Below are 60,948 nucleotides of genomic sequence, written 5' to 3'. Positions count from 1 at the left end.
CTCCTTGCTTCAGTAAAAAGCGCAGATTCAATTCAATTTCAATTCAATTTATTATTCACATCACGTTAAAAACATGAAAATTGCCTTCCAGTGTGCATCCATGATAAAAAACACAGAATTTAAAAAAATAAATATAAATATAAACTACAGGTATTAAAATATAAACAGGAAAAAAATACGCAGAAAAAGATATTTAAAACCATCCAAAAAATTACAGGGGAGATGAAAAAAAACATAAAAATCACAAAAGAGGAACAATAATAAAAAAAAACTTAAGTACACATTGACTGTGATGCCATTCAACCAGGAAAAGCAGAAAGAGGACAAAGCAGGGGATTAACTTTTGAATTTGGAGTTGAACAGGTGGCAAGCATTAGGCAAGAATGACATTCTTAAATGCTTAGTGGGGGTGGGGGGAGGACAAATTCTTCTTGATTTTTTGACAACCACTGAAGAATAAAGTGTCTGGGTATGATCTTGCATAATGACTTAAATTTTAGAGGTAATGGCCGATTCAAAAATACAATGTCCAAGCCAATCGTTTTGGAAGCCGCTTTAATGACACGTTCCAGTCGGTGGCTGTCTTTGGCTCTAAGATTACCATACCAGACACAAATGCAGAAAGAGATAATGGACTGGATAACACTTTGATAAAAACGAAATAAAATATCATTGCGAATATAAAAAGATTTAAAGGCAGTGGACACTATTGGTAATTGTCAAAGACTAGCCTTCACAGTTGGTGTATCTCAACATATGCATAAAATAACTAACCTGTGAAAATTTGAGCTCAATCGGTCATCGAAATTGCGAGATAATAATGACAGAAAAAAACACCCTTGTCACACGAAGTTGTGTGCGTTTAGATGGTTGATTTTGAGACCTCAAGTTCTAAATCTGAGGTCTTGAAATCAAATTCGTGGAAAATTACTTCTTTCTCAAAAACTAGGGCACTTCAGAGGGAGCCGTTTCTCACAATGTTTTATACCATCAACCTCTCCCTATTACTCATCACCAAGAAAGGTTTTATGCTAATAATTATTTTGAGTACCGGGGTAATTACCAATAGCGCCACTGCCTTTAAGCTTCCTGACAAAAAAAGATTCCTGACAAAAAATCTTTGCTTACAGTAAGCAGAGCCATGAAAATGTGCCTAGGTGGGAAGAGATCCAAGGCAACGTGTTCCTTTAAACCTAAACCTGAGGGGTTACAAAAAGGGGGAAATGCAACCATTTCACCATACCTCCCAAAAGTGCCAGCAACGACTCTCACCTCTGTTACTAGAAAGAACATCAGGCCTTGAAACAACCCACGACACCCCCAGCAATTGCCGTGGTGCCCAGTGATTTTGCTGTGGTGCCCAGTGATTTTGCTGTGGTGCCCAGTGATTTTGCTGTGGTGCACAGTGATTTTGCCGTGGTGCCCAGTGATTTTGCCGTGTTGCCCAGTGATTTTGCTGTGGTGCTCAGTGATTTTGCCGTGGTGCCAAGTGATTTTGCTGTGGTGCCCAGTGATTTTGCTGTGGTGCACAGTGATTTTGCCGTGGTGCCCAGTGATTTTGCCGTGTTGCCCAGTGATTTTGCTGTGGTGCTCAGTGATTTTGCCGTGGTGCCAAGTGATTTTGCTGTGGTGCCCAGTGATTTTGCTGTGGTGCACAGTGATTTTGCCGTGGTGCCCAGTGATTTTACCGTGGTGCCAAGTGATTTTGCTGTGGTGCCCTGGCCAAAGTTCCAATACAATTTTGCATTTTCCTCATAGAAGTGCCCCTTTATCAGAGGAAAATTGCTGTGCTCCTTCAACAACAAAGTTCAAGGCCTTGGAAGTGAAGGGCTAAGTCTAGCCATGGTCCAACAATCTTAAACAGATCCAGCTGTGTGATTCTGATTGATTCAGGGTTGTGTTAATTACATTCTCAACCAGTAGCTTTTACACCTTTTTTATCGCCGAAGTAGTTTCCGGAGATCGCCCAAAAAATGCTTAAAGCCGGTGTCAGATGCAATTGTGTCCGACATGCAATAATGTCCTCCGGAAAGTATTGAATAGGGGACATAATTGCATGCGACACCAGCCTCAGGTCGAGCGGTGACTGTTTCAGGTTGTCTTAAAATCATTGCAGTTAAGCCCAGGTCGTAATTAATCGCCGACTGAAAAGTTCCCATAATTATAAAGACTTGGACGGTAGTTGCGAGGAAGCATTTTGGACTAAAGGCATGAAAGGGCGGTTGGCTGACTCTGGCCCAATTTCATAGAGCTGCTAAGCACAAAAACATTTCTTAGCATGAATTTCTTCCTATGGCCTAAAACCAGGCGTGCTAAAAACAGGCCGATTACCAACAAAATTTCCATTTCCATTAGCTTGTTACATTCGGCTGTTTGCTTTTCTGATAATAATTACGTGATAATTTGATTGGTAATCCTGTTTTTATCGCTAGGCAAAAACTTCACGCTAAGCTAATTTTTGTGCTTATGCAGGACATTATTGCATATGCAATAATGTCCGCCGAACGGTTTTGCATATGCAATCGTGTCCGCCCAGACACTGCTGCATAATGCAATTATTGTGTCCGCCCGGACACATTTGCATATGCAGTTGTGTCCGCCCCCGTGCAAAACCGTCCTTGCAGTAAATTAAACGCCCTTGGTCGACGGAACACGTTCACCATTATTTTGTTTTACAAGCTAAGTGCATGATTTTTGATGTCATGAATGAAATGGGAAATGGTCAGCCGTTGGGTATTCGCTGCAATCATAAAATACGTGAGTGAAGTTTATGCGCATAATATGTTGGTTCAGTGCTTGCACACTTGCCAACGCGCGCAAATACATGTACAGTCACATGTACATGTCCACCGGACAGTTTTTGCATAGCCCCAGAAAGGATTGCATATGCAAAAGTGTCCGGAGCGGACAGTATTGCATGGCGGACACAATTGCATCTGACACCGGCAAGCACCAAGTATTAGTAGGATCTGTACTAACTGAGAAGATACAGAATAGAAATGACAGGACAGTTATAACAAAAGGGAGAGGGAGAAGAAAGAACTTCTGGCAAACCTTTGTCTATTTCAGAAACACGGTAAAAACCTCTTCACTTTATTATTGAATAAAATTTCACTTTTTCCATATCATGAAGGGTACATTTACTTTACCGTGTATGCGTGTTGCGGCAAATTAATCCTTTTTTACCTCTAGATTTGCTCATTATGTGTTCTTTCGGAATTGTGAAAACAATAAAGTATTAATTACACATAATTAAAAAATTCGTTAAAATAAAGGATTGGAGGCCAAAAATCTACCACCTTTTACTGCATGGGTTTTCTTTTTTTATTAAATTCCGGAATACGCGGCCAGCTGTACTCGGTTGCTCTGCGTAGAAAAATCGAGCCAGAAATCGGGCCAGAAACGCGGCTAAGGCCGTGTCCGAATTGGCGACTTCGGCTACAGCTACGGCTAGATCGCGCGCGTCTGCCTATTCTTCAACACTGACAGACGCGCTGATCTAGCCGTAGCTGTAGCCAAAGTCGCCAATTCGGATGGCTAATTATGGACATGTTCCCAGACACACCGAACTTAGGGACCATATGCATGTACATTTACATGTGTACCACAGACCAATAGCCCTTTTCGAAACCACGGTTTCGGCTATGGACTTGGCTTGAGGCTCTGGTCTCATGTCTGAAGCCCCGAGTGCGTATACGCAAAGCACATGCAAATTGTTAAAACAACTGGCGGGGCCAAGCTACCCTGAGCAGAATGCAAAGCTGAAGCCGTAGTTTCGAAAAGGGCCAAACTGTGCATGTGATGTGACTCGGCTTTCAGTGCCACCCACTATCGTCAGATTCGGCTCATTATTTTCATCCCCAAAGACTCGGAGTAATCAGTTTCACTTCTTTAGAGACTCGACCATGAGTTCATTGAAAGGCAAAGTGGCCCTGATAACGGGTGAGTTTTTCATGACAGTTCATAATTTTATACTTTGTTGATCCGGATGAAAATAACGGATTAAAACTTTACTAAAACTTTTGTTTGAAGAGGTAAACAAATCCGTTGCTTTTGCATTTGCCATTCACATGCATGGAGGTAGAACTAGAACTTCCATGCACGAACAATGTGCGTTTATGGAACATTGTTGTAACTTTACAAAATGTAATGACTTCTAATTTGGTAGGTTCTATGGTTACAAGAATTGGAAAAGTTTCCTATCAGGTATGGCACCACCACTTTTTCACTCAATTTTATTTACAAAAAGCCAAGCAACATGAGCAAGGATTAATAAGGAAGGGATATCTCAGTTCTCATTGATTGATGATGATTGACATGTTGAGTTGAGGTAAATCAGAAGTATTAGATTCTAGAAGTAAAATTAGCTTGATACTGTATTTTTATTTCATATCGAATAAAAAAAGTGGTGGCGCCATACGAAAACTTCCCCCCTTTTTCATGCCCTTGTTTTTAATTTATAACTAATGCAGCTTCACATTCAGACTTATTTGAGTTCTTGGTACAAGCTTCGCTTGGTACTTGGTACTTGGTAGGTTTCCCTCCCTCCTGTCATGAAACTTCCGCTGGGGAACTTGACAAGGAGGTCGGGAGAGCGTCGTCTAATTCGTTGTTGTTGTCATGTTGTTGTTTACTTTAGGCCTAGATTGTGAATTTAATTACTTTTTAAGATTTGCTGAGATTGGCATCTATGACTCATGAGTGTGAGGGATTGTTGAAGATTATTCCATAATAAAGTTTATCGCGATTCAGAAACGCAATGCATGGTGGGAAGGAATATGGGGCGGTTTCTATGCAGTTTCTACGACTCGGGCACGCAAATGCCTATACCTTTGTGTGGTTTCAACAGCGCCCTCTCTTGATATTTTGCTATTCGCGATAAACCTTATTTCAGTGTTCTTGGAAAAAAAGATTGTTCGTAGATGTTAGGTGAGATGCTGGGTATTTTGAACTGATTGTCGTTGCCCTTTCTTGCCCTTGTTCCACTGTACTATAGCTAGAATAAGCTACTTTGAAGTCATCAAGAGTTTTAAAAATATACCATTTGTTGTGAGTAGCCTTGTTTTCTTTTGTTATTGTGTATACTACTGGCTTAATAAACAATTAGAAAACATGTCATTTTCGTTTCTGGGAGGGAAAAACAAAAATCCCTACCTACCTACCCTTTTTTTTGGGGGGGGGGGGTTGTACGCCAACATTTAACATTTTTATGCCTAACTGGTGAAAACATATTGGCCTGGTTTTCCATAAAATTTATTGAATTTTTCGCCATGTGTAATGCATTATTTGTAGGGTCAAAATCCTGCTCAAGTCATGCAAGCATGGAGGAAGAATGCAAGTCTTGGTTCAGTTCAGTTTCCCTACAAAAAAGTGAATTATATTATGACTTATGTTAGTTTGCATCGGGGATAAAGAAGATAATTTGTTTTAACCCTTCACATAGTTTCAAGCACTGTACATGTGCATGCTCAGTAATTTCTTGAGTTGTGTGAAAAAACCTTCATGACTTTAAAATATTTTTTTCTGTACATTTTTGGAACACTTTTTCTCTCCAGGGTCAACGTCTGGCATTGGAGCTGAAACAGCGAGGCACTTCGCCTCCTTAGGGTGCTATGTCTCCCTGACCGGACGCAGAGAGAAGAATCTTGAGCAAGTATCTGAGGAATGCCAACAGAAAGGATTACATAAAGACAAGGTAAAGTTAGAGAAAATCCATTGCAATATGGAGTGTCGTGGTTGAGCGGTCTAGTTTACCGGACCCAAGCTCTGGTGTTGTTTGTTAGCAGCAGAGTGTGGGTTTGGATCCCGTCACAGACACTGGTGCCCAGAAGCAAGGCGCTCATAGTTGCTTCGGAAAAGGTGGGCAGTGCATTCTGCTCTGCCAGCAAGTCTCCTATTGAATGATACCCCTGACTACATCGTTGGACTGTTGAGGGAGTAGCTCTGTTTCAGCCCCAAGGGTACATGTAGGTGGGAACATGCCTCTGTAGACAGTTGATTGGGGTAGACAACCCAAATCGGTCAAGAGATAGCCCTCACCTAGAAGTTGCCTACCTGCCCTTAAGATATAAGGCGTTCTCTCATTAAAAACACCATAATTACTGAAAGTAACAAAAACAGTGGGTCAAGAGATAGCCCTCACCTAGAAGTTGCCTACCTGCCCTTAAGATATAAGGCGTTCTCTCATTAAAAACACCATAATTACTGAAAGTAACAAAAACAGTGGGATTTTTTGCTCAAAAGTATTGTTTTCTTTTGATGAATTCCTGCATTCCTCTAAGCTGTGATAATCATAGCATTTAGTCTTGTCCCTACGACAGGTGGGAGATCGAGTAATTATCTACAATCCCATTTATCCCCATGTATTGTTGGGCCCCCGCCCCATGCCCCCATGCCCCCATGCCCCAAGGTTTCAATGTTGGTTCTCATTGCTCAGGATGCACTCTCATCAAAATTGACCGGGGGACGAGGGAGGGAGTGTTTTTTTGGCAGGGGGAAGGGAACAGGTAATGTTCATTGTCACGTTGCAATTGGGTGGTCCACTTGTTACCAGAATAAAACTCTGCTTGCAGTTTCAGTTTGTTTCAGTTGTGGACAGTAATAAAATTCAGTTCCAATTCCAATGAGGGAAATAAATACAGATCAAAACTTTAAAACAGGGCCGAAGAACAGGTACTTCTCCCTCTCAATTCTCAGTTGTGACACTTGTGTTACTAGAAAGGCCTATTGCTGTGTCCTGCATTCCTATAGGGACGTAAAGCTGTATGTCCTGTGTGTTGTGTAATGCACGTAAAAGAACACTTTCAAAAAGTGCACTTATCGTAAAGAGAAGGAGTTCCCCAGGGTGTTCCTGTTCTGATAGGCAGCATATTGCACCACCAGCACCTAGTAAACCATTACATGGTGCTTTAAAGGAACATATCTCATACTTCAAGACGTAGCTCAACACACCTTACAGGAAAACATACCAAGCCCTTGGATACACCCCTGGGGGTGTGATAAAGCGCTATAAAACCCTTTTTCTGGTGTTCATGGTCATTGTAGATTCTTCTTACTGTGGCAGACCTGTGGAAAGAGGAGGATGTGAAGAGAATTGCTGACCGCACCTTGGAGCACTTTGAACAGATAGATGTACTGGTGAGTGAGTGATTAAAGCAACCCTGAATCCATCAGAATCACAAAGCTGGATCACAAAGTCGGTTGGACCATGGTTAGACTAAGCCCTTCACTTCCAATACCTTGAACCCCTCCCAAGGCCTTGAACCCCTCTGATAAGGGGGGCACTACCTCTATGAGGAAAATGTAAAATTGTATTGGAACAATGGCCAGGGCACCACGCAAAACAAAAACACAGGGCACCAGTTCAATTGCTGTTGATATCCTGTTTTTTTTGGAGGCCTGATGTTCTAGAGGTGTGAGTTGCTGACAAAAATGTAAATGCATGTTATTGTTCTTTTACCAGGTGAACAATGCTGGCTTGGCATACCCTGCTGGAATAGAAGACTGTACCTTGGAGCAGTTTGACAAGACGTTTGACTTGAATGTCCGTGCACCACTGCAGCTCACGCATCTGTTGAGACCCCACCTCATTAAAACAAAGGGTATGATTAATAAACTATTGTCTTTTTAGTTGTGCTATATTGTAGGGGATACATTTCTGTTAATCAGGTTTGCTCATCAGTGGTTTCTTTTCCAACTTTTACCACTGTTGACACGGAGTTTGAAGTCCTGCCTCAAACTGGCACCTTGCATGTGTGTATTTGGCTGTCATTTCCTACACCTAGGCACATTTTCATGGCTCTGCTAACTGTAAGCAAATAATCATGGTACAACCATAGAAGTTCCACCAATGAGAACACTACTATGGTTTTACCATGGACTAACCATGGTAACCATCATAAAACCATACGTGTACCATAGATACCATCGATCTACCATCACCACCATGATAAAACCATGGTACAACCATGGTATAACCATAGAAGCACCACCAATGAGAACACTACTATGGATTAACCATGGTAACCATCATAAAACCATGGTTACCATGGTAACAACCATTGTACTTGTTTACAAGGGGAAGCAGGGAATTTCGTGCTTATGGCAAGCAACAGACTAGCAGGGAGTTTTCGCTTGTGTGTGAGCGTAGTTCATGTTTCTAGGCCTTCCCCGCTTACACAGCTAGCAAAGAAATTTGGCACTTGTCCTGTAAGCGGGGATTGGTGATCACAAGCGCAGAATTCGGGGGAATAAAGCAGAGGCGATTGGATGGGTTTTCACCATTGGGGTTTTCCTGCAACATCTAAAACTTAAAAAAAATTCTTGTTTCCTCGTCTTCCTGTTATTGCCTCTAATTGTATTTTTGAATTTGTAGTAAATAGATGTTTGTCAATAATAAAGGTAAATATTGCTTCAAACCAATGACAAAGTAGAGTTAATTTGCCATGTGTTTCTGGTTTTAGGTGCTATTGTGAATGTTTCCAGTGTGAACGGTGTGATGCCTGTAAGTATTAACATTCAAAACTCTTTAACTCAACGCAAATATAAACATTTTGTAGCTTAAGAAAATATTCTCTATGGTTAAGCCCCCCAAAAATACAGTATGAGTGGCACCTTGGAACAAAGATATTGACAAAATAGGGAGACTGCCAACATGGGCTACAATCAAGGCCAAAACGCTTTGGCCACCCATTCCCTATGCTTAAATAAACATTCCCTGTCTACTTCCTCCAGACACTAAACATTCTCTCCCCCGTCCCCTGTCTCACTGCTCAATGTTGATTGGAACGCAATGAGAGCCAAGATTGACAGGGGGCATGGGGGCCCTTTTGATGAGTGCACTGGGTTCTTTTATGTGTTTTTTTTACACAACGCACATGACCAACGGCTTTAGGTCCCATCCGAAGGACGAAGCTGTAGTTAAGTGCCTTGCTTAAAAGAACACAAGTGTCATGACGTGGGACTCAAACCCAAACTATGCTGATCAGAAACACCATAGATTGAATTCTGTGCTCTTAACCGCACGGCCACAAAACTATTCAGCTATACCATGCCTGATATGTGACGGAGGGTGTTCCCCCTCCCTAAATGTCCCCATTCTCCAGAATGGAGTGGACACGATTGGTAATTACTCAAAATAATTATTAGCATAAAACGATACTTGGTTAGCGAGTAATGGGGAGCTGTTGATAGTATAAAACATTGTGAGAAACGGCTCCCTCTGAAGCAACATACATGTAGTATTTGAGAAAGAAGTTATTTTCCAAGAATTAGGTTTCAATACCTCATAATTAGATTTTGAGGTCTCGAAATCAAGCATCTGAAAGCACACAACCTTGTGTGACAAGGGTGTTTTTTCTTTTATTGTTATCTCGCAACTTAGACAACCAATTGAGTTCAAATTTTCACATGTTTGTTATTTTATGCTTAGATGTTGAGATACACCAAGTGAGAAGAGTGGTCTTTGACAATTACCAATATTCACCAGTGTCTTTAACACAGTCTTTCCTTCTTGTCGGAAGAATCCCCCCGAATCCTCTGAAAAATCCCTTAGGTATTGGCTATTGTGGCTTAGTTTCATCACCCTGCTTACCGTAAGCAAAGAATCGGCGCTTACAAAAGTAGGGAATTCCGCATTTTTTGCAGGAGTTTTTGCTTGCAAGCTTGCGTTACTAGGCATTCTTTGCATACAGAAATTTGCAGAAATTCTGCCCATGCACAGTTAGCAGAGAATGGTGATCATCAGCTCAGAATTTGACAGTAAGCAGATCCAGGAAATTCTGCCCTAATTGTTAATGCAATATTTTGTAAATATCGTTTTTATTAATTTTATTTTTTTTGGGGGGGGGGGTTTGTACCCATGTACATGTGTGTAGCACTGTATACTCAGTACTTTCCTGAGTCCTGTGAAAAAAATCACAGGCATTTTACTCGGGTGGGATTCGAACCCGCGACCTTGGCAATTCTAGAGCAGTGTCATACCAACTAGACCACCGAGATTGCCGGTAGCTGGAGGCAGTTCGAATCCTATGTTTTAGCAGTGTGTACCGCAAACGATTTAATAGAGTAAAAATGCCTGTGATTTTTTTTACAGGACTCGGGGGGGGAAAGGACACGAGTACTTGTATACAGTGCTACACACATCGGTGTATATGGGTAAAAACCAAAAGTTAGTATTATTTATCCTTGATGCAAATTTAACATCTATTAAATATTGTTTTTGGTTTTTTTCCTTTGACAGTTTCCTTGGATATTAACCTACTGCATGTCTAAGAGTGCTATAGACTCGCTGACATTGAACAGCGCACATGGTAATAAAAACATCTATGCATGAATTGTGTGAGTGTGAGATTGGGAGTTTTCACCAGCGTGAATGAGAGAGAGAAGGTTGTGCTATAAGGGCCTAACGTCACACGAGACAACTTTAACCTGTAGCCAAGTTGGAGTCGACCAACTGTAGTGCATGGTAGACTTGATGGTAGACTTGATGACAAGTCGTTAGGCGCTGCCTATTTGTCTGCCGTTCATGCAACAGTCACAGTGCAATTGTACACATGCAACGGTTGTAGGTAGCGCGTGGTCGCGACTGACTCGCTCACACATACTGAGATCGAGGGTGAGTGTACCGTCCCCGTAGCTACACCGCGCTGTAACTACACCACGCTTAACAATTACCGTCTTGACTTCAAGACTACTTTAATGGTAGCACATGGATAATTTTTCGAGCTAAGTCTTACGATCCTCAAGAATGTATGTGAAGGCCTTTCCTTCACATAGATTGCCTTGAGCTGGTTGCCTGTAAATTGCCTCATGTGGCTTGGCCGTAAGACACAATAATATTTCTTGAGCTCACGATCACGGAAAACACATCTGTGTCTGTGCTCCATGTTTTTTGTAGTTTTTGTTGTGGTTGTTATTATCCCTTTATGTCTCTTTTAAAGCACTTGTTTTCCATTCTTTAATTAATTCTTTTTTTTCTGGAGTTACGTTTTGGTGTATGTCTCTTCTTACAATTATTTATTGTGCTCACAGCTGGTCTGTCTTCACGCTTCCTTTGCATTTTAAAATATTGCATATTGTATATTTCCATTGTATATTGTTCGTTTCTTTATTGTTGCTTGTCAATTTTCGCTTGAAATCCTTTGCTGACTTAAAACTTATTTGTATAGGCCTACCTCGTTGCTTTTTCTGTGATTTTTGTTTGCGCCATGGAGCATTGCTTTCGATGGATTTGGCGCAATATAAATTGTTTTTTATTTGTAATAAGTGTCATGAGTTGGAATCGAACCCACACTCTGATGATTCAGACATCAGGAATAAAGTCTGATGGACACTAGTAGACCATTCAGTAAAAACTTGAGTTTTCTTTCTCCCATTTACACTCACAGATTTGGCCCCACACGGAGTTCGTGTCAATTCTGTTAAGTGAGTAAATTCACCTTGTACTTTTCCCTGATTAATTCTTAAAGCTATGTAGTTGTATTAAAGACACTGGACACTATAGTATTGGTAATTGTGAAAGACCAGTCTTCTCACTTGGTGTATCTCAACATAGTTATGATAGTAGAAAACATCCCCTGATGAACTATTTCTGTCTGAAGTCTCATATTTGATGAGAAGTAACTTAGCTTATTTTGAGTTTGGACTTTATCGCTCAGTGAGCATTTTATTCATTTTAATCGCCTCATGCCCAGTGTTCAACTGCAAAATAGAGATGAAATTATCACACCCACTAAAACTGTTCGGAACCTTGGCATTGTCTTTAACCCTTAGCATGCTACGAGGCTGTACACACAGTAATCCCCTGGTGCTGAATTTCCTGTGTGGGGCTACATAACATACATTTTTCCTCAAGACCTTTACTCTGTGAAGAAAGTGTGTTGGGCTAAATTGCAAAATAAGTTTTATACTCAGTATTTTATTTCCCATCTAATGCAGTAAACATTATGTTTTTGGGATAAAGAATAACCGAGATACGCTTGTTTCATTACCACTATTCTATCACCGGCCGCCAAGCCTAGTTGCTGTCGATTTTTTGGGGGGCCATCGTCCGATCCAGACCCATCGCTGCTGCCATATCAGACCCATTGTCGTGTTCATGTACATCGTTATAGTTGACACATACACAGTACACGTACACAGTACACGTACAGCATTCTCAACACATCAGAATCTCTCGAAAAAAGCTCTTCAAAGTCTGATTCTCCGGAGTCTGAGTCCTGAAAATTTTCCAGAAATGCTGCATGGACGTCCATTGGGTCCCCATTTTGTCTTAGCGTACAGCTTTTTGATCGGAAATTGTGAGAAAATTTGGGACAAAAGATCGTTTTTTTCCAGATGAAATATCGTTGCATACATGTACAGCTAGATACATGCAGCTGGATGAGGGTCAGGGTTTCTTTTTTAATGATTTTCTTGTGACCCAGATGGCCGATCAATCTCAAACTCCAGGTTGGTCAGTTCATGTTTGTGGTGGATTACATAGAGTGTTTACATTACCAGCAACTATTTTATTTTTTAGCAAAACCAATTCTGTAATGTTCCTTTAAATAATTGTAATGATTATCTTTTACTTGACAGCCCTGGAGTAATATTGACTGAGGTACACAGGTCAGCAGGGATGAATGACCAACAGTACGAAGCGGTAGGTGTTCAACTTAAAGGGAAACATTGCCTTGGATCGGGCGAGTTGGTCTGTGAAAAGCATTTGAAACCGTTTGTTGACAAATGCATATGGTTGGAAAGATGTTTTTAAAGTGGAATACAATGATCCACACAAGTTTGCCTCGAAATTGCTTGGCTTTCCTTTTCTTTGCGAAATAACACGGTCGGCCGTTTATGGGAGTAAAAAACTTGGACTCCCACAAATGACCGATGGTCTACTAAAAGTAGAATATAATGATCCACACAAGTCTCGAAATTGCACAGTTTTCCTTTTATTTTGCGAACTAACACGGTCGACCATTGTGGATTCAAAAATCTGACTCCACAAATGGCGTGCCATTTGTTAGTTCACGACGTATAAGGAAAACCGTGCAATTTTGAGGCATTTTTGTGTGGATCTTTGTATCCTACTTATAAAATATCTTTCCACCCTTATGCATTTTATAACAAACTGTTTTTGAACGCTTTTCATATACTAACTCGCCAAATCTTAAGCAACGTGTCCCTTTAACATAAAGGTCATAGATTGGATGTTGATGTGATGCTAATTTATAGGAAATTTGTTTATGAAAGAAACAGTTAAACTAACCTGTGAAGGTTAGAGCTGAATAAAAGAGGCATGATATTTTCCTACTAAAAAGTCTGCCCTAGTTTTTTTTTTTTTTTTCCTTTGAAAAATCTGTGGAAAAAAAAATATGATGAATAGCCTGAAAATGTACACGTATGTCAGAGCCTACACAATGTGTACATGTAGCTCAGTCCTTTACTCTATAAAATATTCATACTTTTTTCCAAGGACCCAATAAATCATGCCTGATAATGGGTACGTTTTAGTAGCTTCCCCGTATCAACCCAGCGGTGAGCCCCTGGTATGACGTCAAAGGTATTCGAACGTACGGGGGGGGGGGGGGGGGGGGCAGACTGGGGTCGACCCGGGGAAGCTAATCGAACGCACCCATAGTGTCTAATTATTAACAGCCCAATTTTCATAAAGAATGTTGAACCGACCATGTTTAGTGAGGTGACACAACAGGTACCAAACCATCTCTGGCCGCAGCATTGACAAATGGAAACCATGAAAATTTGAAACTTTTATCAATGGAGGCATTTTTATTTAGATTAATGGTTACACAGGATGCTTACTACCATTACCATTTTGATGACGAGGCTATGGGATAGAAATTACACAAAGTGTTTCGGGAGTCATTACCTATGTACATGTATGACCCAAACTTTGAAAACATTTACACAATTTAAATTTGCTTTTACCTGTACACCTGGGCCCCAATTCCATAGCTCTGATTACCTTTGAATTCTGCACTTTAAACGTTCACCATTCTCTGCTTACCTGCAAGTGCTGAAATTCTGCGCTAGCTGTGTAAGCCTAATTACATAGGTGGAGTACGCACATGCTCAAGCCAAAATTCGCCGCTAACCCGTGTAATATGCTTGACGTAAGCACATCATTCCCTGCTTCTGCAAGTGCCGATTATTAGCTTAAAACAGTAAGCAGAGCAGTGACACTGGGCAATGATATGTATGGCTAAAACCATTGTTTTAAAGGCAGTGGACACTATTGGTAATAACTCAAAATAATTATTAGCATAAAACCTTTCTTGGTGACAGGTAATGGGGAGAGGTTGATGGTATAAAACATTGTGAGAAACGGCTCCCTCTGAAGTGCCATAGTTTTCGAGAAATAAGTAATTTTCCAAGAATTTGATTTCGAGACCTCAGATTTAGAACTTGAGGTCTCGAATTCAACCATCTAAATGTACACAACTTCGTGTCACAAGGGTGTTTTTTCTTTCACTATTATCTCGCAAGTTCGATGACCGATTGAGCTCAAATTTTCACAGGTTTGTTTTTTTATGCATATGTTGAGATACACTAACTGTGAAGGCTAGTCTTTGACATTTACCAATAGTGTCCACTGCCTTAAATAGTGAGGAAATTACAAATAGTTAGTAACAACTGTTGCTATAAAACCTGCCAATTCAATGTATTTAGAAAATTTCTTTAATGTTCTTTATGCTAGTTTCTGGAGAAATGCAAGCACACACATGCCATGGGCCGAGTAGGCACCGTGGACGAGGTGGCCAAGGTGATAGCATTCCTAGCATCCGACGCCTCGTCATTTGTCACCGGAGAACTCGTCACTGTCGATGGTGGGCGCCATCTCCTCACGACCGCAACTGAGTAAGGAATGAGTGATGCAGAAACGTTCATCCAACTGCGGACAAGTGCCCAATTTTATAGTGTAGTTAAAAGGCAATGAACACTACTGGTAATTACTCGGAATAGTTGTGAGCATAAAAACTTACTTGGTAACGATCAATGGAGAGCTGTTGATTGTATAAAACATGAGAAACGACTCCTTCTGAAGTAATGTAGTTTTTGAGAAAGAGGTAATTTCTCATTCAAATATTTGAATCTGATAAAAAGACTTCAGGCCTGAAGCCTTTTATAATATTAGGCACCCGAAAGCACACAAATGTGTGTAACAAGGGTGTTTTATTCTCGTGCAACTTCCACGACCAATTGAGTCAAAATTTTCACAGGTTTGTTCTCACCAAGTGAGAATACTAAGTTGAAAATTACAAAATGTGTCCAGTGCCTTCAACTCATTAGCACTCACAGGCAAATTCAATGTTTTGGGGCTGAACAAAGACAAATTTACTATAGAAGGGTTTTGAACCTCGGAAAGTCTATTGAAAGTCAATAAGTTATAATCTTTTGATTGATGTGATTATTTTCATGTGTTGCAACGGACACGGGTGGTCAACTGAGTAAATGGCTGGGTGGTTTTGAGCAGTAAAATTACTAGTAACAAGTGTGATTAAAGGCAGGGAACACCTTTGGTTATTGTCAAAGACCAGTCTTCTCACTGGGTGTGTCTCAACATATGCATAAAATAACAAACCTGTGAAAATCTGAGCTCAACCGGTCGTCGAAGGTGCAAGATACTAATGGAAGAAAAAACACTCTTGAAGTTGTGTGCTTTCAGATGCTCAATTTTGAGACCTCAAAATCTGATTCTGAGATCTCGTAATCAAATTCAAATATTTTAGTGGAAAATTACTTCTTTCTTGGAAACTGCGTTACTCTAGAGGGAACCGTTTCTCACTATGTTTTACACTATCAAAATCTCTCCATTGTATGCAAACAATGTCCAGTTCCTTTAATCAAATTGTGCATTTAAAAAATTCTGCTAAGCTAGAATTTGAATGGTATTTTGGCTCACAACCTTTTTCTGGTAAGCATGCTCGTACTACTTTTTGAGCTTTTGAAGCAGCTGTTTGAAACTGGTTAATTGATCAACTACAGGTAACCATAAGTTAATGAACTATTAGCAAAAAGTCACAGGTAACCAGTCAATATCATTACAAATCATGTGGTATGTTTTAACTGGTAACATGTGTCAGTCCAAATATTGCCAAACAGTTTTGTTTGTGTATAGTATTAAAGGAACACGTTGCCTTGGATCGGTCGAGTTGATCTTTGAAAAGCGCTATGTAACCGTTTGTTATAAAATCGGTATGGTTAGAAAGATGTTGTAAAAGTAGAATACAATGATCTACACAAATATGCCTCAAAAATGCGTGGTTTTCGTTTTACCTCGTCGACAAACAAGGTCGGCCATTTATGGGAGTCAAAAATTTGACTCCCATATATGTAAATGGCCGACCGTGTTAGTTCGCGATGTAAAATGAAAACCGTGCAATGTTAAGTGATACTTGTGTGGATCATTATATTCTACATTTAAAACATCTTTCTAACCATATGCATTTCATAACAAACGGTTTCAAATGCTTTTCATAGACCAACTCGTCCGATCCAAGGCAACATGTTCCTTTAATTGGCAGGAAGGCGCTTACAACCCAATGAAATAATGTAAGTAAAGTGGTCCTAACATTCAGATATCAGAAATCAAACATGAGACCAAGAATTTACACCGCTTTTTGCCTTCTAGTCTTAGCTTGGCCCCAGTGCCTTGCCCTAACCGAAGGCGCCGGGATGGGCAAACGTATCAAGCACGCTCATTGGTTCATTTTTGGTCCCATATGCACTGCACACATGGCGTACTTCCTGAACAAAGAATCTGTGCAAGCCGATTAGCCAATCCCAGCGGTCCTGGGAGGACCTGGCCGCTGGGGCCAAACGAACTCCTTGTCTTGCTTCTCGTGTTGGTTTGTCATAACTTTCTGTATAAGAGGGGGCTATAATTCAAGAACGGCTCTCAAGACACCAACTTCTTGTGTAGCTGTTGGTGTTGTGATAGCGGTTTGTGGATGATAGCACCCTATCTTGAGGAAAATTGTGACAAATCAACGCGAGAAGGTCTTCCACCAAGACTACTGGCCTTCTTAATAGGTAGGCCTATTCAAGTAACAACTTACTTACAACTCTAATCAAAATAATTTATAATTTGACTTAAAAGTCTTAGTTTTGTGTTCACCACTGAAGTTAGTAGATGGTTCTTGTTGGACATAATCAGTGGATGGTTTCCCTTATAATAGCAAGATGTTATATAAACTGCACCAATAAAGTATCTTGACACTTAAAAATGGTCACATATATCGGTACCTGAAATAGAGGTGTCAAAATCTGCAGGGGATAACTGTGAATGGAAATAAATAATTAATTAAGTTTGTGCATACTATTTCAGGTTCTGATAAATATGACAATTCTGTAAGTGTTTAGATACTTTATTGGCGCAGTTTATTAGTATAAGCCTTTATGAGATATGGCGGACACTATGCTACAACACTATAAGGTTTGGGTTAATTTGTGTGTATACACCCAAACCAAACAGTACACTCCTATCACGTTCGCCATACCTCAAAAAGGCTTATTATATTTACTGTGGAGCTTTTTTTTCATTCCTTTTGCTTTAGCCATGTGTGCCATAAAGAATTAGAGTATAGACTGTGTGCTTGTGACTGGTATGTACTTGATTTATGCATCACCCGTTATAGTTTTATGCTAAAGCGAGATTATGTTAGTATTTTTATTATGGAGCATTTGGAAAGAAATCTTTTTGATGACGCCAAGTAATAAAGGTTTTTGGGAGCAAAGCTCACCTTTTTGAAATATTTAATTACCCACTGAAATTTTGTGATAAAATGACCCTATGGGGCGACATCAGGATAATTTTGTGCATGGAAATTTGATCACACAGTACTTAATTTTTAAAGGAACATTACAGAATTGGGAAGATCACATATTTACATAAAACTTACACGGTCTAATGATGATAGTAGAAAGCATCCCTTGAATTTCTGTCTGAAATTTTTAATATTTGAGGAGAAATAAATAAAACTAGTTTCCCATTTGGAGGTTATCGCTCAGTGATGAGCGTTTTAGTATTTTTTTTAATTTTATTTTTTTTAAATCGATGTCATGCAAAATCTTTTATTGGTTTTTCACAATCTTCTCATGACCTACATGGCTGATCGATTTAAAACTTCTACAGGTTTGTCAGTTAATGTATATGGCGGATTATACAAAGTGCTTACACTGCCAGCAACTGTTTTCATGGTTTAGTGAGCAAAACCATTTCTGAATGTTCGGTTGAGTTCCTTTAAAATGAAACCTTGTAAACATTTATAGACGGACTGCCTTTGAAAGTACTAGATTGGATGTGAACCTGCGACTGATTTTACAGCGTGCAGTATACAACTGAGCTATCTAGCCCTAATGCTAGGCAGTCTCTCTGTTTTGTCAATATCTTTGATCAGAGGTGCAAGTCAGATGAATGGTTTCTTCAGATGTTTTGGATGTTGACAAACTTTGTACTGGAATACAGGGACAGTTATTTTTCACCCAGTAATGTAGCTTAACAGCAAACATAACTCATTGTTTTTAAAATGTTATACTTGTAAGAAAATAATCCACCTTTTTAATTTAAATAAATTATTCTATTTCATTCAAAAGCCTGTAGCAAGTTTGTCTTCATTGTTTTCACAATTATTATTTACTTTAGACCACTTTAATTTGTTTGTTCATGCAGTAATGTAGCTTAACAGCAAACATATTTAATTATTTTCAAAATTGTCTTCCTGTAAGAAAATAATCAATCATTTTAATTTATTAAATAAATTATTTTTCACACAGAAGCCTATAGCAAGTTTGTCTATATTGTTTTCACAATTATTACCAAGTTTGTGTGCTGCGCCCCCTCCAACCAAAGGACCACCGACACTTTAACAACAATATCGGTTTTTCTATAGAGAAATCCCCCAGAGTTATTGTCCCCCAATTATCATGGACTCAAGGATGATTCAAAAGTGGGCGCCATTAAAAGATGTGTTCACAATTCGCCGTAGGGTGGGAGGTGACACATCTCCTGTCACACTGTAGCTTGGATCATGGCGGTCGAATTCTTATAATTCTACCTCCACGGTTGGATCGAGTTAGAATAAGCTATAGCAACATGACCTTTGACCCAGCAAGGCTTACTCAAAACACCTGTACAAAATAATGTAGACTTTGTTGGTGCAAAGTTGAAGAAACTATTAAACTTGTTCATCTTTTAATCTTCCATGTCTATTTTTAGTTATCTAGTAGATTTGATGAAGGGATTAAAAGTTGCATTTACCTATAACACAGCAAGGCCTACTCAAAACACTTAGAACAAATAATGAAGACTTTTCGTTTTTGTTTTGTTTGGTGCAAAGTTGAAGATGATACAAAGCTTGACCGTCTTCTATCCATGTCTGTTTCAGTTATCTTGTAGATTTGGTGAAGATAATAACATTGCAATAACCTATGACACAGCAAGGCTTACTCCTGTATTAACACATAACAAATAATGTAGTCTAACTTTTCGTTTTTGTTTGGGTCCAAAAAAGTTGAAGAAGCCATCAAACTTGTTCAGTTTTAATCTTCCATGTCTATTTTTAGTTATCTAGTAGATTTGATGAAGGGATTCAAGTTGCAATGACATATGACACAGCAAGGCCTACTGTAATATCAACCATAACAATCTAGACTTGGTCGTTTTTGTTTTAGTGCAAAGTTGAAGAAGTCAAACTTGTCCATCTTTTAATCTTACATGTCTATTTTTTGTTATCTATTAGATTTGATGAAGGGATTACAGTTGCAATAACCTAATGACACAGCAAGGCCTACTCAAAACACCTATAAAGACTTTTCGTTTTTGTGTGATGCAAAGTTGAAGAAAATACAAAACTTGACCGTCTTCTATCCATGTCTGTTTCAGTTATCTTGTAGATTTGATGCAGATATTAGCATTGCAGTGACATACGACACAGCGAGGTCTAACCTACTCCTGTATGCCTATGAACACACATAACATAGCCTTTTCGTTTTTGTTTGGTGCAAAGTTGAAGAAGCCATCCAACTTGTTCATCTTTTATTCTTCCATGTTTATTTTTTAGTTATCTAGCAGATTTGATGAAGGGATTCAAGTTGCAATGACATATATGTAACAGCATGGGCCTACTCCTGTAATATCACTCATAACAATGTAGACTTGTTCATTGTTTGGTGCAAAGTTGAAGAAGACATCAAACTTGTTCAGTTTTAATCTTCCATGTCTATTTTTAGTTATCTATAGATTTGATGAAGGGATTTAAGTTGCAATCCCGCATATAACTATTTACATTGTGATTTGAAAGACCTATTCGCCTTCTTCCTTATCTCATTTCGGTGCTGTCAGTACTAGACTCGAAACGATAGCAGCACTGGGTCATAGAACACACTTTGTTATGCCCCTCTAGCTGTCATGCCAAAAAGTGTCCGCAATTCCAACCAACAGTCACTCGTTTTAATGACCCCAAAAATCGTGGCCGATTTTACCATAAATCATCAAAAAACGTGTGGTTTCTTTAAAGTAAAACGTACGTATAAACCAATGGCTGATGAATTTGTTTTTGTTTGGTTTCCGCTAAAAGAAAGAATGAAATATATTTTGGGATTGAACAGTCGCGACGCGTCGTCGCTGCCCAAAGATTAGCGTAGGAACCCGCGCCAAACCGTTTGTTCAAAAGTAAAGTACTGACTTGCGTCATCAAACTCGAGTGCGTAAGTTGCGCCATTATTTTACGGAACTCGGCCATAAATTTACTTACGCCATAAACGTTGCGTAAGTGGACTTACGCAGTTGCCTAAAGTTTCGTGGAATCGGCTGCAGGTATACCTAAACAAAATTCCTCCCTATTATCTGGAAAAGGGGAAACGGTTTTATCAAACACTTCTAAAACCAGCATGATTAAACATGAAATGAGGTTACATCCCTTGTTTCCTGATGACACTCCACATCCTGCCAGGCCCATCCTTGGCTGGTCCAAACCCTGGGTTTGTTACAAGTTCAATAAGATACATAGTGCAGTTACTCATCTGCAAGGTTCCCTATAGCTTGGTTAAAGCATGGAATAAGGACCCTTTCTATGGCTGAAGCCCTGATTCGGTTTGGTTTGGCCGATCATTTATATTTCGGTTTAAAGACACTGGACACTATTGGTAATTGTCATAGACCAGTCTTCCCACTTGCTGTATCTCAGCATATGCACAAAATATCAAAACTGTGAAAATTTGAGCTCAATTGGTCGTCAAAGTTGCGAGATAATAATGAAAAAAAAAAAACACCCTTGTCACACGGAGTTGTGTGCTTTCAGATGCTTGATTTCGAGACCTCAAGTTTTAAAGGGGAGGTCTCGAAATCAAATTCGTGGAAAATTACTTCTTTCTCGAAAACTACTCCACTTCAGAGGGAGCTGTTTCTCACAATGTTTTATATTATCAACATATCCTCATTACTCGTTATCAAGAAAGGTTTTGTGCTAATAATTATTTTGAGTAATTACCAATAGTGTCCACTGCCTTTAAACAACAATTTTTGGGGGGCAAACAACGTGAAATTCCACATATTCATAAAAGGTTGAATTTTTTCTTCTTTTGTTCCCTTTCGAACAAGCATGAAATTTCACAATTGTAAATCCCTCTTTGCAACCACAGCTACAGTACATAATTCCCCATAAAAATGAACAATCAGGTGAAAACCCCCAAGATCAAGCATTAGTCGGCGTAAACATGTAAACGGGAAGGACAATAATGAGTAACATGTTTCATCTTTCAGTTTAAAACCAAGATCAATTGGATCTGAACCAAAAGAAGGTAAATGGTTGAAACTGATGACAGAAAATGCAAGCTTTAAATCAAAAGTTGAAGATTAAAGAGCCTTTTTGTGAAAAGGTTATTGGTAGTGGGTATTCCTGGAATACTGAGGTGGGTGTGGGGGGTCAGTGGTCAGTGACGTGACCAACCTGGACTCAATGATGTGTTTTTTTGCCTCATTACCGGAATGATGACTTTTTAATGATTTGAGGGGAAATGAAAGTGTGACGAGGAAATAAATGCATTTCTCTTGTCTTGAGCACCTAAGGGCCAAGTGGTTAGACTGCAGGACCTGCAATCACAAGGATGTGGGTTCGAATCCCTCAGCTAACCACTGATTTCACAATGACTAGAATAAATATTGTCGTCTCAACTGAGTCACAATTTCTTAAAAAATGTGCAATTCATAATCATAGACGCTAAACCAATGTTTGTATGAGAGAGATTGGCTGTTGCCAGCTTAGCGTTTATATCCCTTTGAGTTTGCCAAATTCCCTTGATGGGAAGATCATTCAAAACGAAACAAAGGGATAAGCATTTATAGGCCTATGTAGAGATAAGTAGACTGCATAATAATAATAGCTATTTCTTATATAGCGCATTTCATAACTGAACGAAAAACCAACGCACTTTACAAACAAACAAAAAGGCAAAGAGCAACAAATTAACAATAAATAGAAAGAATCAGTATCTTCCCATAGGATTCTGACGATCAATTTGTGATTTGTTGTCCTCCGCCCGTGCGTGAAACTGTAACCAACTCCCAACTGACTTGGAAGTACCCAAGTCAATTGATTACGTAGTTATTTTAATTCATGGAACTCGTTCCTTTCTTTAGAAGTACCCAACTCTCAGAGCTTTAACTTGAAAAGAATACTTGCAGTTCGCTGAGGCGTTAAGGGTCAATTAACTCAAATCATTCCTGCACAAGAAGTGACAGCGGCAAGACATGTTTTGAGTCCTTCGTTCCTTGCTGTTATTTTGTTATTTTGGTTAGCATTTTTTAGATGAACTATCGTTTTGTTCCGTCAACGAATCTAATGCCACATATCTCCATGCCACAGCCCGACGAAACCGGTAAGCATGATTCCAGTAAGTTGCAAAGAATGGGGATGGTAAGAATCACGATATTATTTGATAATACAACTTGTTGAGCGTGTGGACTTTCGTTGTTGAGTGTGCGGCCTTTCGTTGTTGAGTGTGCGGCCTTTCGTTGCAACTTGTTGAGCGTGCGGACTTTCGTTGTTGAGTGTGCGGCCTTTCGTTGTTGAGTGTGCGGCCTTTCATTGCTTGTTATTTAATTACAACTTGTTGTGCTTGCGGACTTTCATTTATTCCATTTATTATAAAATCATCCCCTTTTTCTGAAGACGGCCATTTCGGATTTCAATTCAATTCAATTCAATTGTTATTGGTCCTACCATGGAGGAAATTCATTTTGAATACATGCAATACGTAATGTATACATAAAGCACAATCATAAATAAACTACTTGAAATACATACTATTAATTAATCAGAAAACTACATAATAAACCACAATGGAATCATATTGAAAACAACATCTAAGCAGAAAGTAAACAAAGCAGTTAAACACTGAGGTTGAGTAGACGGACAGAGTATGGTATGAAGGAGTTGAAATGAACTCATGTGCCAACTTGACTCCATTTCTAGGGTCCGTGAGATATTTCTGGTTAATCAGTTTTGGAAATAGTGCCAAGAACGAACCATTTATCCACCATAGAAATGCAGTATTATTTAATAATGGCAACGTTACTTTAATTAATTTTCAACTGGTATAACCATTTGGATGTCTCCCAAAGTCTAACTTTCTGCCAATCAATAAACCCGTCCTAAGAACTAGTACGAGTAATATTCATTGTGTTTTCTGTAAATTGTTTTTAATCAAAAACTATCTTCAGTATATGCACCGTGCAGAGTTTTTGATATATTTTGTTGAATTAGACGAACGGTGTTCGTTTCTAAGGTTCTTAGACCAAATCATTTAATCAATTGAAGAAATAAGAGATAGTGTATTTTGTATGTTACAATGTATTCTCGTTTTCGTTTTTCCATTCCCGTAAGTGCGGATGGAACAACACTATGCCCCATTATTTTTGCAGTAGTCTTTATGGCTTATAATAGCCTGTATGACTTTTAACCATGTACTTTGTAGAATGGTAGTTTTGCTTGCTACTTCGTGCTTGTCCGTACTATAACTTATTGAGACCATTAGAGATACTTTTGAGAGAGTTGTTTACCACTGATAGAAAATAAAAATAAATCATGAGTTTCAACAATATCTGTAGGTTTCCGATCATGTATTTTATTGTTGTGTCGCCTGCCACTTGGTTACAAAAACTCCCTTGGATACAAAACTTGTCGAACACGGCCCAACAACATGAAAACTTAATCCGGTTTTATATAAAAGAAAAACGTGTTATCGGATTAGGCCTATAAAAATAGCACTGACAATAAAGATGTTACATTATCTGGAACGACTTAACTCCTGAAATAGAACAGTTATCTTTATAAATAAAACTACTAACAGCGGTTTTAATTTTAGCATCAATCAGATAACGTTGATCCGTTAAGCACATGAAAAAGTATATACCTCAAGGTTTTCTTCATATGGTTGGTGGACGATAGTGGTAGGCCTATCTCTTATAATCTTATTAATTTGATTACGGATGGCAATGGCGTGCAGGAACCCATCTCCGACGCTGTTTATAAACAGACACACCGACTCATTCAAGTCAGTTTGAATCTGGAAGTCGACTTATTCACATCAGAAGCATCACCACTTCTCACTTGTTGAACAATGGAGGGTGTTCTAAGAGACAACATGCATGCAGTAATGCACCGCACAAAGCCAGTTGCGTTTCTGTTTAAGTTTCTGGAGAGGTTGGCGAACCAGAGCCGGTCCTTCCGCTCCCTGGCTTGTCTGAGCGTAATTCTCGCTGCCATCTCGGTAAGAGTCAGCAGGAGACGAAAGCAGAGAGAGGCACAACTCAAGTCCGCAGTCGCCAAGCTCAAGAGATTGCAGCTTCCTCCCGGTCCGTGGGGCTGGCCCATCCTGGGCATCATACCATCACTGGACAGAGAGGCCCCTCAGTACACCATCGCGGAAATGAGCAAGACCTACGGCCCCGTTGTTAGCTTCAGACTTGGCAGTCACCTCGTCGTTGTCCTAAATGACTACGACAGCATCAGAGAGGCTTTCGTCAAATCAGGCGACACATTCAGTGACAGACCACGTCTCACCATGTTCAATGAGGTACATGAAGGCATGCCGGGTGGAGGTAGGTCATCAATTCAATTTTATTTGTCAATTTAAGTTTTCCTCATGATTTGATTTGATTTGCCGATCAATGAGCATAAAGTTACATTGTCGTGTACTAAGCTTTGGGCCAATTCAACATGTTGTCAAACAATACGCACACTAAGTCAAACTTTTTATTATTTTGTGTCGTTCACAGGTATCGTCTTGTCCTTCTACGAAAACCACTGGAAAGAACAGAGACGGTTCGCCCTGAAAGCCCTGAGGTCCCTCGGTATGGGTAGGGCCGCCATGGAGAGCAAAATCTGCACCGAGGCTCGCCACATCGTCCAGAGCTTCGACGAGCAGAAAGGAGAGCCCTTCCGCTCGGCCAAGATCACCGGGCTGGCCGTGTCGAACATCATCTGTCAGTTGACCGTGGGTAGACGTTGGGACTACGGCGACCCTTACTTCCTTCGTATTGTGTCACACATGATGTACTTATTTGAAGAGATGGGTGTCAATGCTAGCAATGTCCTACCTTGGCTGAAGTACGTACCCGGGAGCGGCTACAGGAGACTCCTGGAAGTGAGGACCGTCATTCGCGACGAGTTCTACATGCCACAGGTATGAATACCTCTTTAATTTTTTTATTTTATAAAATGACAAATAAGAGTGTATTTTCTCCAATTCTTTCGTAAGACTCATTCATTAATGTATTTGGCACAATTGTGAATTACTCAACAACCAAAATGATAGCATAAACACTTACTTGGAAACGAGCAAGGGAGAGCTGTTGAAAACCTTGTTTGAAATGGCTCCCTCTGAAGTAAATGTAGTTTTTGAGAAATATGTAAAGTTTCTCAGTCGCTGAAATATGGCCAATTTTCTTTTAGGCCTGACGCCCTTTTGAGCCAGCTGAAAGCAATGTGCATCAACGGTGTTTTTTTCTTTCCTTTTTCTGTTGCAAATATAATGCCCATTTGAGTTCACATTTCATACAGATTTGTTATTTTATGCATATTAAACATGTTGGGATGCACAAAGTGGGTAACAATTACCAAAGGTGTCCAGTGCTTTGAACAGGTAGTACAGGCAGAATAACACAAAATTCGGGACAAAGTTGGAGTTAAATCAATAAATGCTATTTATATTTCCATGCAGGTAAGGGAACACGTTAGAACCTTCGACCCCAACAACATCCGAGACTTCACAGACGCCTATCTTCAAGAGTACTACCTCAAGTACGACTCGGTGTACGCTTCCAACGAAGACGCCGTCGTAGCAGCCCTGGCCGACCTCTTCGGTGCCGGCACGGACACCACCGAGACCGTATTAGACTGGTTCCTGAAGATGATGATCAAACGCCCTGACGTCCAGGAGAAATTACAACAGGAGATGGATGACGTAGTGGGACGTCATCGGTTGCCTCAATGGTCGGACAGATCGAAGCTTCACTACATGCAGGCAACGTTGAATGAGGTGTTGAGATACACATCGGCGGGACCCTTTGGTAAGTTTCCTCCTTAACGATTGTAAATTTCACAAAATGCTCAAAATGGGAAACAGATTTATGCTGCTCAGTACTCATGTCATTTACATGACGTCATCAGCTACACCAATCCCTAACACTCAATTATATTTTACACATCGGTTCTTTTCAGAACCAACAATGGGAATGTAATGCGGATAATAACGGCCTCATTTTATATCCTGACCTTTCATGTATGTCTGGAGCTGTTGCTTCATCCCGCACATAGATGTTTCCATATGTTAAAAGTTCACTTTCGTAATCACTTTATAAAAATGTACTATCAATTGACTGCTGTATTTAACATTAATTTGATTTACTGTGATTTATGTAAACATTTAATAAGCATCCATACCCTTTTTTGATTACTCACAAACATTAACTCCACATTGAGCTACCGCAAACTTCACCTAACTACATATACTTCCCACATTCAACGTCTCAAATCTTACTCATTTGTTCTTCCATTCTTTCATCACAGGCGTCCCTCATTCACCGATCGAAGACACAGAGTTCCGCGGGTACTACATCCCCAAGGAGGCGGTTGTGATCGCCAATATTCACGCAGTGCTCTACAACCCAGACGTCTTCCCTGAGCCAGACGTCTTCAGGCCCTCAAGATTCTTAGACGCAGAAGGGAAATTTTTCAAGCACGAGCACATGATACAGTTTGGAATTGGTGAGCCCATACTCTTTGCCTATCTTAGAACTACTCGCCCAAATAGGAATTGCTGTACGTTCTCCTTTGATGTTTGTTTAAATAATCAGTTCAATTCACTCTATTGTCCACAAACGGGAATTTATTTTCGGCCTTTACATCAGTTAAGTTAAAAAAGGAATTACACATAAAAGTTGTAGAAAGAAATAAAAGCTTATTTTCTCTATGAAAACAATTATTGCACGGGAAAACACATGTAGCCAAAAATACCTCAAAAACCACAATACTTCACTGTTTAAAAGAAATTACACAAAAAAGTTGTAGAAATAAATAAAAGCATAATGTACATTAAACAATTGCTATTAAGTTCCTATGTTTCTTTCTAAATTTTGAGCAATGATTAGAACGCCTTATTTTCTTTATGAAAACCATTATTGCACAGGAAAACACAAGTTTTTAGAGTGACACATGCCTAAAATCTCTGAAAACGTTGGTATTTTAAGTGCACATTTTTCTTTTGAAAGAGTAGTTCATTCACTAAAGACACTTAAATTGTGATGTAATTATGAGTATAAGTGAATAAAACAAACAAACACCTGGAAATAAAACCAACGGAACACACGCTTACACTGCAAAACCTTGTTGTTGTCACATAGCACCAAACAGAGAACTAATGCAATGGTTTTTAAGAAATGTGTGTTATTTTGATATCCTTGTGTGTAAACTTAGATTATTTTGGTAAAAATTGTAATTAATGACTAACAAACCCATCCCTATGTGTGCTTGTTTTGCTCAGGTCGACGTGGCTGTATCGGTGAGCAACTGGCCCAAATGGAACTATTCACATTCATCACGCACATCTTCCACCAGTTCACACTGACTGCACCAGACGGTAACCCTGAGAACGTCAGCCTTGCTAGTCACCTCGGTCTCTCGAAAAACGCATTACCCTACGAGCTACGCGCCATCAGACGAAAGAACAGTGACATACAAGAAAACGCACGAGATATGATATAGTAACTTAGTCCATTGTGAATGTATATATTATTGTAAATTGTAAATAGAAAGATATTTTTAACTTTTGTACAAAATATACCTTTATATAAGCATGTGTCATTAAAGGTACTGTACACCTTTGATTATTGTCAAAGACCAGTATTCTCACTTGGTGTATACCAACAAACGCATAAACAAACACATCTGTGAACAGTGGGGCTCAATTGGGCCTCAGAGTTGCACAAAATAAAGAAAAAACAAACACCATTTTTACACAAATTGGTGCGCTTTTAGATGTCTGAGAAAGGCCAGACGTCTTTCCCCAGATTCAAATATTTTAGTGAGAAATTGCCCCTTTCTCAAAAACTACGTTACTTCAGAGGGAGGCGTGTCTCATACAGTGTTGTTTAGGATCAACAGCTCTCCACTGCTCAGTGCCGTACAGACACAACGTTTTACAACATTATTGTAATACTTATTGTAGGAGCAACATTTTGTAAAGGTTGGTGATAAAACCGCTTATGCTTGCCTCAAACACAAATTTTTTTCAGAACCAAATGTGTGTAATCACCAGGGGGCGATTAGCCACTGATATCTTTTTCGTTTGACTAACAGCTTAACAATTTTACGGATTATGTTTTTATCGGGCTGCAACTGATTAAATTTAATCCACTGTTTGTTCTTCGCATGAACAGGTTGGGTTCAGATGGACAAAGGGAAAGATGCAACTTAAAACTATAAAATATCATTTATATAGCTCAAAGAAAACGTATACGTTTAACTTCATTTTTACATTGTTATGGCATTACAAACTGTTGGTTAGAAGCCCGCAGCAGCAGCCTTCGGTAGTACATATAAAGTATGTTGAGAAACGTGGTTAATGTACACAGATGTCAGCCTTTATTCCCCCAAATTTGCATCTGAGAATCCACTAACGCTTTTTAGATTGTTCACTCCTTTTACTTTTACACTTTTGTATTGTAGACATCTACATGTTTGAAACAATCGAACGGTTCGAGAAAAAAAAACAGCTTTCTTAGCCTTTATTAATAAAATTTAGCCGCACATTGTTATCTCCAAACAGGATAAAATGTCCCTCAATGAAAGCACAGATAAAGGGAAGTCCTGGTTATTAAACATTGCTATTCCTTTAGGGGCTGTAGCGGTCTCACCCCCTACTATGGCAATGTCAACGGCATCGACAGTTGTATAATATTATAGCTCAATTTTATAAATATACCCCATGTATTATAGTGTACCATATCTCGTTGTGACAAGTTTATACGAAATAAAAAGTCATCTATAGTCTATGAGTTAACATAACATTCAATCTGTGTGACTTATTTTTGTTGTACATTGTTTCAGACTGTACGTACCAATATCTAGCAATAGCCCGACTTATAAAACTGTACAGCTCAGCTGATTTTTGTTTTGTTTACACATCCAAGTGTTGAAGATGAGCCTGTTTATTGTTTATACTTCGTTATAATTTGTGACAGAAACAACTGGTTCCTTTTATCAGAGGGTTTGATCTTGGCATGTGTTATGTTCATCTCTGCCCCCAAAGTTACGCCTTTTTGGTCTAGCGCCCTCTCGTGTTGCCCTAGTGCTTTTCGCCATTAAGTTTTCTGAAGTGTTTAGTTTTCATCGAACCACTCCGTAGAGAGTGCTTCTTTTTTCACCTTGAATGCCGTTATAGGACGTGTTGTAGTTACTATGAAGTCTAGTGGTAAGCTTGGATTTTATTTGTAATGGTATTGTAGATTAATTTTCAGTAAATGTTGTCTATTTAGGGTGTACTTTTTAGACATGTTTTCCCGCCGTATCTCCTTTTTATCGCTCTTAAGTTTTTCTCTCATTTACGTAGTTTTCGTTCCTTTTTCCCCCTTGATTTATCATTTTTGTGTCAAGGCCATTGTTATTAAGTTGATGGGTAGTTCAGAGAACGGAAAAGTTTCCGTATGGCGCCACCACTTTTTCATTCGATATAAAATAATATAGGAACTTATTTACCTGATTGATATATCCCTTTTTTTTTAAATGTGTGAAAAAGTGGTGGCGCCATACGGGAAGTTATCCCAGAGAAAGCTGTCCAGGCCCCCTTGCTTATTAGGGATGTTTACTCTTCAGGAAGTTCTAGGACCTTTTTATGGTTGTATAACTACGCTAGTTGTGTGAGTTTAAGACTTAGTTTTTGTGTATAGAGCAGGGCTTGCCTAAAAACAGTCGCCATTTTTATTTTGGACGCTATGAATATTCATGAGCTTGTTTCCTTATTTGGGCATTGCCTGCTTATGACTGGAGGGCTTTCACTCGCTGTGTGTATTGAGTGCATTAAATAATTTAATCATTTTTATTTATTTTTAGGTTGAGGATGACGAGAAGAGTAGTGTTTTGAGCCAAGGTTTATATAGTTGAGGACATCTTGAGCCCACAAGAGAACAGTTCTGTAAGAGAAATTACATGTTACGGAAATTGTTATTTCTTTTAAAAAGTTGGTTTTGTGATCTTTTGTTAGTCATTACATTATTCCAGATTGTTATTGTGCTAATCTTAATTCAGATGTTGTACTTAAAACTATTGCTCTATGTACTTATAGTTGTGTACTTTCTGCATTAAACTTTCAGTTTTACCGTTTTGTGGCACACTACACATTGGTTATCTGTTTGGAGTAGAGGGCGCCCCGGCTCCCCAAGTCCTTCGCAGCATGGGTCTAGTATTTGGCTATCCTTGATCAAGGCGCTACAGCCAGCCGCGACCTGCAAAATCCCAGTCCCCATACCATCACTGAATTCCCCCAGCGCACCCCCATACATAGCACAGTGCATATAATACGTGTACAGCGTATGCGCCATATGGTACACGTACATGTACGGTACATTTTGAGCCACGTGTACGAGGTTGAAAGTACAAAGACACGACCGTACTCACATACGCTATACTGTTCTCGCTGTACAAGGTACTGCACAGACAATGTATACGTTGTTCCGAATCGTGCCGAGTGAGCCTTGAAGCAAGGCTAGTATTTGGCATGTCATGGATTATCGCACAAAATCGTGTGACAGTAAGAACCAAATTCCCGCCCTCAAAAACAAGTATAGAGTTTAGGATATCAATGAATTTTACTCTCAAAGTCATTGCACTTTTTGAGAAACTGGCGTAATAAACAAAAATAGGTATTTTTTCTGTAAATATTGTTGTTTATTGTTTCGCCTTGCGAGTGCTGTTTGGATATGTTACGCTTTTGTGTTGTGTTATTATTACGGTCAATGTCATATATATTCATACGAGTTTTAAATGTATTTTTGTTATTGTTTGTCTTATTGGGTTTAGGCTTAGAGCAAGGGGTAATGGACACCTTGTGTAAAATGCATTCTAAGTTTGCCATGGCATGATTAGACAGTTCTTTTGTTATCTTGTGTTTCTGAAACAGATGTAGGCCTAGAGATTACATTAAAGACAATGGACACTATTGGTAATTGTCAATGACCAGTCTTCTCACTTGCTGTGTCTCAACATATGCATAAAATAACAAACCTGTGAAAATTTGAGCTCAATTGGTCGTCGGAGTTGCGAGATATGAATGAAAGAAAAAAACACCCTTGTCACACGAAGGTTGTGTGCTTTTAGATGGTTGATTTCGGGACCTCAAACTACGTCACTTCAGAGGGAGCCGTTTCTCACAATCTTTTATACTATCAACCTCTCCCCATTTCTCGTTACCAATTGAGGTTTTATGCTGATAAATATTTTGAGTAATAACCAATAGTGTTTACTGCCTTTAAAGCAATCGGTCAATTCCTATTAACTCTCTGCATGTAGATATTCTTACCCTTGACTAAGTGACTCGCAAGCTTAGTACCAGTTTTGTCTGTGATCGCGGCTTTTAAAGGCAGTGGACACTATTGGTAATTGTCAAAGACTAGCCTCCACAGTTGGTGTATCTCAACATCATGCATAAAATATCCTGTGAAAATTTGAGCTCAATCGGTCATCAAAGTTGCGATATAATAGTGAAAGAAGAAAACACCCTTGTCACACGAAGTTGTGTGCGTTTAGATGGTTGATTTCGAGACCTCAAGTTCTAAATCTGAGGTCTCGAAATCAAATTCGTGGAAAATTACTTCTTTCTCGAAAACTATGCAACTTCAGAGGGAGCCGTTTCTCACAATGTTTTATACCATCAACCTCTACCCATTACTCGTCACCAAGAAAGGTTTTATGTTAATAATTATTTTGAGTAATTACCAACAGTGTCCACTGCCTTTAAGCCCTGTTCATGCTTCCTGCGAATGCGAAGCGAATTTGATGTGAATGGGACGTCACAACCCTCCTTTCGCAGCGATATTCGCAAGTGGGTTGAGCAAAGTTGTCCCTCTCACAGAATGGCGAATGTTCTTGCGAACATGAATATTTGAACTGCGCGTAGAATTCGTCCAAAATGGCGGTTGGATAGTGAATATTTCCATCTCGTTCTCACCCCTTGATCGTCCTCGGTCGGCCCTCTCCTTACAAAATCTTACGAATATATTACGAATGCTTACCAACGCTTGCCAATGCCTTTACGAACGTTGCAAACGCTTGAGCACGCTTTACCAACATTACCAATGTTTACGAAAATCTCGCCGAATGACCGTCTTCGCAATATTCGCTGAAATTAACAAACCGGTTTGTAAATTGAGCGATCTTCGTAAGGAGGTGGGAAATAATTGCCAACGTTCCGAATTTGTTACCAACGCTTACGAAGACACGGCGAATGCTGCGAAGTTTGAGCGATTGTCAAATATGTCCTTCCGATAGCATATTCGCTAGCATATTCGCCGTGTGAGAGCAGCGTAAAGTGACCGATCTTCGTAAGGAGGTGGATAATGACTTGTGAACGTAGTAAAGTTCGAGCGATTGTTAAAATATTTCCATTCGTAGGCACATTCGCTGGCATATTCTCCCTAGTGTGAGAGTAGCATCAGAGGACAGACAGAGAGTTTTAGCATCAGAGGAGGCATCCAAGAAAGAAATAGAGCTTAGAAAGATCGTAGATACCAAGATGGCCACAAGATACTTTCTGCAAACCGTGACCTTTTTCGAGGTAATTAAACAAACTTTTTTAACCGATATTCCTTGTAAATGTTGGAGTGGTCAAGGCGGCTGCTACGATGCTGTGGAGTCAGACTGATGTATCAGTGTAATTTTTATGTCGCCCGATACAGTAAAACTATTTGTCCTATTAGATATATATACATGTAAAACGTCCCAGATTGCAGAGTGGGGCTTTCTATCAAAACCAAACACAAAATCTAAGATTATGATCCATAATTGTTTTTCTCATGCACGAATTAGTCAGTGACTAATTACGGTGTAACAACTTGGTAAGTTTCATCTGTGTTTTATCAATAGGAGACTTTCCAACGCTAGGCGGCAGCAGACATACCGGGTAAATTCCCATTGTTTACGTAGTTCTGAACATGCGCATAATTCTGAGAACAATGGATTTACCCGGTAAGTCTGCTGCCCTCTATCGTCCCAGAAAGTCTCCCATTGATATCACAACAAAAACTGTAGGGACCCTAAGGTGATCCCCTGGCTGCTGCTCCCATGTTTCATTGTAAACTCACAGCAGTTTTAATAATGGTTGCATGGCCTCTTACTGGCACACAAGAGCAATGATATTGACATAATTGAATGACCACCAACATCGACATTTTGTTCAAATATTACCAAGTCAGTTTCCTATGCGGTTCACTATTTCACTATGAACATTGTCAACAATCACAGAAATAACAATTTGCCCCCCACCCCTACATGTCATGGGCAAACATGTACTTACAGTTGTATGCGGTATTGGTGTCGTTCGAGGTCTCTCGTCATCAGTTAATACCCCAACAAGTTGTGACTTCTGGTGTTTTAACATTCACAACTACCTGGTGTTTTAACATCCACAACTACCTGGTGTTTTAACATCCACAACTACCTGGTGTTTTAACAGCCACAACTACCTGGTGTTTTAACATCCACACCTACTTGGTGTTTTAACAGCCACAACTACCTGGTGTTTTACATCTACAACTACCTGGTGTTTTAACATCCACAACTACTTGGTGTTTTAACATCCACAACTACCTGGTGTTTTAAAATCCACAACTACCTGGTGGTTTAACATCCACAACTACCTGGTGGTTTAACATCCACAACTACCTGGTGTTTTAACATCCACAACTACCTGGTGTTTTAACATTCACAACTACCTGGTGTTTTAACATCCACAACTACCTGGTGTTTTAACATCCACAACTACTTGGTGTTTTAACAGCCACAACTACTTGGTGTTTTAACATCCACAACTACCTGGTGTTTAACACTCACAACTATCTGGTGTTTTAACATTCACAACTACCTGGTGTTTTAACATCCACAACTACCTGGTGTTTTAACATTCACAACTACTTGGTGTTTTAACAGCCACAACTACTTGGTGTTTTAACATCCACAACTACCTGGTGTTTAACATTCACAACTATCTGGTGTTTTAACTTTCACAACTACCTGGTGTTTTAACATCCACAACTACCTGGTGTTTTAACATCCACAACTACCTGGTGTTTTAACATTCACAACTACCTGGTGTTTTAACATCCACAACTACCTGGTGTTTTAACATCCACAACTACTTGGTGTTTTAACAGCCACAACTACTTGGTGTTTTAACATTCACAACTACCTGGTGTTTTAACATCCACAACTACCTGGTGTTTTAACATTCACAACTACCTGGTGTTTTAACATCCACAACTACCTGGTGTTTTAACATCCACAACTACTTGGTGTTTTAACAGCCACAACTACTTGGTGTTTTAACAGCCACAACTACTTGGTGTTTTAACATCCACAACTACCTGGTGTTTTAACATCCACAACTACCTGGTGTTTTAACAGCCACAACTACCTGGTGTTTTAACATCCACAACTACCTGGTGTTTTAACACTCACAACTACCTGGTGTTTTAACAGCCACAACTACCTGGTGTTTTAACATCCACAACTACCTGGTGTTTTAACATCCACAACTACTTTGTGCATGGATATGTAGTGAGGTCTGTTCATATGATGCGTTCACACTGCGCATGCACTGCTACCCGCTGCACTTGAAATTGGTATTGCTCGCCCTTCCTTGAAAAATAAAATCCCCTTCCTATTTATAGATCCAATGATGTCACAGTGGTATTGTGTACATTGTATGAACTGGGTTTTAATCAAATTAATGATTGACGTATAACAATAGACGCCCAGCCTCCCGCTGGACTTATCACGTGAGTGTACCCGCTGCACTTGTCACGTGAGCGTAGCGCGCCACTCTATCAAACCAATGCATCCAAGCATGACTGGTTACAAATAGCGTTGTTACAACAATCCCAATTGTTCAGGCCTGGTTACGCCGCAGAGTGTTTACATCTAATACATGCAATTCTTATCTAGTTTCTCAAAGATATATATTGATTTCTTTCATGTTCATGTATAATTTTTTTTCCATTATTAGCTCCTGCTCTTGTTTTTTCCATTGTTTTTATTAACAAATTAACAAATGTCTCGGCGTCATGTTTGTTGTGTTTGGTTTCTAAAATGGTTGATGGAGTAGTTGTGAATAATGTTACTAGTCTCTTGGGCACCTCATACGTTTGGGTTTTGGAAACATAATAGACCAAAACTCCTCAAGGCCACCACAACGGTACTTTTTGTCACGTTTTTGTACGTGTATAGCTTCAAAGTGTTCGTATTGTGACAGTCAAATGAGATTGTTTGTCGATGTACATGTACATGTAGGTGACCTCCTCCCCCCTTTTATTTTTTTTGGGGGAGTACTCTATTCCCCCTTCCGAGCCTCCCCCTTGCTGAATGGATATCTGTTCCTGCTCTAATCACATATTCACATCATCGAGTTGCTTTGGACTTTCAAAAGAAGTGTTCAACAATATCAGTTATTTTGGATGAAGCCAATTTTCTATACTCAACAGTTAGGCTTTGGAGAGACCTGTTTCGTTTCTGGATTGTTCAATCTCACAGTTCTATCAATATATAGCAAAACCAAATTTCCACGAATGACAAAGACAATCAAACTCTTCAACTTCATAAGAAACCTTTGCAATTATATACAGTACTGAATATATAGTCACTTGGTTTTATTCTGATGTCAGCATTTGACAATAACAAATAGTGAAATTGTTGATGGACCAATGGTATCACATTAGTTTTAGCTCAGCAAATTTTTCAAATAAATTGTCTATAGGTTTAGGTTTACACTCTGTGTGAATATCTTTATTTACATATCAATGAATACCGATGCTGTAGAAAGTGCATGCACTCAGCTTTAGGCATTAAACTGTATTGGAATTGTACCTGACTTTCCTGCCTACATGTATAACACAATAATATAGCATAAAAAACTTTCAAAGGTCAACATTATGATCCCTCTTCTGATATGGTAATTAGTTACTTATACATGAACCATCACATTGACCCTTTTGTATGGAGATGTTGTACAGTGGATGGGACCTGTGCGTGCAGTCATGTTGCTTATTTCACAGCAATTCACCGTTTTTTTTCAATTCTTCCTTCAGTCATCAATTTTTCATAGTTCAACCCAAACGCATTCAAATAGTACAAATAATAGTAATACATATACACATTTTATGTACTGTGTAATATTTGAATTTTTTTTATGAATGAGACATTGTCCATGTTTTATATTTTTTTAAGGATTACAGACATGGTTAACATTATACCTCGTTTCTTTTGATTGGGATTTTAGAAAAGCTTAACCACTGTATGATTAGATTTACACAACTGCACTGTCAAAATTTACCAAATATCTTCAGTAAAACAACTCATGTTTATGTATAAATGTCTTTATAATCAAGCTTTGCTATGGTGAAGTGTGCAGCCAGGTCCCAATTTCATAGAGCTTCTTTAAAAACACACAAAGTAGTAGGCCTACAACAAGGTTCTCAGCCTAATCGAAATACCTTTAATTGGTATAAATCCTACTCAATCGTTGCTGCCCAAGCTGCTCTATGAAATTGTGCCTGAACTATGTAATCGTTGCTTCTCGATGGCTAGAGAGCTGTGCTCTTTAGTGAGTAGACCTATTACCATCTCACACAGGCAGACATTGTTGCACGCTGTGACGGGGTCCATGGCGTTTTGTCGACCCGAGGGGGGATTGTATATTGTACACTTTGACAGGGCTGCCACATAGGCAACCACGGTCAAACTTGAGCTGTTCAGGAATAAATATTGCTTTAAAATATTATTTTTTTGCTTAACAAAATAAAAATAAGCAGATGGTACATTTGAAATGTCATGATTGATGTTAACCTTAATTTTTTATTTTATTGTGCTTACCCAATTTATGGCCTTCTTGCAGCTCAATAAATTAAGCACAGGGTCCAAACCCATACTCCAACAGCACTATAAAACCATCGGGTATCACTATGGTCAAACTACATTTAAACTTTTCATTACATATTTGCCATTTGCACAGAATACTTGTCTTTTTGTTTTGAAAGCTTTTTACATATGCAGCAGATATTAAAGATGAAGTGCTTTCCATAATTTTAATCAAAAATTAATGAAAATTATAAAAATAGTAAAATGAAAAGAAGATGATCATCATTTTTTTTAAACAGAAGTGACCACATTAATGAATTATTCTGGCATCAAGCCATTCATCGTGCTTTAAAGCCATTGGACCCTTTCGGTAAACAGTATTGTCCAAGGCCCACACTTCGTGTACCACAACTTCTATATCAAATAACAAACCTGTGAAAATTTAGGCTCAATCGCTAATCGGAGTCGGGAGAAAATAACGGGAAAACCCACCCTTGGTTTCCGCGCGTTTCGCCGTGTCATGACATGTGTTTAAAATGAATATGTAATTCTCGGTAACGAGAATTGATATCGTTTTGCTGTTTTCTCAAAAAGTAAAGCATTTCATGGAATAATATTTCAAGAGAAGTCTTTCACCACTACCTTCTGTAAACCTTGTAAGTTATTTGTAAATTTGTGAACTTGTTGTTTTTTTTCTGAACCGAAAGGGTCCAATGGCTTTAAAGCAATCGCACAACATTGGTAAACAGTATTGTCCAAAGGCCCACACTTCGTGTATCACAACTAATATATTAAATAACAAACCTGTGAAAATTTAGGTACAATCGGTCATCGGAGTCGGGAAAAAATAACAGTTCAACCATAGAGTTATATATAACTCTATAGGTAAAACCCACCCTTGTTTCCGCACGTTTCGCCGTGTCATGTCATGTGTTTATTCTTGATATCGAGAATTGATAATTGTAAACCCTGTTAGTTATTTGTAAATCTGTGAACTTTTAATTTTTGGTGTGTTCAGAAAATTTCCAATGGCTTTAATATCAAGATTATCTGCAAAGTGTGAAGAGGAAAAGCCCTCCATTTTAAACCAGATGTAGTTGGTTGAACCCGATAATTCTCGGGACCACATGTTGACGGCGAGCGCGCACTGTATGCTACGGGTTGTTTGACAGTACGTTTGCGTGTTATGCATAACAACAATTATAGGGACCTCTTACACGAGAATGGGACTTGAATCAAGTCTAAACGAAAGTATATGAACACAAACATTGACGCATGCGTTTCCGCGCGCCATCGCAAACTTAATGCGTACTAACTTTTTTTTTTCTTATGAAGTATGAACGTTGGAATCCAAAATTCGAATTGTCGGGTGCGTGCAAGCAGTCGCAGCCAGTATGAACCAGTCTTAAGAACCAGTCACTATTCGATCCCTTTCATAACTTCTGATGTCGGTCCGCTGTCGGTTTTTGAGCGGTGGGTCTCTGTGGGGGGTTTCCGGTGGTTCGTCCGTCCGCTATCGGTTCTTGAGCGGCATGCCTCTGGTTGTTTTCCAGTGGTTCCCGATGGATCGGTCTGCTGTCGGTTCAGGCCTCTGTCAGTTGTTGTAGCCGATTCCGGTCCGCTTTCGGTTCTTGAACAGCAGCTTTCACCGGTGGTCGCTGACGTCGGTCCGCTGCGGTTCTTGAGAGAACATCCGTTGGTTAACGCCTTTCATGCCGCCCTTCCGCCAAGACGCGGCTTGTTGCTCATCTTGCAGCACCAGTCTTCCCACTGACCGTTCACCTTCTTCAAACCCAAGAAAGGAAAGCATGTCAGACGCAATCTCACCCTGTTTCTTGGTTAGTTCTTTAAGGTTGTTTATAAGTTTCAACTTGAAATCCAGAATCTCATGAGAGCTTGCTTGGGTCATGAACTGATTCACTTCATCCAGCTTGTGCTCTACCTGGGTCACTTCTTTTGTATTGGTTGCTTCTGCAGTTTCAAATGTCTGGACTCTGTATGTGTAAACACTCTCTGCATCTTGCTTCAGCTGATTTTCCTCTTTGTTGATCCTTGCTCTCTCCTTGGCAGCCTTCTGGGAGATTTTCATATAGGTTTCAGCATATGAAGATTCCAGTTTCTTGCGAGACTCACTAGCTTGTTCTATGGCAGTTTGAATATCAGCCTTGCATTTCTCAGCTTTTGCAACCAGCTCTGCGATTTCCTGTTTGCATTTGTCTAAAGCATCAGGTATGCCAGTGAAGTCATGTCTTTGGTTTGCATGACCAAGAACAGTACAAGTTGTGCATTCTAACTTCTGGCATGTGTTGCAGTAGATATTCAGAGTCTGATCACTGTGCTTGCCACACTTTGGAATGTATTCCCTGATTTTACTGCGGTAGGTTACTACACCTGACTGCAGTTGAGCAAGTGAGTAGATTTCATGTGATTTTAAGACAGCCATATTCTGATGTGATTGTTGGCAGTCTTGACAAATAAAATGTTCACAGTCAATACATCTGGAAACAGCCGTATGATCTCTTTCACAGGCTTGACATTTGATCTGTGACCCATGACCCTCCATGAGTTGCTCCTGAACAGTAAACTCATCCACCAGGGCATTGAGTTTAAAGTCCTTAGGTAGACTGTCAACCTTGTTGTCTTCTAGGGTTGTTTTCTTTCTGCACAAAGGACACAGTAGAATGGAGTTGTTAGGATCTTGTTGGTGAAGCCCCTTGAGGCATGTGAAGCAGAAGCTGTGTAGACAGTCTAGCATTGTTGGATTGTTGAAGCGATTGGTGCATATTGGACATTCTAGATGATCCTTACTGATCTTTTCAAGCACTGAATGGACCGTGATACGGGCAGCCATCTCTGATATTAGCTTTCCCTGTTGGCACAAACACATTTTGTTTTGTAAGTACGTATGTATCTATCTCGTATTATTCAAAGTTGCATCATTCATGTGTTGTCTGCTGGAACCATGTCATCAACATTTTAGGACGAAAACTGCCAATTGTACACGTCATTTACAATACGATTTTATCACATGTAATTTGTTACTCGGGACGGGTTGATTGAGGCTCCAAAATTTGCTGCCCTCTTCTTGTACATAATGTTGGTTTTAAAAGTCAATCAAATGTAGTCAAAACTGCCTTTGAAGGAGCTTACCTTTAATCCCCAGCTACTAATGAGTGACCCTACAGTCTTTAAAAATGTTTGCATTTCTTGTTTAGTCAATCCAATGGCGGTATGGAGGTACCTGAAGATGAAAATCCTGGTTGTGTCACTGTATGTCACAGTAATTTTGACTGCTACGATACTTTGACTGTGCAAGTATTCAATTTAAAATGTACAATTTAAAGGCAGTGGACACTAATGATAATTACTCAAAATAATTATTAGCATACAACCTTACTTGGTGAAAGTAATGGGGAGAGGTTTATAATATAAAACATTGTGAGAAACGGCTCCCTCTAAAGTGACTATAGTTTTCGAGAAATAAGTTATTTTCCATGAATTTGATTTCGAGACCTCAGATTTAGAATTTGAGATCACGTAATCAACCTTGTAAAAGCACACAACTTCGTGTGACATGGGTGTATTTTCTTTTATTATTATCTCGCAACTTCGACAACCAATTGAGCTCAAATTCTCACTGTTTTTTTATTTGATGCATATGTTGAGATACACAAAGTGAGAAGACTGGTCTTTACCAATTACCAATAGTGTCCAGTGTCTTTAAGAGGCCCCAAGTTGTCATTGTTTCCAGAAATTAAAGGTGCTTTATGTAGATATAATTACATGTAAAACGCCCCAGATTGCAGAGTGGGGCTTTCGATCAAAACCAAAGACAAAATCTAAGATTATGATCCATAATTGTTTTTCTCATGCACGAATTAGTCAGTGACTAATTACGGTGTAACAACTTTGTCAGTTTCACCTGTGTTTTATTAATTGATATCACAACAAAAACTGTAGGGGACCCTAAGGTGATCCCCAGGCTGCTGCTCCCATGTTTCATTGTAAACTCACAGCAGTTAACGGTTGCATGACTTTTGACTGGCGCACAAGAGCAATGATGTTGATCTAATTGAATGACCACCAACATCGACATTTTGTTCAAATGTTACCAAGTCAGTTTCCTATGCGGTTCACTATTTCACTATGAACATTGTCAACAATCACAGAAATAACCATTTGTCACACACCCCTACATGTCATGGACAAACATGTACTTACAGTTGTATGCGGTATTGGTGTCGTTTGAGGTCTCTCGTCATCAGTTAATACCCCAACAAGTTGTGACTTCTGGTGTTTTAACATCCACAACTACCTGGTGTTTTAACATCCACAACTACCTGGTGTTTTAACATCCACAACTACTTTGTGCATGGATATGTAGTGAGGTATGTTCATACGATGCGTTCACACTGCATGCACTGCCACCCGCTGCACTTGAAATTGGTATTGCTCGCCCTTCCTTGAAAAATAAAATCCCCTTCCTATTTATAGATCCAATGATGTCAATGTGGTATTGTGTACATTGTATGAATTGGGTTTTAATCAAATGATTGACGTAAAACAATAGACGCCCAGCCTCCCGCTGGACTTATCACGTGAGTGTACCCGCTGCACTTGTCACGTGAGCGTAGCGCGCCACTCTATCAAACCAATGCATCCAAGCATGACTGGGTATAAATAGCGTTGTTACAACAATCCCAATTGTTCAGGCCTGGTTACGCCGCAGAGTGTTTACATCTAATACATGCAATTCTTATCTAGTTTCACAAAGATATCGAGTTGCTTTGGACTTTCAAAAGAAGTGTTCAACAATATCAGTTATGTTGGATGAAGCCAATTTTCTATACTCAACAGTTAGGCTTTGGAGAGACCTGTTTCGTATCTGGATTGTTCAATCTCACAGTTCTATCTATGTATAGCAAAACAAAATTTCCACGAATGACAAAGAAAATCAAACTCTTCAACTTCATAAGAAACCTTTGCAATTATATACAGTACTGAATATACAGTCACATGGTTTTATTCTGATGTCAGCATTTGACAATAACAAATAGTGAAATATTTGATGGACAAATGATGATGGTATCACATTAGCTCAGCAATTTTTTTTTTTTTAATAAATGTTCTATAGGTTTAGGTTAACACTCTGTGTGACTGTCTTTATTTACATATCAATGAATACCGATGCTGTAGAAAGTGCATGCACTCAGCTTTAGGCATTCAACTGTGTAGGAATTGTACCTGACTTTCCTGCCTACATGTATAACACAATATAGCATAACAAACTTTCAAAGGTCAACATTATGACCCCTCTTCTGATATGGTAATTAGTTTTTTATACATGAGCCATCACATTGACCCTTTTGTATGGGGATGTTGTAGAGTGGATGGGACCTAGCTGTGTGTGCAATCATGTTGTTCATTTTACAGCAATTCACCCTTTTTTGTTCAATTCTTCCTCTAGTCATCAATTGTTCATTGTTCAATCCAAACGTATTCAAATAGTACTAATAATAATGCATACATACACAGGTTGGTAGAACTGTATATTTGAATGTTTTTATGAATGAGACAGTGTCCATGTATTACATTTTTAAGGATTACATACAGGGTTTACATTAGACTTCGTTTCTTTCGATTGGAATTTTAAATTTATAATAACGCAGAAAAACTTAAACACTGTAAAACCAGGTTGATAGGCTTCAACTGCATTGTCAAAATTGACCAAATATCTTCAGTAAAACAAAACATGTTTATGGATAAACTTCTTTATAATCAAGCTTTGCTATGGTGAAGTGTGCAGCCAGGTCCCAATTTCATAGAGCTTCTTTAAAAACACAGCAAATAATGGTCCAGATTTTTTGACAAATAAAATATAAAACTTGTCCAAAAAGTTCACTTCCAATGATACCTTTCACAACATACACATAATGTACATAACAGATTGTTCAGTTAATGCAAAATTATCCCCTTTTTCCTACACTGTAAGTTGATGCAAACACTCCCTTTTCCTTTACTGTAAGTTGATGCAAATATACCCCCCTTTTCCTTTACTGTAAGTTGATGCAAACACTCCCTTTTCCTTTACTGTAAGTTGATGCAAATATACCCACCTTTTCCCTTTACTGTAAGTTGATGCAAAAATACCCCCTTTTTCATTCACTGTAAGTTGATGCAAATGTACCCCCTTTTCTTTTACTGTGAGTTGATGCAAACACTCCCTTTTTCATTTACTGTAAGTTGATGCAAATAATATACACTCCCTTTTTCCTTTACTGTAAATTGATGCAAATATACACTCCCTTTTTCATTCACTGTAAGTTGATGCAAATATACCTCCCTTTTCCTTTACTGTAAGTTGATGCAAACACTCCCTTTTTCATTTACTGTAAGTTGATGCAAATAATATACACTCCCTTTTCCTTTACTGTAAGTTGATGCAAATATACCCCCTTTTCCTTTACTGTAAGTTGATGCAAACACTCCCTTTTTCATTTACTGTAAGTTGATGCAAATAATATACACTCCCTTTTTACTTTACTGTAAGTTGATGCAAATATACCCCCTTTTCCTTTACTGTAAGTTGATGCAAATATACACTCCCTTTTTCATTTACTGTAAGTTGATGCAAATATACCTCCCTTTTTCATTTACTGTAAGTTGATGCAAATATACACTCCCTTTTTCCTTGACTGTAAGTTGATGCAAATATACACTCCCTTTTTCATTTACTGTAAGTTGATGCAAATATTCACTCCCTTTTTCATTCACTGTAAGTTGATGCAATACACTCCCTTTTTCATTCACTGTAAGTTGATGCAAATATACACTCCCTTTTTCATTTACTGTAAGTTGATGCAAATATACACTCCCTTTTTTTTATTTACTGTAAGTTGATGCAAATATACACTCCCTTTTTCATTTACTGTAAGTTGATGCAAATATACCTCCCTTTTTCATTTACTGTAAGTTGATGCAAATATACACTCCCTTTTTCCTTTACTGTAAGTTGATGCAAATATACACTCCCTTTTGCATTTACTGTATGTTGATGCAAATATACACTCCCTTTTTTTTATTTACTGTAAGTTGATGCAAATATACACTCCCTTTTTTATTTACTGTAAGTTGATGCAAATATACACTCCCTTTTTCATTCACTGTAAGATGATGCAAATAATACACTCCCTTTTTCATTCACTGTAAGTTGATGCAAATATACACTCCCTTTTTCCTTTACTGTAAGTTGATGGAAATATATACTCCCTTTTCCTTTACTGTAAGTTGATGCAAATATACCCCCTTTTCCTTTACTGTAAGTTGATGCAAACACTCCCTTTTTCCTTTACTGTATTAAGTTGATGCAAATATACACTCCCTTTTTCATTCACTGTAAGTTGATGCAAATAATACACTCCCTTTTTTTCCTTTACTGTACGATATTAAAGAAGGATACATTTGGTTATCACTCTTAACATTAATGGCAATGCCAGTTTACAGGGTTAGAATAACATCTTTTAGACGTAAAACAAATTTTGAGACTCTTTTCATACTTTGAAGTAATTTGGATATGGAAAAATCTTATAATTTTTCCCCAAACATTTAAATCTGTGAAACCTTACTGGCAGATTGTTTGCAATAAATTAAAAACGGTACCACCTTTTGAAAATCAATTTTCACAGTTTGGTTTTATTTTTATCTAAAACAATCAATACGGTTAAAAAAACCGAAGGTATACTTTCCCTTTAATTGTGACTTTGTTTTGTCTTGTTTGATGAACATTTACATACTTCTCCTTTGTTTTGTTTTGAAAACAGTGTATCTGTATCAAATTGCAGCCTAGCACAACAAATATTGTCTCAAAATGATGTCAACATAACTTGACCCATTCACTATGGTATAAATTGATGAAAATGTGACAAAGTCTCCTTAAAAGGAGGATCCAGCACATGGTCACCAACGTTGCAATGAAATGAACTAGTGTCATGTGCATTGTATGGTATGTTCATTGTTTTGTTTGTATTGTTCACTTTAGCATATTAAAGGAACACGTTGCCTTGGATCGGTCGAGTTGGTCTTTGAAAAGCGTTTGTAACCGTTTGTTATAAAATGCATATGATTAGAAAGATGTTGTAAAAGTAGAATACAATGATCCACACAAACATGCCTCGAAATTGCACGGTTTTCCTTTAAACCTCGTCGACTAAAACACGGTCGGCCATTTATGGGAGTCAAATTTTTGACTCCCATAAATGGCCGACCGTGTTAGTACGCAAAGTAAAAGGAAAACCACGCAATTTCTAGGCAAATTTGTGTGGATCATTGTGTTCTACTTTTAAATCATCTTTCTAACCATATGCATGTTGTAGCAAACGGTTACAATTTTCTTACAAACGCTTTTCAAAGACCAACTCGACCGATCCAAGGCAACGTGCTCCTTTAAGTGAGGTACTGTCCTTACTCAGAATCAACTTGGAAGATGTTTACTGATGTTTCTGCTGCCACTACAAGAAATCCAGATCGCGTGAACGTGATGTCCCGGGCATAACCACACTCCCCATCAATGACACATCAAATGTACTTGCCGTCAGGACTGTACTGACATATTCTACCGTACCAAAACCAGCTCCTAGGCCTTTGAACAACAAATATGCTACCGTTTCTATCACAGCACACACCATAGGAATATTCAGACTGATCAATATCTATTCGGAACACCTTTCCACCCTGATAATCAACCGAGTGTAAATGATTATCATATTTACTGCTGTAGATAATGCGCTCCTTGTATAAAGTCAAATAGTCTACATTTACTGGAGTAGAGAATGTTCTGCTGAGTGATCCATCAGGGTTGTAGAGTGAGATCTTCCGCCCTTCAGAATGACCCACTGCCATGAGATTGTTTTCATCCACTGCAAGGCAAGATGCGAAAGAGTTTCTCAGTTTGAACTGATGATGGGGCATATATTTCCTGTTAAAGACCTTGACATCTAGATTATCAATCACATACAGGTGATCATTATTGTTTACAGTGAGTGCTGTTGGGTTAGTAAGACCTTTGACTTCTAATCTTTGTGGGCAGTGAGTAGACTGTGATTTGTTTGCTGCTAATTGAGGTTTTAATACAAACAGCGCTTTGTGTCGTGTATCTAATACTACTATTTCATTGTTGGAGAAAGCTGCAACAGACCTTGCATTTTTTAAGTTTGTGAGGCCAAATTTGCTGAAACCTTCATGCAGTTTCCACTTCTGTTTTGTATTAGCTTGTTGCTCATCTTCCAGCACCAGTCTTCCCACTGACCTTTCACCTTCTTCGAACTCAAGAAAGGAAAGCCTGTCAGACACGATCTCGCCTTGTATCTTAGTTAGTTCATCAAGATTGTTTATAAGTTTCAGCTTGAAATCCATAATCTCATGAGAGCTTGCTTGGGTCATGAACTGATTCACTTCATCCAGCTTGTGCTCTACCTGGGTCACTTCTTTTGTGTTGGTTGCCTCTGCAGTTTCAAATGTCTGGACTCTGTCTTTGTAAACACTCTTTGCCTCATGCTTCAGCTGCTGTTCCTCTTCAGTGATCCTTGCTCTCTCCTTGGCAGCCTTCTGGGAGATTTTCATATTGGTTTCAGCATATGAAGATTCCAGTTTCTTGCGAGACTTACTAGCTTGTTCCATGGCAGTTTCAATATCAGCCTTGCATTTCTCAGCTTTTGCAACCAGCTCTGCAACTTCCTGTTTGCATTTGTCTAAAGCCTCAGGTATTCCGGTGAAGTCTGGTGTTTGGTTTGCATGATCAAGAATGGTACAAGTTGTGCATTCTAACTTCTGGCATGTGTTGCAGTAGATGTTCGGAGTCTGATCACTGTGCTTGCCACACTTTGGAATGTATTTCCTGATTTTACTGCGGTAGGTTACTACACCTGATTGCAGTTGAGCAAGTGAGTAGATTTTATGTGATTCCAATGTCACAAAATATTCATGTACTTGTTGACATTCTTGACAAATAAATTTGTCACAGTCAAAACATCTTGAAATAGCTGTATGATCTCTTTTACAGACTTGACATTTGATCTGTGACCCATGACCCTCCATGAGTTGCTCCTGAACAGTAAACTCATCCACCAGGGCATTGAGTTTAAAGTCCTTAGGTAGACTGTCAACCTTGTTGTCTTCTAGTGTTGTTTTCTTTCTGCACAGAGGACACAGTAGGATGGAGCTGTTAGGATCTTTTTGGTGAAGCACCTTGAGGCATGTGCAGCAGAAGCTGTGTAGACAGTCTAGCATTGTTGGATTGATGAAGCGATTGGTGCATATTGGACATTCTAGATGATCCTTACTGATCTTATCAAGCACTGAATGGACTGTGCTACTGGCAGCCATCTCTTAGCTTTCCCTGTTGGCACAAAAACATTTGTTTTTTAAGTACATGTATCTGTACTCGTATTATTGAGTCAGAGTTGCATCATTCATGTGTTCAGTCTGCTGGACCACGTTATTACTCATTAAGGACGTAGGTCCTAAATGACCAGTTGTGCACGTCATTTCAAATACGATTTTATCACGGGCTTCAAAACTTGCTGCCCTCTTCTGGTACATAATAAGGGAATAAAGGGGCAGCGAGTAATTTTCCACAAGTTTGATTTCGAGACCTCAGATTTAGAATTTGAGGTCTGGAAATCAACCTTGTAAAATCACACAACTTCGTGTGACAACTAAATTGAGCTCAAATTTGTACAGGTTTGTGATTTTATGCATATGTTGAGATACACCAAGTGAGAAGACTGGGCCCAATTTCATAGAGCTGCTAAGCACAAAAATTTGCTTAGCATGCAATGATGGATGCGAGGGAATCTCCGTTGCGCTCGCTCGATGTGTGGTGAAAGTTGAATAAGGAATACCCCCGTGAAAAAATAGAGTTCACTGGATAATCATTATCGGCCGTAAGTAGTCGGCCGAAAACTTATTTGTGTCAATAAAAAAATATTGAACTTGAGTTAAAAAAAGGGCACGACGGCCAACTGGGATAAAATTGTATTTTTGCGGTGGCGATGCTCAAACCGTATTTTTTTTGCAAAACCCGTACACCCGTATTTTTTTACAAAAACCCGTACGAAATACGGGAAAAACGTACTAGTTGGCATGTCTGGCATTGGCTTCTGACTGGCACACAAGAACACTGATCATATTGACAAAATGGAATGACCACCAACATCGACATTGGTTCAAATGTTACCACGTCACATTCCCTTGCGGTTCACTATTTGACAACAATCACAGAAATAACAATTTGCCACACACCCTTACATTTCAGGGACTATAAAACATGTACTTACTATTGTATGCGATATTGATGTCGTTCGAAGTCTCTCGTCGTCAGTTTACCCAACAAGTTGTGACTTCTGGTGTTTTAACATCCACAACTACTCTGTGCACGGATATGTACTGGGTGTGTGAGTATGTGTGTTCACAATGATGCGTGCACACACTGATACCTTCTGCACTTGAAACATTGGTACATTGTTCACCTATCCTTGAAAAACAAAAATCCCCCGTCCTAATTATAGATCCAATGACGTCACAGTCAAATCAAGTGTGCTGTACATTGTGTGTTCTGTATCTGCACATTAAGTGGTTGCGTCTCCCGAACTTTTCTATACACTTGTACTTTGAGGCTGATTTCAAGCTGATTATAGATGTGAACCAACTCTCATTAAAGGCACTGGACACTATCGGTAATTACTCAAAATAATTATAAGCACAAAACCTTACTTGGTAACGAGTAAGGGGGAGAGGTTGATAGTATAAAACATTGTGAGAAACGTCTCCCTCTGAAGTGACGTAGTTTTCAAGAAAGAAGTAATTTTCCACGAAATTGATTTCGAGACCTCAGATTTAGAATTTGAGGTCTTGAAATCATCCTTGTTAAAGCACATAACTTCGTGTGACATGAGTGTTTTTTTCTTTTACTTCAAAGACCAATTGAGCTCAAACTTTCACAGGTTTGTTATTTTAAGCGATGTTCAGATACAGCAAGTGTGAAGACTAGTCTTTGACAATTACCAATAGTGTCCAGTGTCTTTAAATGCATCATAATACATTGCTGCATGTAAATATGGGATAAATGGAGTGGTCTCAGCTCCAGATGTATCACAAACAAAATCATACGCACTATCAAAAGGGCAACGTGGGTACAAACCATCTCAATGGGATTTGGCTGGTCTACACTATAATTATCTGTATACTATAGTCACAATGAATAGAGTTTACAAGTGTTGTTGTCTAGTTATTGCACCACAACTTGTTGGTTTAGGCAATTCAATTCATAATAATATACGTTAACGTCACTGGACACTTGGTAATTGTCAAAGACCAGTCTTTTCACTTGGTGTATCTCAACATATGCATAAAATAACAAACCTGGTGAAATTTGAGCTGAATTGGTCGTCGAAGTTGCGAGATAATAATGAAAGAAAACACCCCTTGTCACACGAAGTTGTGTGATTTTATTTTAGATGGTTGATTTCAAGACCTCAAACTATCTGAGGTCTCGAAATCAAATTCGTGGAAAATTACTTCTTTCTCGAAAACTACGTCACTTCAGAGGGAGCCGTTTTTCACAATGTTGTATATTATAACACCCCTTGAAGTATTCTGCCTGCTCATTGTCTTAGTTTTGCTAGACGACGGCCGTGTGATAGTGCGTCGGTTTGCCGTGCGCTAGTCCGAAGACTAGCACACGGCGTGCAGTACCCAGACGTCCGTTGCGTGTACGAGGATGATAAATTAATAGTCTGTAACCATTTCGGATTGCACGACACTATGATGCAGCACAGTAAAAGTTTTTGCAATCTGTATTCGCGTCGTCCGTGGATTGTAGCATTCAGGTATGTAAATTAGTACAGTATTTAGAAATGTTTGGGGTGTTATAAAACAAATATTGACTGCTTTTACTCGTGCAATGGTTAAAACTATGACTCCCTCGGTGATCCCCGTAGCGTTCTATAAAATAGACAGCTCCGGGGATCACCTCGGGAGTCATAGTTTTAACCATAGCACTCGAAGCAGTCAATATTTGTATACTATCAACCTCTCCCCATTACTCGTTACCAAGTAAGGTTTTATGCTAATAATTATTTTGAGTAATTACCAATAGTGTCACTGCCTTCCTTTAAGTGATCCCGTTGTAAAGCGATTTGGGGCACTGGACTAAGTTTCAGAATCAGTAGAGTGAGTTGTTATGTATCAATTTGTAATTGTGAGTACTTATCAATAGAATCCAGTGCCTTTAAGGGTAGTGAGCGTTTCCCACACGGGCTTTATACCCGAATCCACCGCACATATCCCACAAAGAACAGAAACTTTCAACCTGTCACAAAATTGCTGAATTTTGCCGATAGAGTTTGCTGTATTTATAAACTGGTCTAAGTCTCAGGTTATTTTTAATATTATCTTTGTTGACATTAATGTTGGGCTTACTAGGGTGTAGAGTGGTTTAGTTATCCCCTTGTTCATTTATCAATGGTGTTTCAGGTATAGATGTTTTAGGTTATGTCACCCTGGTCCAGGGAAATCAAATTTATGCAAAGTGATTATGCAAAGTAGATAGCCAGAAAAAACATTCTGACGTGTGTGCGGTACCTAAATGTCTCGGGCTACATTAAGGTGCCGCACAGACGTGTAATTGTTATAAGGGTGATGTTGGATCCATCAAGAGCAGCAGTAATGTCGTACTGCCAAGCCACTCTGCTCTAATCCACCTTGTATTCGTGATGTGCCAGCAACGCTGAAGATAGAGTTGTGTGGGCACTCTATGGTCAGTTCAAATCTTGAGCCATACATAGCAGAGTGAAAATTGTCAACAAAATATCTGCACATAAGGTAATCGGCAGAACAGCCAATGGATTGACTGTAAGTTATTGATTATGATTGATATATTTTCAGTGCATTTTGTGTGAAGAATTCCCACCCAAAACTTTGTTGATCAATCAACTTTAATTTTGAATAGTGTGTTTGCTACAGTTACAAGAAATATTATTTTATTCGCTTATATTAAGACAACTGAGAAAAATGTGGCAGAGATGCGCTGATGTATTCTAATATTCCGTACGAGTTGACCAGCATTCCCAGTGGACTTTAGTACGTGTAGCCAAAACCCGTCGTTAGGTTATTAAAGGGGTGGGGCTTGGGGGGGGGGTACGTCGCGGTGACTGGTTTTTAAAACGTTGTTTTGGATCAGCGGTTATATTGTCCATCCCAGACTCGTCATTCAAATAACATGGACCTAATTGTCACTTTGGATTCGACCAGGGGAGTGGATTGTTCGTTTTCATTTCTCAAGACACTGTTGACGCAAATATATAAACATCCATATTAGCTGAGACGAACTTGGTAGGTTTGAAATAAGATGATGGTCTTATACAGTCTTTTAAATAATATAAGCAAACCAGCAACAATAGCCTTCTTCTAAAACATCAATTCTGCTTGCATTTGTCCCATTTTAGTATTGCACACGCGACAGGTTGATTTTTAAACTAATGAGCTTTTAGGGGTCGTCTTTTTATGAACGGCCTCTTTGGTGAGACAATGCTTTTGTGAAAAGTTACAGGACTTGTTGCCTGTTTTAATTGATAATTATTCATGTCTGTCGGGCGGGCCAAAACACTCGAGCTGTAAATAATTTCTCAAAGTTTAGCCTGCTTTTGGCGTTTGCCATGGCGCCAACTAATGAAGGGCAGGAAAAGATGTTTCTGTATTTTGTTTCCTCAGTAACAAATGTACATCGTTTATTGTGGAGTTTGGCAAAGGCTGTGTATTGAGAGTGAACAAGAGAACATTAAAGGGAGCCTTTGCCTTGGATCGGACGAGTTGGCAGTATAACAAACATTTTGTAACAAAAAGCTTTGGGTTGGAAAGATGTTTTAAAGGTAGAATAGAATGATCCATACAAATTTGCCTCGAAATTGCGTGGTTTTCCTTTTGCTTTGCGAACTAACACGGTCGGCAATTTATGGGGGTCATAAATGGCCGACCGTGTTAGTCGACGAGGTAAAAGGAAAACCACGCAATTTCGAGGCATATTTGTGTTGATAATTATATTCTACTTTTAAAACATCTTTCCAACCATATGCATAGCAAACGGGTATACATTTTTGTTAAGGCAATGTGTTCCTTTAAGCGCGATGGTTCTATACCGTTCATATACAACATTTACAAGTTAAATTAACAATCAAGAAATAATCCACGGTTTTTTGATGGAAACCAAAATATACCTGACATGTATTAACATATTTATTTCATCAATGCAGCCAGTACTTCGATCAGTTTACAAGTTACAAGTTGTAAAATAATTTGGACTCAAAGTAGGAATAATTAGGTATGATCTGAGAGTCATGGTTTTTTGTACACCGCTATTTTACTGACGCTGTTCACATTTTGTTCACAAACACCATTGATAGTTCCAACCCTGCTTAAATTCTAAAATCAGTGTCTTCCAGGAAACTAATTTTAAATTTTGATCACATATAAAATGGAGCAAGATTGTTGTGTTGCTCTTTGATTCTAAATTAGGTGTTTATCCCCGAGACCCTCAAAGAAATTTCCTGGAATACTCATTGACTGAGATTGAATCACCCGGTTTTAAAATTACTAAATGGTAATCTTTGAAAATATGCAATCTTTGGTTATGTGATTTGAAGTTGGAACTTCCAAAAAGCGAAATGGTACTTTCTATTGATGATACTACTGCACAATTAAGAAATCAATTGACATTATTATCCACATCAAGCCATTTAAAATATAATTACAGATAAATAACAAATCCTCGAGTGAGATCATGGATCCAGACTGGCCGGAAAATCAAAACTCACCAGCAATTTTTTTTTTTTTTATATATAAAATACATAATCGCCTTTTTTTGTAATACCTTAAAGAGTATTCATTACCAAGATCTGTCGAATTTATCTACCGTTATTCAATGGTTTTATCAATCAATAAGTTAATTTATTTTTATTTTATTTTTCTGCGCCCTGGATCAATCAGTGAATTTATATAATTTTGTTTAAATCTAATCTCTTTTAGAGTTAAATGTTACAAAAAAACGAAGTTTCAATTAAAAAGCTCTGTCCATCTGAACATCAATACGTGCATACAGATAAATGCTTTCAAATGTTTTTTTTTTATTTTTAAGTTTTTCTTCTTTTTTTTCTTCGGCATCTTTGTATTTAGGAAATTAAATTCTAAACAAAGTCTGCAAAGTGTGAAGAGGCAGAGTGCATAGTTGGATGCAACAACTCTTCATATTTGAAGTATGGTCCACTGATTAAATGTTGTGTCCATGCAACCATGATGCAAGGTAGTTTTGGGGTTATGAGTGTATTTCTACTGTAGGTTTTTATCTTAATCCGATTCTGCGAGAAATTTGTATCTCGCAAGAAAGTTCTCTGCGGAACAACATCATATCTCGGCCTCTTACTTTTTACATTTGGGTTAGTTATAGTGAGACTCATGTCACTTAACACATGCAACCTTTTGACATTCTACCACTCCTTTTTCACTTCAATTCAACAGTAATTTAGATCATACAACTGTGTTACTTGGGTAGTTTCAACAAGAGGTGCTTTTTTGTAATGAATTACAGCATTGAAATAAATGTTACTGAATTGATTTGAATTGAATTGAATGGATTACAACCAGTTCGTAATGTACCAACTTATAATGTACACAATGCCATCTTACCTCCTTCGCCATTGGCTTTTGACATTTCAGGTTGCTGATGCCCCTTTGAGGTTTTACTCAGGATCAGGTAAATAATGATCCAGATTTGTTGACAAATAAAATACAATGTGTCCAAAGAGTTAACTTCCAATGATACCTTTTACAATATACACATAATGTACATATAACAGATTGATTAATTTTTATTTTGTTTAAACCACAAATCGTGGCCCAAGGGTCACATTGCATGTGACTCTACATATAAATATATTAAAATATAACTTAAGATCAAATATTAAAACAACAACTACAAACAAAAACAAAACATTATTTATTTAAAATGTTAATAAAACAAGCGACTGCCTGTTTTTAAAACGGGATGTTCTCAGTGAAAGAGTTGAATATTGTTTGGCATTGAGAGTATTGCACCCATGGACACTCTCTCTGGTCGGGGGGGGGGGGGATTTTAAACGAGAGTCATTAATAAGACTGTTTGCAAAATGATAAGCAGGAAGACTGAATGTTCAGTTGATGCAAATATACCCCCCCCCCCCTGTTCCTTTACTGTATATAAAAGGGAAGGGATACATTTGGTAATCACTCTTAACATTAATGACAATACTGGGCTAGAACAGCATCTTTTAGAAGTAAAACACACTTTGAGACTCTTTCCACTTTAAAGTGATTTGGTTATGGAATTTCCCCCAAACATTTAAAGTCGCCTGGAAATTTTTTTTTTCCTTTCAAACATAAGAGTATATGCTTACGAACAATAAAACAATTTTTTTAGTAATTGTTTGTCACGATTTATATGTTTAAAAAATATATAAAGGTGTTTGGGGGGCTGACTCCGCCTACCCCTTTTGTGACGTCAATCGAGGCAGACTTTGCCTGTAATGCGTATAGTAAACACACGTGCAAAGTACATGTAAGTCCAAGTTTTTGAAACTAAACAAACTCACGACTTGGTCCGTACATGTACTTTGCAATTGTGTTTACTCTACGCATTACAGGCGAAGTCTGCATCGATTGACGTCACGAACAGCGCCCTCTCGGGTCGGGGTCTTCTCTTAAATTTGTAAATAACATAAGAACTGATTTTTTAAAACCTTAGTTAACTGTTTATTCACATTCCACTCATAAAAACACATATATTAGTGACAAAAGCTTTATTTTGAAAAAATACCACTTCCAGGTGACTTTAAATCTGAGAAACCTTGCTGGCAGATTGTTTGCAATATTTTAAAAACGGTACCACACGGTTAAAAAACTAGAGGTAAACTTTCCCTTTATATGTGACTTTGTTTTGTCTTGGTTGGTTAATATTAACATAATTCTCCTTAGTTCTTTTTTGAAAACAGTGTATCGGTGACAAAATTGCAGCCCAGTACAACAGTGTCTCAAAATGATGTCAACATGACTTTACTCATTCACACTGTTTGTTAATGTTATTGATGAAAATGTGACTAATTATCCTTAAAGGCACTGGACACTATTGGTAATTACTCAAAATAACTATTATCATAAAACTTTTCTTGATTACGAGTTATGGGGAGAGGCTTATAGTATAAAACATTGTAAGAAACAGCTCCCTCTGAAGTGACGTAGTTTTCGAGAAAGAAGTAATTTTCCACGAATTTGATTTCGATACCTCAGATTTAGAATTTACGGTCTCGAAATGAAGCATCTGAAAGCACACACTTCGTGTGACCATGGTGCGACACGGGTGTTTTTGTTTCTTTCTTTATTATCTAAAAACTTCGACGACCTATTGAGCTCAAATATTTACAGGTTTGTTAAGTGAGGTACTGTCCTTACTCAGAAACAACTTGGAAGATGTTTACTGATGTTGCTGATGCTACTACATGATTGCCAGATGGTGTGAATGTCATGTCCCATGTATGACCGCAATCTTCAATGACACATCCATTGTACTTGCCATCAGGACCGTACTGAGATATGCTATTGTTTAGTTTTCTCTGATTCCATTTACCAACAAATATGCTACCGTTGCTATCACAGCAGACACCAAAGGGTGATTCAGAATCAGTATCTACTGAGAAAACTTTTGTACCCTTATAGTCAACCGAATGTAAATGTTTACCAAGTGTACTGCTGTAGATAATCCTCTCCTTGTATAAAGTCAAGTAGTTTACATTTACTGGAGTAGAGAATGTTCTGATGAGTGATCCTTCAGGGTTGTAGAGTGAGATCATTGGCTCTCCTGAATAACCCACTGCTATGAGATTGTTTTCATCCACTGCAAGGCATGATGGGGAGAAGTCTTTTACACTTAGTTGGAACTGATTTAGGGGCTCATTTTTTCTGTTAAAGACCTTGACTTCTAGTTTGTCAATCACATATAAGTGATCATTATTGTTCACAGTGAGTGCTGTTGGGTTAGTAAGACCTTTGACTTTTAATCTTTGTGAGTAGTGAGTAGACTGTGATTTGTTTGCTGCTAATTGGGGTCTTAATGCAAACAATGCTTTGTGTTGTGTATCTAATACTACTATTTCATTGTCGGAGAAAGCTGCAACAACCTTGACGCTTACTAATAATTCCATGCAGGGAAATTTACTGAAACTTTCCTTCAGTTTCCACTCCTGTTTTGTATGGATTGTTTCATGTTCCTTGGCCTGAGCCTCTGCTTTAGCTTGTTGCTCATCTTCCAGCACCAGTCTTCCCACTGACCTTTCACCTTCTTCAAACTCAAGAAAGGAAAGCCTGTCAGACACGATCTCGCCTTGTATCTTAGTTAGTTCATCAAGATTGTTTATAAGTTTCAGCTTGAAATCCAGAATCTCATGAGAGCTTGCTTGGGTCATGAACTGATTCACTTCATCCAGCTTGTGCTCTACCTTGGGTCACTTCTTTTGTGTTGGTTGCCTCTGCAGTTTGAAATGTCCGGAGTCTGTCTTTGTAAACACTCTCTGCCTCTTGCTTCAGCTGCTTTTCCTCTTCGGTGATCCTTGCTCTCTCCTTGGCAGCCTTCTGGGAGATTTTCAGATTGGTTTCAGCATATGAAGATTCCAGTTTCTTGCGAGACTCACTAGCTTGTTCCATGGCAGTTTTATTATCTGCTTTGCATTTCTCAGCTATTGCAACCATCTCTGCGACTTCCTGTTTGCATTTGTCTAAAGCCTCAGGTATGCCAGTGAAGTCATGTCTTTGGTTTGCATGATCAAGAATGGTACAAGTTGTGCATTCTAACTTCTGGCATGTGTTGCAGTAGATGTTCAGAGTCTGATCACTGTGCTTGCCACACTTTGGAATGTACTCCCTGATTTTACTGCGGTAGGTTACTACACGTGACTGCAGTTGAGCAAATGTATATATTTGATGTGATTCCAAAATGGGAAAATGCTGATGTGATTGTTGACATTCTTGACAAATAAATTTGTCACAGTCAATACATCTGGAAACAGCCGTATGATAGTCTCTTTACAGGCTTGACATTTGACCTCTGACCCATGACCCTCCATGAGTTGCTCCTGAACAGTAAACTCATCCACCAGGGCATTGAGTTTAAAGTCCTTAGGTAGACTGTCAACCTTGTTGTCTTCTAGTGTTGTTTTCTTTCTGCACAGAGGACACAGTAGGATGGAGTTGTTAGGATCTTGTTGGTGAAGCTCCTTGAGGCATGTGAAGCAGAAGCTGTGTAGACAGTCTAGCATTGTTGGATTGATGAAGCGATTGGTGCATATTGGACATTCTAGATGATCCTTACTGATCTTATCAAGCACTGAATGGACTGTGATACTGGCAGCCATCTTTGATTTTAGCTGGTTACGATCTTTCCCTGTTGGTACAAAAAGTTACATTTATTCTTTTGTCAGTTATCTACTAATTTTTTATTTTGTTTAGATTTCATATATTCATGGTTTCAATTGACTTATTACCAATTTACTATGTAAATTATGCAATGTTCATGTTCTCACCAACTATACCTTAGTTTGCTGGCTTGAGGCTCCAAAATTTAGCGCCCTCTTCTGGTACATGTGGGCCTAATGTTTTCCGTACTATATTTCTTAATTGCTGCCCTGCATGATATTTTCGAGTTTTGCCCTGATTCATTGACTGGCCTTTTTTGAACCAAGTAGTTATGCTGAATGTGTATGTGTGTAATTATATTGGTAAACTCAAATGCTGCAAGTACACCGAGTGCACCAAGACAATTTTGACTGCTAAGATCTTTGACTGCTACAACTAGGCAATCACAAATGTCATATCATTTGAAAAGTGCAGGCCCAAGTTTTCACTGTTACACTTACAGTGTCACTGCAGTTAGCAGGTGCTGGTAGGTAATACAGCTTTGCCAAGCAGTTTGTTAAATTTGAATGTTTAGTACATTAACAACCCAGGATAAAAAAGTGAAAAGAAAAAATATATATATATCTCAACATTGTTGAGCCTTTTTCAAACTACCAAGCCCTGGTAATGGGAGACTTTGAGGCGCTAGGTGGCAGCAGACTTACCAGGTAAATTTCCATTGTTTACGTATTTCTGAGCATGCTGCCATCAAGCGTCCTGAAAGTCTCCCGTTAACCCCCTGGAAATCCCTGGGAACATATTACCCAACCACCACCCCTTGTTCCCTTTATTACCTTGATGGTTTTTGATGTAATCCCACTGGCTATCTTGCTTAATGGTACTCTACAGATCAGCAAGGGTAACTATTTCCCTTGATGTGCTTACCTGGGAGTTTGCAAGGGTCAGTAATTCAAATTTGTAAAGGTCAAATAAATCTTCACATGGAATCCAGGTAGTGCGAAAGGAGCGTTCAACTTTAGTCGTCTTTAGAAAAAAAAATAATATAAAAGAGGTTTGTTCTGAATGAAGACTCAAGTTGAACAGAAAAGCTACAACTGTTGTCTGTGTTAGTTCATCACGTGAAACCATTTAATCCATACAGTACATGAGCCTAGGTTGGACCCCTCCGTTGCATAAAGCGCCACGGCACTGACGTCCTAATGTACATACATCAATATTTTGTCAGTAAGTCAAATTTGAAAAAGCAAATAAATCTTCACATGACATTCATCAGGTAAAGTGTGAAAGGAGCGTTCAACTTTAGTCATCATCAGAAAAACTATTTTTCATTCATGCAGCCCAGTCAGTGACCTTTTTTTGTCAACAATCACGTGAAACCGTTTACTTCCTACATGAGCCCACTAGGTTGCAGTTTGGACTCCATGCAACCATGCAATGCAACGGCACAGACATCCTTATGAACATACAAACATATTTTGTCCCTATATATAGACATTATTTATACTAAGAACATGAACTTACGATAGATACGGTTGTTTGAGGTCCTTCTTCATTAGTTCACCCAATAAATAAGCTGTGACTTATGGTGTTGTGTCCACAACCTTACACACTCATCACTACTATACTTGATTGGTCTGTGCTGTCTGTATGACGCATTGTGCACGGTACACACAATGCACACACCGTGGCATATTGCTCATCACGCCCTGAAAAAAAAATTCCCCTTCTATTTATAGATCCAATGATGTCACAGTCAAGTGCGGTATGTACATGTACATCAGTCATATTGCACATGGTATTATTGTACAACTCTGGTGAGGTAGGCACGGCATAACGCCGTCATGAAAGTCTTAAGCAATAAAGCCCTCACCACCAATTAAATTTTTTGAGTCGTTTTTATGAAAACAAAATGTTGATCCACGGTTTTATCAGAAATAATTGTAGATTACACCGTATTCGGGATAAGTTTAATCACAAACCGTAACCAGTGTGTATAGTGCGTATCATCTCCATTTTTAAAAGAGGTGATTACCGCAAAAGCACCAATATTCCTTTGGATTTGTCACAATCAGCACTGAAACACATATCAGTCATAGCTAGCTTTTCATGAGAAATTTCAATTGCTGCAGTTACAGCAACTCCTTTTTATTCAACTCCTTTTATCATAGTTTACTCTGTACGCATGCCATTGCATCGTGTGTGCAACAAATACTGCATTGTTTGTTACAGATCATAAACAAAGTGCAGCCATCTTTACTGCACATGTGATTACAAAAGCAACATGTTAAAGCTAGATACATCTACATCAGGAAGTTGTCCACCCTTTTTATTGGAATCCAATGGCCCCAACTTGGTAAGCAATATGTTTCTTGTTTATTAATCCTTTTCATGAATCACCAGAGAATGAATCTAGTGCATTTTAAAGACAATGGACTCTTTTGGTAATTGTCAAAGACCAGTCTTCCCACTTGGTGTATCTCAACATATGCATAAAATAACAAACCTGTGATAAATTGAGCTCAATTGGTCATCGAAGTTGCGAGATAATAATGAAAGACCAAACATCCCTTGTCACACGAAGTTGTGTGCTTTCAGATGTTAGATTTCGAGACCTCAAAATCTAATTCTGAGGCCTCGAAATCAAATTCGTGGAAAATTGCTTCTTTCTCGAAAACTACGTCACTTGAGAGGGAGCCGTTTCTCACAATGTTTTATACTACCAACCTCTCCCCATTACTCGTTTATCAAGTAAGGTTTTATCCTAATAATTATTTTGAGTAATTACCAATATTGTCCACTGCCTTTAAGAGATTTTTTACAGCTTAAAATTGACAGC

The 60,948-nt window shown here is 38.7% G+C and overlaps 4 protein-coding genes across 4 annotated transcripts; 2 read left to right on the top strand and 2 right to left on the bottom strand.

Moving 5' to 3' along the window:
• Positions 1-3,815: 3,815 nt before the first annotated feature.
• LOC117290519 (3-oxoacyl-[acyl-carrier-protein] reductase FabG-like) lies at positions 3,816-15,008 on the top strand. Its single transcript, XM_033771945.1, has 9 exons — positions 3,816-3,942; positions 5,556-5,695; positions 7,045-7,137; positions 7,463-7,601; positions 8,463-8,503; positions 10,241-10,310; positions 11,388-11,424; positions 12,580-12,643; positions 14,702-15,008. Exons 1-9 carry the CDS (start codon positions 3,906-3,908, stop codon positions 14,864-14,866), a joined length of 786 nt encoding a protein of 261 aa, XP_033627836.1. The 5' UTR covers positions 3,816-3,905; the 3' UTR covers positions 14,867-15,008.
• A 9,616-nt stretch (positions 15,009-24,624) lies between these two features.
• Positions 24,625-29,473, top strand: LOC117290179 (cytochrome P450 2C15-like). Its single transcript, XM_033771437.1, has 5 exons — positions 24,625-25,105; positions 25,283-25,689; positions 26,227-26,575; positions 27,075-27,272; positions 28,048-29,473. Exons 1-5 carry the CDS (start codon positions 24,625-24,627, stop codon positions 28,266-28,268), a joined length of 1,656 nt encoding a protein of 551 aa, XP_033627328.1. The 3' UTR covers positions 28,269-29,473.
• A 9,126-nt stretch (positions 29,474-38,599) lies between these two features.
• On the bottom strand, positions 38,600-41,927 carry LOC117291012 (E3 ubiquitin-protein ligase TRIM71-like). Its single transcript, XM_033772609.1, has 2 exons — positions 41,847-41,927; positions 38,600-40,494 (listed from the first exon to the last, which is right to left on the bottom strand). The coding sequence occupies exon 2, from the start codon at positions 40,474-40,476 to the stop codon at positions 39,271-39,273; it is 1,206 nt and encodes a 401-aa protein (XP_033628500.1). The 5' UTR covers positions 40,477-40,494; positions 41,847-41,927; the 3' UTR covers positions 38,600-39,270.
• Positions 41,928-46,199: 4,272 nt separating this feature from the next.
• Positions 46,200-59,769, bottom strand: LOC117290178 (E3 ubiquitin-protein ligase TRIM71-like). The gene is made up of 3 exons (XM_033771436.1): positions 59,634-59,769; positions 58,073-58,140; positions 46,200-47,966 (listed from the first exon to the last, which is right to left on the bottom strand). Exons 2-3 carry the CDS (start codon positions 58,109-58,111, stop codon positions 46,200-46,202), a joined length of 1,806 nt encoding a protein of 601 aa, XP_033627327.1. The 5' UTR covers positions 58,112-58,140; positions 59,634-59,769.
• Between the last annotated feature and the right edge of the window lie 1,179 nt (positions 59,770-60,948).

Source organism: Asterias rubens, chromosome 5, assembly GCF_902459465.1.
Source record: "Asterias rubens chromosome 5, eAstRub1.3, whole genome shotgun sequence".
NCBI lineage: Eukaryota > Metazoa > Echinodermata > Asteroidea > Forcipulatida > Asteriidae > Asterias > Asterias rubens.
The sequence above is the reverse complement of the archived record's forward strand: the minus strand, read 5'-3'. Positions and strand labels throughout refer to the sequence as shown.

Coding starts and splice junctions, on each gene's coding strand:
- LOC117290519 (XM_033771945.1), top strand. CDS start 3,906: ATGAGTTCATTGAAAGGCAAAGTGGCCCTGATAACGG. Junction 8,504..10,240: donor GTGTGAACGGTGTGATGCCT/GTAAGTATTAAC, acceptor TTCCTTTGACAG/TTTCCTTGGATATTAACCTA. Junction 10,311..11,387: donor GACATTGAACAGCGCACATG/GTAATAAAAACA, acceptor TTACACTCACAG/ATTTGGCCCCACACGGAGTT.
- LOC117290179 (XM_033771437.1), top strand. CDS start 24,625: ATGGAGGGTGTTCTAAGAGACAACATGCATGCAGTAATGCACCGCACA. Junction 25,690..26,226: donor ACGAGTTCTACATGCCACAG/GTATGAATACCT, acceptor ATTTCCATGCAG/GTAAGGGAACACGTTAGAAC. Junction 26,576..27,074: donor CACATCGGCGGGACCCTTTG/GTAAGTTTCCTC, acceptor CTTTCATCACAG/GCGTCCCTCATTCACCGATC.
- LOC117291012 (XM_033772609.1), bottom strand. CDS start 40,476: ATGGCTGCCCGTATCACGGTCCATTCAGTGCTTGAAAAGATCAGTAAG.
- LOC117290178 (XM_033771436.1), bottom strand. CDS start 58,111: ATGGCTGCCAGTATCACAGTCCATTCAGTGCTTGATAAG. Junction 47,967..58,072: donor TCCATTCAGTGCTTGATAAG/ATCAGTAAGGAT, acceptor GTGCTTGATAAG/ATCAGTAAGGATCATCTAGA.